Source organism: Salvelinus namaycush, unplaced genomic scaffold (assembly GCF_016432855.1).
Source record: "Salvelinus namaycush isolate Seneca unplaced genomic scaffold, SaNama_1.0 Scaffold14, whole genome shotgun sequence".
NCBI classification, from domain to species: Eukaryota; Metazoa; Chordata; class Actinopteri; order Salmoniformes; family Salmonidae; genus Salvelinus; species Salvelinus namaycush.
In genome coordinates, this window is record NW_024058119.1 from 659,451 (window position 1) to 731,539 (window position 72,089).

At 41.5% G+C, this 72,089-nt stretch overlaps 1 protein-coding gene and 1 pseudogene across 1 annotated transcript in view; both read right to left on the bottom strand.

Moving 5' to 3' along the window:
- Window positions 1-20,349: 20,349 nt before the first annotated feature.
- Window positions 20,350-50,698, bottom strand: LOC120036626 (annotated as a pseudogene).
- Window positions 50,699-61,193: 10,495 nt separating this feature from the next.
- Window positions 61,194-72,089, bottom strand: part of LOC120036627 (zinc finger protein 85-like) — a gene marked incomplete at both ends in the record, with an annotated part of 14,965 nt that continues 4,069 nt past the window's right edge. The window contains one exon of the mRNA XM_038983005.1: window positions 61,194-61,720. Coding sequence (XP_038838933.1) covers window positions 61,194-61,720 — 527 coding nt within the window. The remainder of the gene's footprint in view (window positions 61,721-72,089) is intronic.

The following is a 72,089-nucleotide window of genomic DNA, read 5'->3' on the forward strand; positions in this document are numbered from 1 at the left end:
GCTGTTAGAACCAGTAAAGGCCGCTTTACCACTCTTGGGTAGTGGAACTACTTTGTCTTCCCTCCAGGCCTGAGGACAAAGACTTTTCTCTAGGCTCAGATTAAAAATATGACAGATAGGAGTGGCTATAGAGTCAGCTACCGTCCTCAGTAGCTTTCCATCTAAGTTGTCAATGCCAGGAGGTTTGTCATTATTGATCGATAAGAATTTTTCCCCCTCTCCCACACTAACTTTACAAAATTAAATACTTGCACTGCTTTTCTTTCATTATGTTTTTTTACAAGTTTGTTTCCATCATTCTTTATATCATTGATCTAGGATTCATAATAAAGTTTATTATTTTTGTTGAGTTTGGTCACATCATTTCTCAATTTGCAGTACATAAGTGTTAGTGGAATTAAAAAATTCCTCTAATATACTCATTAATTAAATTCAATCTGTCTATTTAGAAGAATTTGTAAGATACTTATTAACATAAAATAGACAGGATACAGTCATATTAAAATTAGATAATAGTGTTTATTCTCGGAGCACGCTGCTATTTGATCATAAACACAGGCTTATATACAAGATATGACGTCATAGGTTACAGAATAAGTCTCATTGTCCTGACAAATAGAAAACAGGTTCAAAAGTTCATTCCAACTTCACAGCACACACACATGACACATAATATAATCAATTATCCTGAAGGCTCACTATAATTTATTACCACTTTAGCAGACAACTCAAGATAATGGAAGACCTAAAAAGTTACCCACAGCCTTATCTAAACATCTCAGGGCTAAGTTGGGTCAGTTTAACCATAGTTTAATGACCCTTTCTGCTTATTTTATGACCCACAACACAAATCTCTTTTCACCAGGCGTGCAGAGTTCAATTAGTTATAGATTTATCTAAAGCTAGAATTTGTTTTAACTATTTATTAACAAAATTCCTAACAATAAGCCAGCCAGACTTATTAGCCACTCCTTTTGCCCCATCTCCTTCAACCATACAGATGCTCAATTCCTCATCAATCCATGGAGCCTTAACAGTTCTAACAGTAAGTTTCTTAATTCTTGTCAATAGGGGGGCGCTGTTTTCACTTTGGAAAAAATCGTGCCCAAATTAAACTGCCTCGTACTCTATTCTAGATCATACAATATGCATATTATTATTACTATTGGATAGAAAACACTCTCAAGTTTCTAAAACTGTTTGAATTATATCTGTGAGTAAAACAGAACTCATTTTGCAGCAAACTTCCACACAGGAAGTGAAAAATCTGAAAACGAGGCTCTGTTCCAGGGCCTGCCTATTCAATTGCCTTATATTTATCAATATGCATGCACTTCATACGCCTTCCACTTAATGTCAACAGGCAGTGGAAGGTGGAATGGGGTGTCTAGCTTGATCTGAGGCCAAACAAGAGCTTTTGGAGTGACAGGTCTGGAAATGTCTTTGTCTTCTCTGGCGCGTGAAGTACCTCGACATTGTCTTCTGATAAGCGTTCGCTATACACGGTGGATATCTCCGGCTCTGAGTTTTATCAGTTTATTCAACGTTTATTGGGACTTTTGGAATTTTCCGTTCTTTGCGCCAAGAGAAGATGGGCATGTTCGCGCCACATGGCTAGCTAAGGTTGCTAATTCGACAGAAGAAATGGACATTCTAAAACCAAACAACGATTTATTCTGGACCAAGGACTCCTTGCACAACATTCTGATGGAAGCTCAGCAAAAGTAAGACAACATTTATGATGTTATTTCGTATTTCTGTGTAAATTGTTGAGTCCTATTCTCCGCCGTTTTGGTGAGTGCTGTCTCACAATAACGCAAGCTGTACGTTATGGTAAAGTTATTTTTAAAAATCTAACACGGCGGTTGCATTAAGAACTAGTGTATCTTTCATTTGCTGTACAACATGTATTTTTTAGTAAAGTTTATGATGAGTTCTTTGGTCAGATTAGGTGAGTGTCCAAAATAGCTCCGGACATTCTGGGGAAATGTTGCTACATATTCACAATGTATAACCACGGTTTGCAGCTCTAAATATGCACATTTTCGAACAAAACATAAGTGTATTGTATAACCTGATGTTATAAGACTGTCATCTGATGAAGTTGGTCAAGGTTAGTGATTAATTTTATATCTTTTGCTGGTTTTTGCGATAGCTACCTTTTGCGGTGAATAAATGCATTTGTGTGTTTGGCTATTGTGGTAAGCTAATACAATTCTATATTGTGTTTTCGCTGTAAAACACTTTAAAAAAAATCTGAAATAATGGCTGGATTCACAAGATGTTTATCTTTCATTTGCTGTACACCATGTATTTTTCATAAATGTTTTATGATGAGTATTTAGGTATTTCACGTTGCTCTCTGTAATTATTCTGGCTGCTTTGGTGATATTTTTGATGGTAGCTGCAATGTAAAACTATGATTTATACCTCAAATATGCACATTTTCGAACAAAACATAAATGTATTGTATAACATGTTATAAGACTGTCATCTGATGAAGTTGTTTCTTGGTTAGAGACTAATTATATCTCTATTTGGTCGGTTTTGTGATAGCTACCTATGCGGTAGAAACATGGTGAAAATATGCGGTTGAGTCTTTGGCTATTGTGGTTGGCTAATATAAATACATATTGTGTTTTCGCTGCAAAACATTTTAAAAATCAGAAATGATGGCTGGATTCACAAGATGTTTATCTTTCATTTGCTGTATTGGACTTGTGATTTCATGAAAATTATATTATATGATATCCCTGTCCCGTTAGGCTAGGCTATGCTAGTCAGCTTTTTTGATGAGGATGCTCCCGGATCCGGGATGGGTATCAATGAAAGGTTAACCTGTACCTGTTTATCAATAATTAGAAGAAGCAATTTCATTTGGTAAAAACAGGTAAACACATTATCAGTCAGATGTGAAATATCAATATACACGCTAAGAGAAGTAATTTCTCTCTCCTGTGTGGATTCTCTAATGACGTTTAAGTGACTGTGATGAGTAATATGTTTTCCCACAGTCTGAGCTTTTGTAAGCCTTCTCCTCTGTGTGCAGTCTCATGTGTTCTTTCAGGCTTCCTAAATGGGCAAACGCTTTGCACCCTGGGAGGAGTGGTAAGGCTTCTCCCCTCTGTGTATTTTCTCGTGTTGGTTCAGGTTGCTTTTCTGGTTAAAACTATTTCCACACTGGGAGCAGTGGTAAGGATTCTCCCCTGTGTGTGTATTCTCTCATGTGTTTTCAAGTTCCATAACTGGGTAAAACTCTTTCCACACTGGGAGCAGTGGTAGGGCTTCTCCCCTGTGTGGATTCTCTCATGTTGTTTCAGCTCACATAAGTAGTTACAACCCTTTCCACAGTGGGAACACTGGTGTCTTCTTGCTGGGTTGGACGTTGCTGGCTCTGGTTCCTCTGAGCCTGGTCTTTCTCCTGCCAAACACAGTGTGTTTTTTAAAATAGAGACCTGAATGAAACCTCCACATGATAAAACGGTCTTGCTACGAGGGTAAATCCTAATCAGATCCCTCAATAACCTGATGCCAGTTTTATCAATCTTGGTGTGATTTTAAAACAAATATTGTAGAGTTTCCTGGTAATTACTGATGTTTACAAGACTTATTTATTCATCCTGTTTTACAAGTCAGAACAGAAAAAACGAAACAGTTCTAGAACCCTCAAGACACAGACGTTGCTGGATTCCAATCGAGCAGGTGGTTCTAAATATATAACTTTCATAGCTGTATGATACAGAATGCGACCTACAGTCGTGGCCAAAAGTTTTGAGAATGACACATTATTTTCCAATACGTTTGCTGCTTCTGTGTCTTAAGATATTTTTGTCAGATGTTCCTATGTAATGCTGAAGTATAATTACAAGCATTTCATAAGTGTCAAAGGCTTTTATTGACAATGACATGAAGTTGATGCAAAGAGTCAATATTTGCAGTGTTGACCCTTCTTTTTCAAGACCTCTACAATCTGCCCTGGCATGCTGTCAATTAACTTCTGGGACACATCCTGACTGATGGCAGCCCATTCTTGCATAATCAATGCTTGGAGTTTGTCAGAATTTGTGGGTTTTTTGTTTGTCCACCCGCCTCTTGAGGATTTACCACAAGTTCTCAATGGGATTAAGGTCTGGGGAGATTCCTGGCCATGGACCCAAAATATTGATGTTTTGTTCCCCGAGCCACTTAGTTCCCCGAGCCACTTATCACTTTTGCCTTATGGCAAGGTGCTCCTTCATGCTGGAAAAGGCATTGTTCGTCACCAAACTGTTCCTGGATGGTTGGGAGAAGTTGCTCTCGGAGGATGTGTTGGTACCATTCTTTATTCATGGCTGTGTTCTTAGGCAACATTGTGAGTGAGCCCACAACCTTGGCTGAGAAGCAACCCCACACATGAATGGTCTCAGGATGCTTTACTGTTGGCATGACACAGGACTGATGGTAGCGCTCACCTTGTCTTCTCCGGACAAGCTTTTTTCCGGACGCCCCAAACAATCGGAAAGGGGATCATCAGAGAAAATGACTTTACCCCAGTCCTCAGCAGTCCAATCCCTGTACCTTTTGCAGAATATCAGTCTGTGTGCAGATGCACTCACACCTGCCTGCTGCCATTCCTGAGCAAGCTATGTACTTGTGGTGCCCCGATCCCGCAGCTGAATCAACTTTAGGAGACGGTCCTGGCGCTTGCTGGACTTTCTTGGGTGCCCTGAAGCCTTCTTCACAACAATTGAACCACTCTCCTTGAAGTTCCTGATGATCCGATAAATAGTTGATTTAGGTGCAATCTTACTGGCAGCAATATATTTGCCTGTGAAGCCCTTTATGTGCAAAGAAATGATGACGGCACGTGTTTCCTTGCAGGTAACCATGGGTGACAGAGGAAGAACAATGATTCCAAGCACCACACTCCTTTTGAAGCTTCCAGTTTTGGGGGGGATTCAGTTCATTTGCATGGCAAAGAGGGACTTGGCAATTAATTGCAATTCATCTGATCACTCTTCATAACATTCTGGAATACATGCAAATTGCCATCATACAAACTGAGGCAGCAGACTTTGTGAAAATTTATATTTGTGTCATTCTCAAAACTTTTGGCCACGACTGTACACACTTCCTTAAACATAAAATAAGTAAATAAGTAATTTTAAGTGGAAGTCCAAAACTTGCTTTTACATTGAAGCACATCAGTGCATCAGTAAAATCTCCCCGTTGTTGAAAGGGTTCGACACCTGCTGTTAAAATGGCCCAATTTCTTATTTAGACGTTCACAGATTTTCAACATTTTGACTATCGCTGATGTCATATTTTGGGTAAAGTAAAAAATTAAGTGAAATATTTGGGAAGATGTTCCTAAAACTGAGAGTAACTACAATAAACAAAAATATAAATGCAACATGTAAAGTGTTGGATGTTACATTTTTTACATCCCTGTTAGTTAACATTTATTCTTTGCCAAGATAATCCATCCACCTGACAGGTGTGGCATATCAAGAAGCTGATTGAACAGCTTGATTATTACACAGGTGTACCTTGTGCTGGGGATAAAAAAAGGCCACTCTAAAATGTTCAGTTTTTTCACACAACACAATGCCACTGCCACAGATGTCTCAAGTTTTGAGGGAGCGAGCAATTGGCATGCTGACTGCAGGAATATCCACTGCAGCTGTTACCAGATACTTGAATGTTAAATTCTCTACCAGAAGCCGCCTCCAACGTTGTTTTAGAGAATTTGGCAGTACATCCAACTGGCCTCACAACCACAGACCACATGTAACGGCGCCAGCCCAGGACCTCCACATCGTCTGAGACCAGCCACCCGAGTTGTATTTCTCTTTGTAATTAAGCCCTTTTGTGGGGAAAAACTCATTCTGATTGGCTGGGCCTGGCTCCGCAATGGGTGGGCATATGCCCTCCAGGGCCCACCAATGGCTGCGCCCCTGCCCAGTCATGTAAAGTCCATAGATTAGGGCCTAATTTATTTATTTTCAATGACTGACTTATATGAACTGTAAATCATTGAAATTGTTGTTTATATTTTGGTTCAGTATACACACACACATACAGTGCATTCGTTAAGTATTCAGACCCCTTCACCTTTTCCAAATTTTGTTACATTTCAGCATTATTCTAAAATTGATTAACAAGATGTTTATCTTTCATTCGCTGTAATGGACTTGTTAATGTGTGAAAGTGACATATTTCTAAAAAATATTTTTGAATTACCCGCGCTGCCTTTTCAGCGGAATGTTGTCGAGGGGTTCCGCTAGCGGAACGCATGTCCTAGACAGGTTTAAAGGGTATTTGTGTGTAGATTGAATCAGGCTGTAACGTAACAAAATATGGAAAAGTCAAGGGGTCTGAATACTTTCCGAAGGCACTGTATATAGCCATGTTATGAAGTATGAAAAGGCTTGTTTATGAATTCACTATGACATCATCATATATATATATACATTTTATGTTTTATGTTGAAAAGTGTTTTTTTTTCTCCTCAGACATAAATAAACAATTCCAGGTGAAAGCCAAATGCCATAGCTGTAATACAATAATAAACTGGCAAAGCAGCAGAGTGAGGCCCGCGTCCAGCAACGTCACGAGTCACGCAGCTGTTTCAGTACAGCACTACAGGGAGAGAGAGAGAGAGAGAAAACTCCACTGGACTAGTTTCAATGTATGGAATCACTTCAGAGTTTCTGGATTTTGGGTAAACTTCTCCTTTAACCTCACTAGGATAGGGGGCAGCATTCGGAATTTTGGATGAAAAGCGTGTCCAAAGTAATCTGCCTGCTACTCAGGCCCAGAAGCTAGGATATGCAAATTTTGGATAGAAACCACTCTGAAGTTTCTAAAACTGTTAAAATAATGTCTGTGAGTATAACAGAACTGAAATGGCAGGTGAAAACCTGAGGGAAAATCCATCCAGGAAATGCTTTTATTTTGAAATGCCGGTTTTTCCATTGAAAGCCTATCCACCATACAAAGACTTATGACGCAGGTCACTATCTCTATTGCTTCCTCAACATGTGGCCAGTCTTTAGGCATTGTTTCAGGCTTTTACTCTGAAAAATGAGGGAGAAACAGCACGTTCAATGAGTGTACAGTGGAAATTTCCAGCCATGAGCCCAGCGCATGATCGGGAGGGCGCATTGCTTGTTTCTCCTTTTCTATTGACGAAGCTTTTGTCCGGTTGAAACATGATTGATTATTTATGACAAAAACAACAATGAGGCTGGATTATAAACACTGTTTGACATGTTTCTATGAAATGTTATGGTACTTTTCAGATTTTTTGACTGCTGTGACCGCGCTTTGTTCCAATGTATTACTGAACAAAACGCACCAAGAAAACGGAGGTTTTTGGACATAAAGAGTGACTTTATCGAACAAAACAAACATTTATTGTGTAACATGGAGTCTTCGGAGTGCAACCATATGAAGATCAAAGGTAAGTGATACATTTTAATGCTATTTCTGGCTTTTGTTACTCTTCTTCTTGGCTGCTAACTGTTTGTAATGATTTGTCATTAAAGCATCATTGAGATGCTTTAATCATTGAGGTTTTAAAGCATCATTGAGAAATAATGAATTGAAGTTGGAACATTTGTGACATTTGTAGACTAGAGATTAAGAATGTTGGGCCATTAACCGAGAAGTCGCTGGTTCGAATCCGCACGCCCCCCAAGGTAGAAAAAAGCTGCCGTTCTACCCTTGAGCAAGGCAGTTAACCCGCAACAACTGCTCCCCGGGCGCCGATAACGTGGACGTCGATTAAGGCAGCCCCCGCACCACTCTGATTCAGAGGGGTTGGGTTCAATGCGGAAGACACATTTAGGGTGAATGGATTCAGTTGTGACTGACTAGATATCCCCTTTCCTTTCCCATCCCAGTCCTCCTTTAAGACTCCATAATGTTTCATCATTAGATGCTACAGTCCTCCTTTAAGAGAGATCTTTGATGAAAACCTGCTCCAGAGCAGAACCTGCTGCTTGAACAGAGTTCTGAGTATAGGGTCTGAATACTTAAGTAAATATAATATTTCAGTTTTGTATTTTTTGATAAATTAGCAAAATTATCAAACAAAAATGTTTTTGCTTTGTCAGTATGGGGTATTGTGTTTTTAGAAAAAGGCTGTAATGTAACAAAATGTGGAAAAAGTCAAGGGGTCTGAATACTTTCAGGAGGCACTGTACTCTCCGATAGCAACGGCCAATAGCAGACCACTTCCTATATCAGGGACATAGTCGCTCCCGTCTTCCATGTGTCTTCCATGTGTGAAAGGTAACCTGGTGAATATTATAGAATCAGGGTTCTGTTAGGTAACCTGGTGAATATCATAGAATCAGGGTTCTGTTAGGTAACCTGGTGAATATCATAGAATCAGGGTTCTGTTAGGTAACCTGGTGAATATCATAGAATCAGGGTTCTGTTAGGTAACCTGGTGAATATCATAGAATCAGGGTTCTGTTAGGTAACCTGGTGAATATCATAGAATCAGGGTTCTGTTAGGTAACCTGGTGAATATCATAGAATCAGGGTTCTGTTAGGTAACCTGGTGAATATCATAGAATCAGGGTTCTGTTAGGTAACCTGGTGAATATCATAGAATCAGGGTTCTGTTAGGGAACCTTCAGTTCTATTTCAGTGACTCGTTAGTCTCTCACTTTGGGGATATAGTCAACTACCACAGAGCTCATATACTCTCTGATGCCAAGTCTACACAGGATCATCCCTCAGAGGTCCCCACTCTACTCACCGTATGTGTAGTGATGTCCAGTCAGTAGAACCTCATGAAGGTACATCACCACAACATGCTGCATTACAGATCTCTTGAACAGAGATGCCTTTGAACAATGCCTATGTTGTAGCCATACCTCTGGTGGATTGAGCCATCAAGCCCTCCGGAGGTGTCAGATCCTTGCTACTATAGAACCTCATGAAGGTATGGGGGTGTAACTCATTATACGGATATAATGGCTAAAGTAAAGCAGTTTTAAATAAATCTAATTTCTACTCTTTCCAGTGGCTCCAACAGCGGCAATAACCTCAAGCACACGAGAAAAATCCCAGGATGGGACTTGTTGTTTGGGTACTGGGCGTAGGTGACCCTTCATAAAACAACAGATCAGGGGGTGTTCCACTGTATAGTTGTTGCAGCCTAAATGGCAGCCAAATATACATTTATAGTTGAAAAGGTTTTCCTTCGTCAGAAAGCAGAGTAGCTCTGAAACAGAGCAACAAAGGGGCTGATTTGTTTCTGATCTCACCATCTGTTAAATACACTGTGCTATAGTAATTATTGTGCTATAGTGAGTGTCTGGCTCTAGAACTCTGAATATAGTTTATTCTCAAGGAGAGCGGTCTCGTGTGTTGAGAAGCAGAGGATCACTGGTTTGAGCCTGGTATGGGGACAGGGACAGTGGAGGAAACTAAACTGTTAGCATCAGTTACACATTTTATTAATAAAGTTAGTCATTTCCAAATGAAACCATGTTCTGTAAGGTCAATATGTTGGAGTTCAGGCTTTACTTGACCTGTTAAAGTAGGAAATGAAATGAACTTTGCTCATTACAGAGACGGAGGTCAAGACAAAAAAAGGAGCTTGTTTTAAAATATATATTGGCCTGTTTAACAAGTTGTGTAGATCAGATATTAATGAAGCAATACAGACCACATTTAAGTGTCTGGAGTTTAGTTTGCCTGTTCAACAGTCTTGTAAAGATAGGGGGGGTTGACTGGGACAGGCAATGTAACATTCATGTTTTTAGGAAAAGGTTTTGTAAAACATGCACCTTACATCAGATCATCTTGAAACTTTCTCTCTAAAGCTAACTTTCATCAAGGTTTAATATGGTCTATTGGTTTCTCTCTTTTCATTGGCAGAATCCTTTTTCAGTGTTATGATATTCATAACATCCATATCCACCAGTCTATCTTCCTGTCAACTAACAGAACTCTGCTGGTTGTCCTGGTAACAGATACCAGTGGGCAGATCTATTGTATTTGTTCAAACTAAACTACAGCACTTACTTTGATGAGTCAAATCTGATCCTTTCTTCTCTTCTCCTCCTCTCACAGTTCCACTCAGCCCCGTTGTTTTCCTGCAGTCCACCAGCAGCACAGACAACCTCTTCATACCCAGCAGTAAGGTGCTACCGGGAGAGGCACGACACGGGGACTCCGGTGAGGGAGGAAGGGCTAGCGTTGTCCTGGTAACCATAGAGAGGGGACACAGACACATATCATTATGGATGCTTATGTCACCGCTGTCATGAAGTGCTTTACAGAAACCCAGACCAGACCCCGATAGAGCAAGCTGTATGCTAGACCAGACCAAGCTGTACCATCTGGTGTTCTGATCTGGAGAGACTCTTCTCTTCCTCGTCAGCATCAGGATGTTGTTGAGGCTCCCCAGAGGATCCCCAATAGTCATGTCTCTCTCCTGTGTGAATGAGAACATCAAACAGATGGTAAACTTACGACCGTCTATTATAATCATAGGGTCTTACAAGAGGCATTAATCTCTCTAAACAGCCTAAAATGCAAACCTGTTTGGGCTGCAAGCCCGACACCGGTACAATTATGACAACATCCAGCTCAAAGTGCAGGGCGCGAAATTCAAAAGCTATTTTTTTAAAATATTTAACTTTCACACATTAACAAGTCCAAGACACCAGATGAAAGATACACTTCTTGTGAATCAAGCCAACATGTCCGATTTTTAAAATGTTTTACAGGGAAGACAAAATATGTAAATCTATTAGCTAACCACGTTAGCAAATGACACCACTTTTCTAACTCCATCAGTTTCTTACTCCATCAGGTGCTATCACAAATTCGACCAAATAAAGATATAAATAGCCACTAACCAAGAAACAAATTCATCAGATGACAGTCTGATAACATATTTATTGTATAGCATATTTTTTTTTGAAAAATTTGCATATTTCAGGTATAAACCATATTTTACATTTCAGCTACAATCAGAAATTGTACCGAAAGCAGCCATAATATTTACAGACACCAACGTCAAATAGCTAATTACTCATCATAAAACATTTCTGAAAAATTCATAGTGTGCAGCAATTGAAAGACAGGCATCTTGTGATTCCAAACAATATTTCCGATTTATAAAATGTTTTACAGCGAAAACAAAATGTATCGCTATATTAGCGTAGCCACAATAGAGATAAACATTTGGGCGCCCACGACCCGTTCACATGCACGACAGATATTTGAAATAACATCATAAAATGGGTCTTACTTTGGCTGATCTTTCATCAGAATGTTGAAAAAGGTGTCCTCTGTCCAGATGAGTCGTTGTTTGGATTCAGAATGGCAAATATCCCTCTTCATTTAGCATTGCCAGTAGCTGAGTGTCACAAATCTCTCAGACGTAAACACAGTCAGACGACAGAACACGGTAAAACTCCCGAAAAAATTTCAATAATCTGATTAAACTATATTGAAAAAACATACATTACGATGATTTGTTCACATGTATCAAAAAAAATCCGAGCCAAGGAGTGTTGTCAGCAAAACAGAAGGCAATGCGAATGCCTTGTCGCGCGTTTCAAGGAACCGGAAGTGGACGGTCCTGTCAAAGAAATAGGTTCCCCTCCAACCCTGACCAAGATGAAGACAAAATGTCTCCTCTCACATCCTGTTGACACCCAGAGGCAGGCGTATGGAGTCTAAGTAGACTAATACGTGTCACTACCATGTATAGGCATCCTGTTGAAGAGAGCATATATTTCTGACATTCTACTTCCTGGTCAGGGAAAGTGCTGCCAAAGGAGATCTGTGTCACTCAGAGAAATAATTCCAACGCTTTTAGAAACTTGAGAGTGTTTTCTATCCAATAGTAACAATAATATCCATATTGTACGAGCAAGAATTGAGTATGAGGCCGTTTGAAATGAGCACATTTTATCTGGCTACTCAATACGCCCCCTGCAGCCATAAGAAGTTTTAAAGGGTCGTTCCACTAAATGGGTGCCTTTTGCATCCCTTTGATATTTTAAGTATAAATTATGCTCCAATATTGCATTTTAAAAGCCTGTTATACTAGATGAGATGCACTTTAATGTAGACCACATGGATAATTTAATAAATCTAATTTAAAAGTCCCCAAAATATATGTACCAATGGCAGATTAAAACTAACAAAGGCAGATGGCCCCTTTAACAATTCCTACAGTACTGAACAACATATTCAAGTGTAGAACTTCAGTAGAATGCCCCTTAAAATCCCCACATTAGTTAAACTAACGGCATAGTGTGTGACTCTGCTTTTAAGACAGTACTCACTGGTGTTAATCTGATATTCTGTCTCCTCCTCTTTCACTCCCAAGACGTCTTCCTCCTTCACCTTTATTGAGATAGCATCCTCTTCCTCTCTAAAAGGTTCTTCCTCTGTTTCCTCTATAACATCCTCTTCTTCTTTCACGACAATGTTCAGCCCCAGAGCTTCTTTCTGCATACAGCAGACCTCTTCTTTAACGGGGGAGGAGTAGTTTAGTGAGCTCATGGTCTGGGATGTTAGAATTAGCGACTAGCCTAACGCTAGGCTCAGTATCAATGTTTAACAACTTTGCAAATTGAACAAGCAAATTAGGTTAAAGTTAACCAGTTGATACGTCAACTGAACTGCGTTAACAACACTGAGATTAGCTAATGTACATTAACATGGTCTAAAGCGTCAATCTTTCAGTTTTATGTTGGCTAGCAAGCTACCGAGGTGGTTGAAAGAGTAGCCGTGTTATTGTTCCTGAAGAAGCGTCCCGTCCAGTCCATTATACGTCACGCAAGAAGCATCACCTGAAAGACGCACATCCAGTACCACCAGTGCCTACACCACGCACCAGGCTTCCAGTGCGTCTCCAGAGCCCTGTTCCTCCTCCATGCACTCGCCCTATGGTGCGTGTCTCCAGCCCGGTACCACCAGTTCCGGCACCACGCACCAGGCCTACTGTGCGCCTCAGCCGGCCTGCACTGCCCGTCTGCCCAACGCCGTCTGAGCTGTCCGTCTGCCAAGCGCCGCCTGCGCTGCCCGTCTGCCCAGCACCGTCTGAGCCGCCCGTCTGTCCTGAGCCTTCAAAGCCGCCCGTCTGTCCTGAGCCTTCAAAGCCGCCCGTCTGTCCTGAGCCTTCAGAGCCGTCCGTCAGTCAGGAGCCGCTAGAGCCGCCCGCCAGTCAGGAGCAGCCAGAGCCGCCCGCCAGTCAGGAGCAGCCAGAGCCGCCCGCCAGTCAGGAGCAGCCAGAGCCGCCCGCCAGTCAGGAGCAGCCAGAGCCGCCCGCCAGTCAGGAGCAGCCAGAGCCGCCCGCCAGGCAGGATCTGCCAGAGCCGCCAGTCAGCCAGGATCTGCCAGAGCCGCCAGTCAGCCAGGATCTGCCAGAGCCGCCAGTCAGCCAGGATCTGCCAGAGCCGCCAGTCAGCCAGGATCTGCCAGAGCCGCCAGTCAGCCAGGTTCTGCCAGAGCCGCCAGTCAGCCAGGATCTGCCAGAGCCGCCAGCCAGGATCTGCCAGAGCCGCCAGCCAGGATCTGCCAGAGCCGCCCGCCAGCCAGGATCTGCCAGAGCCGCCCGCCAGCCAGGATCTGCCAGAGCCGCCCGCCAGCCAGGATCTGCCAGAACCGTCAGTCAGCCAGGATCTGCCAGAACCGTCAGTAAGCCAGAAACTGCCAGAGCCGTCTGCCAGTCATGAGCTGCCCTTCAGTCCGGAGCTGCCCCTCAGTCCGGAGCTGCCCCTCAGTCCGGAGCTACCCCTCCGTCCAGTGGGATGGTCTTCAGTCCGGGACTCGCTGCAAGGGTCGCCGTTCCAGAGGCGCCACCAAAGCGGGTATTGACTATGGTGGAGTGGGGGCCACGTCCCGCACCCGAGCCGCCGCCGTAGGAAGGCCCATCCGGACCCTCCCATTCTGTGTCAGGTTTTGCGGCCGGAGACCGCACCTTTGGGGGGGGGTCACGCCCTGGCCTTAGTTATCTTTGTTTTCTGTATTATTTTAGTTAGGTCAGGGTGTGACATGGGGGATGTTTGTGTGTATTTGTCTCATCTTGGGTGGTTGTATTGTATAGGGGGTTTTGTAGAGTGTATGGGGTTGTGTTCAGTGTAGGTGTTTAGGAAAGTCTATGGTTGCCTGGTTTGGTTCTCAATCAGAGACAGCTGTTTATTGTTGTCTCTGATTGGGAGCCATATTTAAGGCAGCCATAGGCATTAGGCTGTTGTGGGTAATTGTCTATGTCTAAACGTTAGTAGCTTGTGTCTGCACTGTCGTTTTGTAGCTTCACGATCGTTTGTTGTTTTGTTAGTTTGTAAAGTGTTTCGTTTCGTGTTCATCTTCTTCGTAAATAAAAAAGAGGATGTATTTATATCACGCTGCGCCTTGGTCCACTCTTCCACAGAAAGACGATCGTGACAATAAATACTGGAGGCTGAGACAGGAGGGGTCAGGAGACACTGTGGCCCCATCCGATGATACCCCCGGACAGGGCCAAACAGGCAGGATATAACCCCACCCACTTTGCCAAAGCACAGCCCCCACACCACTAGAGGGATATCTTCAACCACCAACTTACCATCCTGAGACAAGGCCGAGTATAGCCCACAAAGATCTTTGCCATGGCACAACCCAATGGGGGGTGCCAACACATGAATACGGCTGCACAGTATTGTCTCTTCTCGATGGCGGTTATGATATCGTTTAGTACCTTGAGCGGGGTTGAGGTGCACCCATGACCAGCTCGGAAACCACATTGCACAGCGGAGAAGGTTCATGCTGAAAGAGCTCTGATAGGTTGGAGGATGTCCTCTGGAAGTTGTCATAATTACTGTTTAAGTCTATGGAGGGGTTTGAGAACCATGAGCCTCTTAGGTTTTGTATTGAAGTCAATGTACCCAGAGGAGGACGCAAAATAGTATGTTTTATTCAATTATTTTTTTATTCAATTATTTGGTGATGTGATTATATTTAGTATAGTTTTATCCCCACAAAATTTTATTTTAATGTTTTACCAATTTATTTTCTTCTGAAACTCACTGAAAATCCCTTCCCACAATTATGTCATGTTGGCTCGATGTCCTTTGGGTGCAGTGGAGGCTTCTCAGAGGAGGAAGGGGAAGACCATCCTTCTTGAGGAGCCTTCACTGCACCCAAAGGACATCCAGCCAACATGACACAATTGTGGGAAGCAATGGAGTCAACATGTGCCAGCATCCCTGTGGAAGGCTTTGGACACTTTGAAGAGTTCATGCCCCGACAAATTGAGGCTCTTCTGAGGGAAAAGGAGGAGGTTCCTAGTCCATATTAGGACGTTTATTTCTCTCCAAATGTTTGGTATGATCAGTGTACATATATATATAAAAAAAATATTGCATGACCAAAAGCACAATTCTATTTTTGTAAAAATGAGACAAGTGTACGAGCATATGTGTGTTCTCTCATGAACTTTAAGTAGCCTATATTTGATGTGATATACTCCTTTCGAGACAGGATTGTGTCACGGCACAGATCTGGGGAAGTGGACCAAAACATTTCTGCAGCATTGAAGGTCCCCATCATCTTAAAAGGAAGAAGTTTGAAACCACCAAGACCCTTCCTACTGCTGGCTGCCCGGCCAAACTGAACAATCGGGGGAGAAGGGCCTTGGTCAGGAAGGTGACCAAGAACCCAATGGTCACTCTGACAGAGCTCCTCTGTGGAGATGGGAGAACCTTCCAGAAGGACAACCATCTCTGCATCACTCCACCAAGCAGGACTTTATGGTAGAGTTGCCAGACGGAAGCCACTCCTCAGTAAAAGGCACATGAAAGCCAGCTTGGAGTTTGACAAAAGGCACCTAAAGGACTATCAGACCATGAGTAACAAAATTCTCTGGTCTGATGAATGCCAAGGGTCACGTCTGGAGGAAACCTGGCACCATTCCTACGGTGAAGCATGGGGTTGGCAGCATCATGCTGTGGGGATGTTTTTCAGCGGCATGGACTGGGAGACTCGTCAGGATCGAGGGAAAGATGAACGGAGCAAAATACAGAGAGATAATTTTTGAAAACTTGCTCCAGAGCACTCAGGACCTCAGACTGGGGCAAAGGTTAACCTTCCAATAGGACAACGACCCTACGCACAAAGCAAAGACAATGCAGGAGTGACTTTGGGAGATGTCTCTGAATGTCCTTGAGGGGCCCAGCCAGAGCCCAGATTTGAACCCGATTTAACATCTCTGGAGAGACCTGAAAGTAGCTTTGTAGTGACACTCCGCATCCAACCTGACAGAGTTTGAGAGGATCTGCAGAGAAGAATGGGAGAAACATGAGGCTCCTGCTGCTGCTGTCCTCAAGGGCAAATTGACAGATTTTTCACCTAGTTGTCTTTGGGATTCAAACCAGAGATCTTTCGGTTACTGGCCCAACACTAGTAACCGCTAGGCTACCTGCAGCAGGAGCCCCATGTTGACAGGAGAGCCCACCTTTATTTTTCCCTCATTATGAACATTCATATTGGTCAACAGTCAACCTATTGTGTGTATTGAACATTCATATTGGACTGTAGCAGCTAGCTAACTGGCTACTGATCAACCTATTGTGTGTATTGAACATTCATATTGGACTGTAGCAGCTAGCTATCTGGCTACCGATCAATCTATTGTGTGTATTGAACATTCATATTGGACTGTAGCAGCTAGCTAACTGGCTACTGATCAACCTATTGTGTGTATTGAACATTCATATTGGACTGTAGCAGCTAGCTAACTGGCTACCGATCAACCTATTGTGTGTATTGAACATTCATATTGGACTGTAGCAGCACAGCTAACTGGCTACCGATCAACCTATTGTGTGTATTGAATATTCATATTGGACTGTAGCAGCACAGCTATCTGGCTACCGATCAACCTATTGTGTGTATTGAACATTCATATTGGACTGTAGCAGCTAGCTAACTGGCTACTGATCAACCTATTGTGTGTATTTAACATTCATATTGGACTGTAGCAGCACAGCTATCTGGCTACCGATCAACCTATTGTGTGTATTGAACATTCATATTGGACTGTAGCAGCTAGCTATCTGGCTACCGATCAACCTATTGTGTGTATTGAACATTCATATTGGACAGCCTTACCTGTAGAGTAGCACCACCACCCATCAGCCCATTCTCTTCTTGACGTCAAAGCTGCAGTGTATTGTTGGTATAGTTTTTGATGAATAATAATTCAAATTGTGAAAATAGAAGTGTACAATTTATATATATATATATATTTAATCAACTTTAAGATACTGTTTGCCTCTATGCAGATGTAGAAGCTGAATAGGAATATACATTATCAATAAATAGTTGATTGTTCTTTTTTCACATCATACTAAGAATACTGAGCCACAACCTGTAAATGTGACCATACTATTCCTTTAAAGCCCCTCTGTCAGATATAAATAATCAGAGTGGGAAACCAACTGACATGGAAACAATGGAGCAAATGGATCACTATCAGAGTGTATTATGACATCAGATAGAACTACTCAGACATTCTAAATATCACTTGATTATCAGAGGGGTGTATTATGACATCAGATAGAACTACTCAGACATTCTAAATATCACTTGATTATCAGAGGGGTGTATTATGACATCAGATAGAACTACTCAGACACTTCAAATCAGGCTTCATCCATATCATGAAGGTGGACATTGATCCAACCATTTCAAAAGTAATGACCGGGCTGACGGAAACAGGATATGCCTGTACACTTTTATTAATGCAGACAGACAATTTGTTAGTTTGTTTGACATGGTGGGGTCTTTTTCTTATTTAACTTGGAGTCACGTGATGATATGTTGTGTGGTCCTCCCTCTACGACTTGGGAAACCATGCAGTTTATTAGGCTACAGACAAAATAAGTTATGAACTTCACAGGGTGGTGAAACTGCATGTGATGAGCTTGATGCTCCTTTCCAATACATTTTGAGGGTCTTATTCTGGTGACATGATGATTGATGCTTGGCTGCCATTTGACAAATAAAATAATATCTCTCTCATCCATAATAATCTCATCATGTAGGTAGCCTACCATCACTGTATATGTGAGCTGCAGGCTACAGTGCACGGGTCAAGAGCAAGTTTTTAAAACCATCACTGGAGTTGAAAATGTGATGGAAACCAATTTAACTTGTATTTTTTCATTCGGTACATGGGAATTTAACAGCAAACGTCATTCTTCTTGTGCACTACGTCATAACGCAAAGCCTTTTATCCACAATAAGTCTGTTTGATGCAAACATTTCTGGTGGGAAAATGTGTATATTGTTTTATACAGATTTGAGAATATTCACATGGAAATCTGGCGCAAATTGCATGGAAACATAACAACGAAGGTGGATATTGATCCAACACCTGCCACGTATTCAAACATCTAGTTTCTATTTACATGTCTTTGGTTCGTCAACTAAAGTGAATTCAACATGAAATCAACACAAAATGTCACCTGTCATTGGATTTAGGTTGCCAGTTCAGTGAAAAATAAAAAATACCTGATGTTCATGGCTTTTTACAAATCCAATCAGTTTTCCATATTAATCAAACATCATCACATGGATTTGTTTTGTTTAAATGACATGGAAACCAAGTTTATTCAACCAGTGGGAGGCTTGTAAATGACCCCAGGAAAGTAAAACAAAGAAGTCTTCATTGAGACAATGATAAACAGCAATCTGTGGGAGAGTTGTGGTGGATATTATAAAATAAGGATCTGCTGGAGTCCAAGTCAAACCAAGGTTCTTTATTTCTGAGCTCAGAGAGAATAACAGTTACACAGCACAGTGTAGACAGTCTGAATTCCTGAAGCATTGGGTGATGAGCACATATCTTTATAGTTTCCCTTTATAGTTTCCTGTTCCTGGGCGGGACTTTATTCATACAAGGACGCAGGTGCAGCTGGTTTGCAACACAGGATGATACTCCCAGGAAAAGGAGATTATAATAGGACAGTTTCACAAGGTTAGTCTGTGGTGGTTAATTTCTGTATTACCAAATGAGGAGAGACAAAGTTCACACACCAATCAGAGTTATACTTAAAAACTTCACACACCAATCAGAGTTATACTTAAACTACATCTTTAATGATAAGATCTTTGCAATGACTTTCAACAATTCACTATTTCTAATGAACCGTTGAGAGTGGCAACACAATGGCTACTGAGATCTTTTATAGCAAAGATCCACTCCCTAGTCAACATAACAAACCACAGATATTAGGAACAGTTCACAAAGTGAGACTTTATAATGAGAAAGGAGTATCCCGTAGCCAGATAGCATTCGCTATAATTTATCGTTCAGTTTGGTCCTTAAAACGAGGTTCTAATCTCGTTCCTGGTACTTCATAGCACAAAAACACCAACTCATCCAATGGCATAACTCAATTGTCAACTCTAGATACTCCCATCTCAAGTAAAACCCCTTCTTGACCCCACTCCTGGACAAGCTCACTGAGGGGAGTGAGCCTCTAGGTCATACACTATCCCAGGATAAGTGCAACATCAGAGAGGACATACAATGGTTCCAGACACTGCCATACACCTCCCCCCAATGCCAAAGGAGGGAGTGACTTGCGCACAGACATTGTGGAAACCAGTAATTGGTTCCCCATTAATCACACCATCCCTTCACATAGTTTAACAGATACATTCACATATGAAGACAATGTTCCCTCCTGTCCTTTTCCCTTCCTGATATTCTGCATAGCACCAGGGACATGTAAAAGACAAGCCTGACCTCTCCCCTCTCTGGGCCCCAGGTGACTGAGCCCCAGCTGAGGGAAGAAGTGCAACTGCCATCACCAGAGTCCGAAGGGATACATTCTAATAACAAGTATATCACATGAGCATATTATGCAGATAAGACATCTTAATTATCTATGTTACCCAACTAATTCTGATTCATCCGCCACAAGTCACATACTCAGATATGTGGACACATACAATTAACATTTTGCATTACAGAGTCTGTGAACATTTTCATTTCATTAAATCATCAGTGGGCCAACAACGGAACAAATGCATCACATCCAAATAACACTTGATTATCTGTAGTGCTGGAGGAATGACACACAGATAAACACACACACAGTGTCAGAATTTAAAAAAGGACCATTTAAAACAGAAGGAATCTGACCTACTCTATATTCAAACTCCATATTCAATTCATGGTTTCTAATAAAAACATACAAATATATGTTTTAGTATACGTTGTACAATTCAAGTTCATATGGTAAAAACAGGTAATCATTAGCAGTCAACAATATAAGACAGCAAGTCCCCTGTGTGTATTCTCTCATGAAATTTCAGCTCCCCCGGCTGGTTGAAACTCCTTCCACACTGGGAGCAGTGGTAAGGCTTCTCCCTTGTGTGTATTCTCTCATGTTTTTTCAGGTCCCCTAAACTGTTAAAACTTTTTCCACACTGGGAGCAGTGGTAACGCTTCTCCCCTGTGTGGATTCTCTCATGCCGTATCAGATCCACGGGCCAGTTGAAACCCTTACCACACTGCGAGCAGTGGTAAGGCTTCTCCCCTGTGTGTATTCTCTCGTGCCGTTTCAGATCCACGGGCCATTTGAAACACGTTCCACACTGGGAGCAGTGGTAAGGCTTCTCCCCTGTGTGTATTCTCGTGTTTTTTCAGGTTCCCTAAATCGTTAAAACTCTTTCCGCACTGGGAGCAGTGGTAAGGCTTCTCCCCTGTGTGTATTCTCTCATGCCGTTTCAGGTTCGCCGGCTGGCTGAAACCTTTTCCACACTGGGAGCAGTGGTAAGGCTTCTCACCTGTGTGTATTCTCTCATGTTCTTTCAGGTTCCCTAACTGTTTAAAACTCTTTCCACACTGCGAGCAGTAGTAAGATTTCTCCCCTTTGTGTATTCTCCCATGTCGGTACAGGTCCCTTAACTGGTTAAAACACTTTCCACAGTGGGAACACTGGTGTCTTCTTGTTGGTTTGGACGTCCCTGGCTCTGGTTCCTCTGAGTCTGGTCTTTCTCCTGCCAAAGACAGTGTGCTTTTAAAAAAAGAGACCTGAATGAAACCTCCACATGATAAATAGGCCTTGCTATGAGGGTAAATCCTAATCAGATCGCTCAATAAGCTACGGCCAGTTTTAACAATCTTGGTGTGATTTTCAAACAAATGTTGTAGTTTCCTGGTAATTACTGATAATGTTTACATTACTTTTTTATTCATTCTGTTTTACAAGTCAGAACACAAAAAACTAAACCGTTCTTGGACACTCAAGACACAGATGTCGCTTAATTCCAATCGAGCAGGTGGTTCTAAATATATAACTTTCATAGCTGTATGATACAAAATGTGAGCTACAGTCGTGGCCAAAAGTTTTGAGAATGACAAATATTAATTTCCACAAATTTTGCTGCTTCAGTGTCTTCAGATATTTTTGTCAGATGTTACTATGAAATACTGAAGTATAATTACAAGCATTTCATAAGTGTCAAAGGCTTTTATTGGCAATGACATGAAGTTGATGCAAAGAGTCAATATTTGCAGTGTTGACCCTTCTTTTGCAAGACCTCTGCAATCCACCCTGGTGTCAATTAACTTCTGGGCTAAAACATCCTGACTGATGGCAGCCCATTCTTGCATAATCAATGCTTGGAGTTTGTCAGAATTTGTGGGGTTTTGTTTGTCCACCCGCCTCTTGAGGATTGACCACAAGTTCTCAATGGGATTAAGGTCTGGGGAGATTCCTGGCCCTGGACCCAAAATATTGATGTTTTGTTCCCCGAGCCACTTATCACGTTTGCCTTATGGCAAGGTGCTCCTTCATGCTGGAAAAGGAATTGTTCGTCACCGAACTGTTCCTGGATGGTTGGGAGAAGTTGCTCTCGGAGGATGTGTTGGTAGCATTCCTTATTCATGGCTGTGTTCTTAGGCAACATTGTGAGTGAGCCCACACCCTTGGCTGAAAAGCAACCCCACACATGGTCTCAGGATGCTTTACCGTTGGCATGACACAGGACTGATGGAAGCGCTCACCTTGTATTCTCAGAGAATGTTTTTTTCCAGATGCCCAAAACAATCGAAAAGGGGATTCATCAGAGAAAATGACTTTACCCCAGTCCTCAGCAGTCCAATCCCTGTACCTTTTGCAGAATATCAGTCTGTGTGCAGATGCACTCACACCTGCCTGCTGCTATTCCTGAGCAAGCTCTGTACTGGTGGTGCCCAGATCCCGCAGCTGAATCAACTTTAGGAGACGGTCCTGGCGCTTGCTGGACTTGCTTGGGTGCCCTGAAGCCTTCTTCACAACAATTAAACCGCTCTGAAGCCTTCTTCACAACAATTGAACCGCTCTCCTTGAAGTTATCGATGATCCAATAAAGGGTTGATTTAGGTGCAATCTTACTGGCAGCAATATCCTTGCCTGTGAAGCCTTTTTTGTGCAAAGCAATGATGACGGCACGTGTTTCCTTGCAAGTAACCATGGGTGACAGAGGAAGAACAATGATTCCAAGCACCACCCTCCTTTTGAAGCTTCCAGTTTTGGGGGGGGGGGGATTCAGTTCATTTGCATGGCAAAGAGGGACTTTGCAATTAATTACAACTCATCTGATCACTCTTCATAACATTGTGGAGTATATGCAAATTGCCATCATACAAACTGAGGCAGCAGACTGAAAATTCATATTTGTGTCATTCTCAAAACTTTTGGCAACAATTGTACACACTTCATTAAACATAAAATAAGTAAATAAGTAATTTTAAGTGGAAGTCCAAAACTTGTTTTTACGTCGAAGACACAAAGCACATCAATAAAATCTCTCCGTTGTCGAAAGGGTTCGACACCTGCTGTTTAAATGGCCCAATTTCTTATTTAGATGTTCACAGATTTTCAACATTTTGAGTATCGCTGATGTCATATTTTGGGTAAAGTCAAAAATAAAGTGAAATATTTGGGAAGATGTTCCTAAAACTGAGAGTAACTACAATAAACGCAACATGTAAAGTGTTGGATGTTTCATGAGCTGAAGAATTTTTTACATCCCTGTTAGTTAACATTTATTCTTTGCCAAGATAATCCATCCACCTGACAGGTGTGGCATATCAAGCTGATTAAACAGCATGATCATTACACAGGTGCACCTTGTGCTGGGGAGAATAAAGGCCTCTAAAATGTGCAGTTCTGTCACACAACACAATGCCACAGATGTCTCAAGTTTTGAGGGAGTGTGCAACTGGCATGCTGACTGCAGGAATATCCACTGGAGCTGTTACCAGATAATTGAATGTTAAATTCTCTACCAGAAGCCGCCTCCAACGTCATTTTAAAGAATTTGGCAGTACATCCCACTGGCCTCACAACCACAGAACACATGTAACGACGCCAGCCCGGGACCTCCACATCGTCTGAGACCAGCCACCCGAGTTGTATTTCTCTTTGTAATGAAGCCCTTTTGTGGGGAAAAACTAATTCTGATTGGCTGGGCCTGGCTCCGCAATGGGTGGGCGTATGCCCTCCAGGGCCCACCAATGGCTGCGCTCCTGCCCATTTATGTAAAGTCCATAGATTAGGGCCTCATTTATTTATTTACAATCACTGACTAATATAAACTGTAAATCGTTGTTTATATTTTGGTTCAGTATACACACACACACACAGTGCATTCGTTAAAAACTTCTCTAGGATAGGGGGCAGCATTTTCACGTTTGGATGAAAAGCATATCCAAATTCAACTGCCAGCTACTTATCCCAAGAAGATAAGATGTGCATATTATTAGTTGATTTGGATGGAAAACACTCTGAAGTTTCTAAAACTGTTTGAATCATGTCTGTGAGTATAACAGAACTTATTTAGCAGGCGAAACACAGAGGACAAACCATTCAGTTTTTTTTTTTTAGGTCACTCTCTTTTCAATTATTTTTCATTGGGAATCCAGATTTCTAAGGGACCTTCTTGCAGTTCCTACCGCTTCCAATGGATGTCAACAGTCTTTAGAAATTGGTTGAGGTTTTTCCTTTGTGTAATGAAGAAGTACGGCCATCCAGAACGAGGGTAACTTGAAGTGTACTGTTAGATAGAGGCGCGTGACCAGAAAGCTAGCTACAGTTGGTTTTCCTCCTGTATTGAACACAGATCAGCCCGTCTTCAATTTTATCGATTATTTACGTTAAAAAATACCTAAAGTTGTAAAGTTCAAAGTAGTTTGAAATGTTTTGGCAAAGTTTACAGGTAACTTTTGAGATACTTTGTAGTCACGTTGCGCAAGTTGGAACCAGTGTTTTTAACCAGTGTTTTTATGGATCAAACGTGCCAAATAAATGGACATTTTGGATATATATAGACGGAATTAATCGAACAAAAGGACCATTTGTGATGTTTATGGGACATATTGGAGTGCCAACAAAAGAAGCTCGTCAAAGGCAAGGCATGAATTATATTTCTATTTCTGCGTTTTGTGTCACGCCTGCAGGGTTGAAATATGCTTCTCTCTCTTTGTTTACTATGGTGCTATCCTCAGATAATAGCATCGTTTGGTTTCGCCGAAAAGCGTATTTGAAATCTGACATGTTGGCTGGATTCACAACAAGTGTAGCTTTAATTTGCTATATTGCATGTGTGATTTAATGAAAGTTTGATATTTATAGTATTTTAGTTGAATTTGGCACTGCATTTATACTGGCTTTTGGCCAGGTGGGAGGCTAGCATCCCACATATCCCAGAGAGGTTTTAAGTATTCAGACCCCATCACCTTTTCCAAATTTTGTTACATTTCAGCATTATTCTAAAATTGATTCAATTTTTTTCCCCCCCTCGTCAATCTAAACTCAGCAAAAAAAAAGAAACGTCCTCTCACTGTCAACTGCTTTTATTTTCAGCAAACTTAACAAGTGTAAATATTTGTTGGAACATAACAAGATTCAATAACAGACATAAACTGAACAATTTCCACAGACATGTGACTAACTGAAATTGAATAATGTGTCCCTGAACAAAGTGGGGGGGTCAAAATCAAAAGTAACAGTCAGTATCTGGTGTGGCCACCAGCTGCATTAAAGGAGGACTGTAGCATCTAATGATGAAACATGGAGTCTTAAAGGAGGCCTGTAGCTTCTAATGATGAATTACTATGGAGTCTGATGCTTTAAAGGAGAAGTTTACCCAAAATCCAGAAACTCATAAGTGATTCCATACATTGAAACTAGTCCAGTGGAGTTTGCCCTCTCCCTCTCTCTCTCCCTGTAGTGCTGTACTGAAACAGCTGCAAAACGTGACTCGTGACGTTGCTGGATGCGGGCCTCGCTTTGCTGCTTTGCCAGTTAATTTGTTATTTTATTACAGCTATGGCCTTTGTCTTTCACCTGGAGTTGTTCATTTTTGTCTGAGAAAAAAACACTTTTCAACATAAAACATATACAAAATAAACTCAGCAAAAAAAATTACGGGTCTTTTTCAGGACCCTGTCTATCAAAGAATATTCGTAAAAATCCAAATAACGTCACAGATCTTCATTGTAAAAGGTTGAAACACTGTTTCCCATGCTTGTTCAATGAACCATGAACAATTAATGAACATGCACCTGTGGAACGGTTGTTAAGACACAAACAGCTTACAGACGGTAGGCTATTAATAACTTCTTGTCAATAGGGGGGCGCTGTTTTCACTTTGGAAAAAATCGCGCCCAAATTAAATGGCCTCGTACTCTGTTCTAGATCATACAATATGCATATTATTATTACTATTGGATAGAAAACACTCAGAAGTTTCTAAAACGGTTTGAATTATATCTGTGAGTAAAACAGAACTCATTTGGCAGCAAACTTCCAAATAGGAAGTGAAAAATCTGAAAACGAGACTGTTTCAGGGCCTGCTTTTATTTATCGATATGTATGCACTTCATACGGCTTCCACTAGATGTCAACAGGCAGTGGAAGGTTGAATGGGGTGTCTAGCTTGATCTGAGACCGAATGAGAGCTTTTGGAGTGACAGGTCCGGTATTTTGTCACATTTCGACGGCGCGCGGGGGATCTCGACATTGTCTTCAGAAAAGCGTTCGGGTATACACGGCGAATATCTCCGGCTCTGATTTTATTTGATACATATATGATAAAAACATCATAAAGTAGGATTTTTCAACTGCCTTTGATCAGTTTATTCAACGTTTATTGGGACTTTTGGAATTTTCCGTTCTTTGCGCCAAGAGATGATGGGAATGTTCGCGCCACATGGCTAGCCAAGGTTGCTAATTCGACCAAACAACGATTTATTCTGGACCAAGGACTCCTTGCACAACATTCTGATGGAAGCTCAGCAAAAGTAAGACAACATTTATGATGTTATTTCGTATTTCTGTGTAAAATGTTGACTCCTATTCTCCGCCGTGTTGGTGAGCGCTGTCTCACAATAACGCAAGCTGTATGTTATGGTAAAGTTATTTTTAAAAATCTAACACAGCGGTTGCATTAAGAACCAGTGTATCTTTCATTTGCCATACAACAAGTATTTTTATGTAAAGTTTATGATGAGTTCTTTAATCAGATTAGGTGAGTGTCCAAAATATTTAGGACACTCAGACGCCTAAGACGCCTAAGACAGCGCTACAGGGTGACAGGACGGACAGCGTATCGTCCTCGCAGTGGCAGACCACGTGTAACAACACCCGCACAGGATCGGTACATCCCGAACATCACACCTACAGGTACAGGGTGGCAACAACAACTGCCCAAGTTACACCAGGAACGCACAATCCCTCCATCGGTGCTCAGACTAGAGGTCGACCGATTATGATTTTTCAACGCCGATACCGATTATTGGAGGACCAAAAAAAGCCGATAGCGATTAATCGGCCGATTAATCGCTATTTTATTTGTAATAATGAAAATTACAACAATACTAAATGAACACTTATTTTAACTTAATATAATACATCAATAAAATCAATAAATAATGAAACGTGTTCAATTTGGTTTAAATTATGCAAAAACAAAGTGTTGGAGAAGAAAGTAAAAGTGCAATATGTGCTATGTAAGAAAGCTAACGTTTCAGTTCCTTGCTCAGAACATGAGAACATATGAAAGCTGGTGGTTCCTTTTAACATGAGTCTTCAATATTCCCAGGTAAGAAGTTTTAGGTTATAGTTATTATAGGAATTATAGGACTATTTCCCTCTATACCATTTGTATTTCATTAACCTTTGACTATTGGATGTTCTTATAGGCACTTTAGTATTGCAAGTGTAACAGTATAGCTTCCGTCCCTCTCCTCGCTCCTCCCTGGGCTCGAACCAGCAACACAACGACAACAGCCACCATCGAAGCAGCGCTACCCATGCAGAGCAAGGGGAACAACTACTAGAAGGCTCAGAGCGAGTGACGTTTGAAACGCTATTAGCGCGCGCTAACTAGCTAGCCATTTCTCTTCGGTTACACCAGCCTAATCTCAGGAGTTGATAGGCTTGAAGTCATAAACAGCGCAATGCTTGACGCACAACAAAGAGCAGCTGGCAAAACGCATGAAAGTGCTTTTTGAATGAATGTTTACGCGCCTGCTTCTGCCTACCACCGTTCAGTCAGAAACGTAGATACTTGTATGCTCAGTCAGATTATATGCAACCCAGGACACGCTAGATAATACCTAGTAATATCATCAACCATGTGTAGTTAACTAGTGGTTATGATTGATTGTTTTTTATAAGATAAGTTTAATGCTAGCTAGCAACTTACCTTGGCTTACTGCATTTGCGTAACAGGCAGTCTCCTTGTGGAGTGGAACGAGATAGAGGCAGGTCGTTATTGCGTTGGACTAGTTAACTGTAATGTTGCAAGAATGGAAACCCCGGGCTGACAAGGTGAAAATCTGTCGTTCTGCCCCTGAACAAGGCAGTTAACTCACCGTTCCTAGGCCGTCATTGAAAATAAGAATGTGTTCTTAACTGACTTGCCTAGTTAATTAAAGGTAGCAAAAAAAAAAATTTGGCAAATCGGCGCCCAAAATACCGATTTACGATTATGAAAACTTGAAATCGGCCCTAATTAATCGGCCATTCCGATTAATCGGTCGACCTCTAGCTCAGACTGTCCGCAATTGAATGAGAGAGGCTGGACTAAGGGCTTGTAGGCCTGTTGAAAGGCAGGTCCTCACCAGACATCACCGGCAACAACGTCGCTCGCCTCTGGGCACAAACCCACCGTCACTGGACCAGACAGGACTGGCAAAAAGTACTTTTCACTAACAAGTCGCGGTTCAGTCTCTAGGGGTGATGGTCGGATTCACGTTTATCGTCGGATTCGCGTTTATCGTCGAAGGAATGAGCGTTACACCGAGGCCTGCACTTTGGAGCGGGATCGATTTGTAGGTGGAGGGGCCGTCATGGTCTGGGGCGGTGTGTCACAGCATCATCAGACTGAGCTTGTTGTCATTGCAGTCAATCTCAACGGTTTGCGTTACAGAGAAGACATCCTCCTCCCTCATGTGGTACCCTTCCCGCAGGGTCATCCTGACATGACCCTCCAGCATGACAATGCCACCAGCCATACTGCTCCTTCTGTGCATGATTTCCTGCAAGACAGGAATGTCAGTGTTCTGCCATGGCCAGCGAAGAGCCCGGATCTCAATCCCATTGCGCACGTCAGGGACCTGTTGGATCGGAGGGTGAGAGCTAGGGCCATTCCCCCCAGAAATGTCCGGGAACTTGCAGGTGCCTTAGTGGAAGAGTGGGGTAACATCTCACAGCAAGTACTGTCAAATCTGGTGCAGTCCATGAGGAGGAGATGCACTGCAGTACTTAACCTGTTTGGGATAAGGGGGGAGCATTGTCACGTTCGGATGAAAAGCATGCCCAGAGCAAACTTCCTGCTACTCAGGCCCAGAAGCTAATATATCCATATTATTAGTAATATTGGATAGAAAACACTCTGAAGTTTCTAAAACTGTTTGAATTATGTCTGTGAGTATAACAGAACTCAAATGGCAGGCGAAAACCTGAGAAAAATCCAACCAGGAAGTGGGAAATCTGAGGTTTGTAGTTTTCAACTCATTGCCTATCGAGTGTACAGTGTCTATGGGGTCATATTGCACTTCCTAAGGCTTCCACTAGATGTCAACAGTCTTAGAACATTTTTTGAGGCTTCTACTGTGAAGGAGGGGGGAATGAGAGCTGTTTCAACCAGAGGTCTGCCAGAGTGGCATGAGCTGATCACGCGCCTACACATGAGCGCAACCTGCGTCCCATTGCAATTCTAAAGACAAAGGAATTCTCTGGTTGGAACATTATTTAAGATTTATGTTAAAAACATCCTAAAGATTGATTGTGTACTTAGTTTGAAATGTTTCTTCGACCAGTAATATCACTTTTTGTCCGATATAACGCTGACCAGAATAAGTGTTTGGATATGTAAACCAGACGCGCTAACAAAAGAAGGTATTTGGACATAAATAACGGATTTTTTCAAACAAAACAAACATTTATTGTGGACCTGCGATTCCTGGTGTGCTTTCTGATGTAGATCATCAAAGGTAAGGGAGTATTTATCATATATTTTCTTGTTTATGTTGACGCCATCTTTGCAGCTCTGGTGTTTTACTTTTGAGCGCCGTCTCAGATTATAGCGTGGGTTTCTTTTCCGTAAAGTTTTTTTTTTAAATCTGACACAGCGGTTGCATTAAGGAGAGGTATATCTATAATTCCATGTGTATAACTTGTATTATCATCTATTTATGATGAGTATTTCTGTTGAAACGATGTGGCTATGCAAAGTCACTTGATGTTTTTGCAACTAGTGAATCTAGTCGCCTCAATGTAAACTCAGATTTTTTTATATAAATATGAATTTAATTAAACAAAACATGAATGTATTGTGTAACATGAAGTCCTATGAGTGTCATCTGATGAAAATAATCGAAGGTTAGTGATTCATTTTATCTGTATTCAGGTTTTTGTGAAGCTATCTTTAGCTGGAAAAAATGGCTGTGATTATTGTGGTTTTGTGGTGACCTAACATAATCGTTTGTAGTGCTTTCGCTGAAAAGCCTATTTGAAATCGGACACTTTGGTGGGATTAACAACAAGATTACCTTTAAAATGATATAAGACACATGAATGTCTGAGGAATTTTAATTATGAGATTTCTGTTTTTTTTTATTTGGCGCCCTGCACTTTCACTGGCTGTTGTCATATCATCCCGTTACCGGGATTGCAGCCATAAGAAGTTTTAAGACTCCATCATGTTTCATCATTAGATGCTAAAATCCTCCTTTAAGACCCTATCATGTTTAGAATGTGTCTGGAAGCGCTACTCTATCTATCCTACTCTCATCCATTCGGTTTTAATAATATTTAATAAGAATAATAATGTTATAATACGTAATAACTAACTTTAATAACTAGGGTTAATACCTGCCTGACTCCCCAACAAAATCTTTATCTTTACCCCCCTCTAACAATACCGCTACAGAATTAGCATAGTAGGCCATGTAACTTAAGGTCATCTGAAATATTTAGGACTAACTAACTATTCCTTGCCACCCATTCTGAAACTCACTGCAGCTCTTTGTTAAGTGTTGCTGTCATTTCAGTTGCTGTGGTAGCTGACGTGTACAGTGTTGCGTCATCCGCATACATAGACACACTGGCTTTACTCAAATGTCGTTGGCATGTTGTTGGTAAAGATTGAAACAAGCAGGTGCCAAACAGCTGCCCTGGGGAATTCCTGATTCTACCTTGATTTTGTTGTACAGGCTTCCATTAAAGAACACTCTCTGTGTTTTGTTAGACAGGTAGCTCTGGGGCGGCAGGTAGCCTAGTGGTTAGAGCGTTAGGCCAGTAACCAAAAGGTTGCTGGATCGAATCCCCGAGCTGACAAGGTAAAACTCTGTCGTTCTGTCCCTGAACAAGACAGTTAACCCACTGTTCCTAGGCCGTCATTGAAAATAAGAATTTGTTCTTAACCAACTTGCCTAGTTAAATAAAGGTTACATTTTTATTTAAAAAGCTCTTTATCCACAATATAGCAGGGGGTGTAAAGCCATACGTTTTTTCAGCAGCAGACTATGATCGATACTGTCAAAAGTCGCAATTAAGTCTAACAAAACAGCCCCAACAATATTTCTATCGTCATCAACTTCTCTCAGCCAATCAGTCATTTGTAAGTGCTATGCTTATTGAATGTCCTTCCCTATAAGCTGAAAGTCTCAATTTGTTAACTGTAAAATAACATTGTATCTGGCCAAACTATTTTTTCCAAAAAATGTAAGGGTTGGTAATAGGCTGATTGGTCGGCTATTTAAGCCAGTAAAGGGAGCTTTACTATTCTTGGTTAGTGGAATGACTTTAGCTTCCCTCCAGGCCTGAGGGCACACACTTTCTAGTAGGCTTACATTAAAGACAAGGCAAATAGGAGTGGCAATATCGGCCGCTATTATCCTCAATTTTCCATCCACGTTGTCAGACACCGGTGACATGTCATTGTTGATTTTTTTGCCCAAAATTTCATTGAAGATGCTCCAAAGATTTTTACTATCATTCTTCATGTAATTTATCTGTTTCATAGTGTAGTTTCTTCTTCTTTTTATTTAGTCACATGATTTCTCAATTTGCAATACGTTTACCAATCAGTTATACAGCCAGACCTATTTGCCATCTCTTTAGCCTCTCCTTCATACCAAATTTTTATTCCTTATCAATCCACGTGGATTTAACAGTGTTTACAGTAATATTCTTAAATGGGTGCATGCTTATTAGTAACTGGGATAAGTATTTTCAAATGTGTCAAGGGCAGCGTCTGGTTGCTCATCATTACACACCATGGACCAAAAAATATTCTTTACATCAACAACATAGGAATCACTACAAAACTTATTGTATCAACTCTTTTACACAATATTAGGCCCAGCCTTTGGAACTGTGGTTTTCCTAGACATGGCTACTATATTGTGATCACTACTACTGATGGATCTGGATACTGCTTTCAAACACATTTCTGCAGCATTAGTAAAGATATGATCAAAATATGATGATTTCATTCCTCTACTGTTTGTAACTACCCTGGTAGGTTGACTGATAACCTGAACAAGGTTGACGGCACTGGTTACAGTTTGAAGCTTTCTCTTGAGTGGGCAGCCTGATCACAGCTTTCCTCCAGTATTAGTTCATTAATTAACAGTGTCTGGAGTTTAGTTTTCCTGTTCTACAGTCTTATAAAGACAGGGGGGTTGACTGGGACAGACAATCTAATATCCATAATATTTTGAGAAAATGTTTTTGAAAAACGAGCACCTTACATAGGATCATCTTATAACTGTCTCTCTAAAGCTACCTTTCATCAAGGTTTTATATGGTCTATTGGTTTCTCTCTTTTCATTGGCAGAATCCTTTTCCAGTGTTATGATATTCATAACATCCATATCCACCAGTCTATCTTCCTGTCAACTAACAGAACTCTGCTGGTTGTCCTGGTAACAGATACCAGTCCATCTTCCTGTCAACTAACAGAACTCTGCTGGTTGTCCTGGTAACAGATACCAGTCTATCTTCCTGTCAACTAACAGAACTCTGCTGGTTGTGCTGGTAACAGATACCAGTATATCTTCCTGTCAACTAACAGAACTCTGCTGGTTGTCCTGGTAACAGATACCAGTGGGCAGATCTATTTAATTTGTTCAAACTAAACTACAGCACTTACTTTGATGAGTCAAATCTGATCCTTTCTTCTCTTCTCCTCCTCTCACAGTTCCACTCAGCCCCGTTGTTTTCCTGCAGTCCACCAGCAGCACAAACAACCTCTTCATACCCAGCAGTAAGGCGCTACCGGGAGAGGCACTACACACGGACTCCGGGAGGGCGGAAGGGCTAGCGTTGTCCTGGTAATCATAAAGAGGGGACACAGACACATATCATTATGGATGCTGAAGCCACTGTTGTCATAAAGTGCTTTACAGAAACCCAGCCCAGACCCCGATAGAGCAAGCTGTATGCTAGAACAAACCAAGCTGTACCATCTGGTGTTCTGATCTGGAGAGACTCTTCTCTGCCTTGTCAGCATCAGGATGTTGTTGAGGCTCCCCAAAGGATCCACGATAGTCACGTCTCTCTCCTGTGTGAACGAGAACAGCAAACAGACGTAAACTTATGACCATCTATTACAATCACGAGGCATGAATATGTCTAAAATGGCCTTTTTCATCATGATTTTGTCAAATATTGTTTGTGTTGCAAATGTATAGGGTCAATTCCAATTCTATCCACTGGGATAATCTGCCTCTAACCCTATTACAGGGGCTGAGTCACTGGCTTACTGGTGCTCTTTCATGCCATCCCTAGGAGGGGTGCGTCACTTGAGTGGGTTGAGTCACTGAAGTGATCTTCCTGTCTGGGTTGGCGCTCCCCCTTGGGTTGTGCCGTGGCGGAGATCTTTGTGGGCTATACTCGGCCTTGTCTCAGGATGGTAAGTTGGTGGTTGAAGATATCCCTCTAGTGGTGTGGGGGCTGTGCCTTGGCAAAGTGGGTGGGGTTATATCCTTCCTGTTTGGCCCTGTCCGGGGGTATCATCGGATGGGGCCACAGTGTCTCCTGACCCCTCCTGTCTCAGCCTCCAGTATTTATGCTGCATTAGTTTATGTGTCGGGGGGCTAGGGTCAGTTTGTTATATCTGGAGTACTTCTGTCTTATCCGGTGTCCTGTGTGAATTTAAGTATGCTCTCTCTAATTCTCTCTCGGAGGACCAGAGCCCTAGGACCATGCCTCAGGACGACCTGACATGATGATTCCTTGCCTCCCCAGTCCACCTGGCCGTGCTGCTGCTCCAGTTTCAACTGTTCTGCCTGCGGCTATGGAACCCTGACCTGTTCACCGGACGTGCTACCTGTCCCAGACCTGCTGTTTTCAACTCTCTAGAGACCGCAGGAGCGGTAGAGATACTCTTAATGATCGGCTATGAAAAGCCAACTGACATTTACTCCTGAGGTGCTGCACCCTGACAACTACTGTGATTATTATTATTTGACCATGCTGGTCATTTATGAACATTTGAACATCTTGGCCATGTTCTGTTATAATCTCCACCCGGCACAGCCAGAAGAGGACTGGCCACCCCTCATAGCCTGGTTCCTCTCTAGGTTTCTTCCTAGGTTTTGGCCTTTCTAGGGAGTTTTTCCTAGCCACCGTGCTTCTACACCTGCATTGCTTTCTGTTTGGGGTTTTAGGCTGGGTTTCTGTACAGCACTTTGAGATATCAGCTGATGTACGAAGGGCTATATAAATACATTTGATTTGATTTAGAATGCCCCGTTAAAACAATACATTATTTCAAGAACTTCATAGTGCCCCTGTTTTTAAGACAGTACTCACTGTTTGTAATCCGATCTTCAGCCTCCTCCTTTTTCACTCCCAAAACGTCTTCCTCCTCTTTTATTGAGATAGCCTCCCCTTCCTCTTTTACTCTAAAAGGTTCTTCCTCTTCTTTCACTACATTCTCTTCTTTCAATGTTATGGCATCTTCCTCCTTTTTGATTCTGAAAGCTTCTACCTCCTCCTCTTCCACTTTGACAACCTCTTTCCCATCTTCCTCTTTCACTGTAATATCATCCTCTTCTTCTTTCAATGTGATAGCTTCCTCTTCCTCCTTTTTCATCCTGAAAGCTTCTTCCTCTCCTTTCACCAGAGCTTCTTTCTCCGTCGAGCTTAGTGAACTCATGCTCCGGTCGATTAGCCTAGTGCATTATCAGTTTACCACATTTGCTAATTTAACAAGCAAATTACGTTTAAATGAACTAGTAGATAAGTAAACAGAATTATATTCAAAACACTAAGAGTAAAATACACAAGATTGGTCTAAAGCGCTTCAATGTTTCGGTTTTAGGTTCGCTAGCAAATCACCACGTTGGTTGAATCAGAAGCCTTTTGTCGCTGTTGAAGAAGCCTCCAGTTCCGTCCACAAGATTATACGTCACGCAAGCAGCATCCCCTGAAAGACTAAATCGCCATCTGCTGACTGGAGTGGGTAACGCAGATTGGAAAAATATTAATTACAATGTTTATTCTTGCAAGCAATGTCATGAGAGCTAATAAAAATAAAAATAAACAGATGTTATGTTTTCTCTTACTTCTTACAGCCAATACTTTACTCCAGGGCTGACCTGCCCATTAGGTAGGATTAGGTGACAGATTAAAGAGTTTTCATTTTTATGTCATAGTTATTCTGAACCCACTGCCTGCAAGTCGTCTAAATTAGCCTAAGTGATTTGTATTTTCCTTCAACTTTTTGAAGAGGAAAAAGCCCGGAAATGCTCCTGTCTGAGTGCATTTGTCTACCATTATGTTTAGCTGTTGGGCGATTATGCTAATGACAACCATCTTCTGGTTGATGGAAAAGCTTTCCCAAAAACCTTGTCAATTAAATGTTAACTACAAAGTAGTCTATGCCTACCTGACAGAATGATATCATGATTATTTGCATCAATCCAGTTGTGATTTGTTCAGCAGACTCTGCAATCACATGTGTGCTACAGAGACACCACCAACCAAGCAAGGCTCTTGCTGGTGCCACTAACATTAAAGGGTATCTACACACAAAAATGAACATTTCTTAGATTTTTCTCAGACTTCAAAAGTGGTCTCCTGATGTGGTTTAAGTATTATTGTGGACTTAGAAGATCCAATGTTGTTGTTTTTCTATTAACAGTGTGATTTAGAGAGAAAAACAGAAAAACAGGGACATCTGAAACCTGGAAACACTAAATGGAGAAAATGGAATTAGGTTAAAAAAAGAAAAGAAAACGGATTTTATACAGATGTTATATATAGATAGAGATGTTATAGGGCCCTAAATATTCTATTCAGTTTCTCTCATTACTGGATTATGTAGGGATAGTGTAGAGTAACAGCTGTATCCTGATGTGACCTTTAACCTCCCTGCTCCTCAATACTTCTTCCACTGGATCAAAGCTTCAGCTAAGAAGGATACATGATAGTGGCAACACATGGAGTTGGGTTGGATATAGTTATGGTAGGATACATGATAGTGGTAACACATGGAGTATGGTTGGATATAGTCATGGTAGGATACATTGGGCGGCAAGATGTTCTTTACCATTCGGCCATCAGATTTGCCACCAATGCTCCTTATTAGGACACCTCACTGCACTCTATACTCCTCTGTAAACGGGTATTCTCTGTATACCAGTAGCAAGACCCACTGGTTTAATGCTTATTTATTAAACCCTCTTAGGCCTCACTCACCCCTATCTAAGATATCTACTGCAGCCCTCATCCTCCACATACAACACCCGTTCTGCCAGTCACATTCTGTTAAAGGTCCCCAAAGCACACACATCCCTGGGTCGCTCTTCTTTTCAGTTCGCTGCAGCTAGCGACGGGAACAAGCTGCAAAAAACACTCAAACTGGACAGTTTTATCTCCATCTCTTCATTCAAAGACTCAATCATGGACACTCTTACTGACAGTTGTGGCTGCTTCGTGTGATGTATTGTTGTCTCTACCTTCTTGCCTTTGTGCTCTTGTCTGTGCCCAAAAATGTTTGTACCATGTTGTGCTGCTACCATGTTGTGTTGCTACCATGTGGTGTTGCTACCATGTTGTTGTTATGTGGTGTCGCTACCATATTGTTGTCATGTAGTGTTGCTACCATGTTGTTGTCATGTGGTGCTGCTACCATGTTGTGTTGCTACCATGTTGTTGTCATGTGGTGTTGCTACCATGTTGTGTTGCTGCCATGTTGTGTTGCTACCAGGTTGTTGTTATGTGGTGTTGCTTCCATGTTGTTGTTATGTTGTGTTGCTACCATGTTGTTGTTATGTGGTGCTGCTACCATGTTGTGTTAGGACCATGTTGTTGTTATGTGGTGCTGCTACCATGTTGTGTTGCTACCATGTTGTTGTTATGTGGTGTCGCTACCATGTTGTTGTTACCATGTTGCTACCATGTTGTTGGCTGCATTCATTGTAGCTGGGGATTTTAACAAGGCTAATCTGAAAACAAAACTCCCTAAATTCTATCAGCATATCGATTGTGCTACCAGGGCTGGTAAAACCTTGGATCATTGTTTTTCTAACTTCCGCGATGCATATAAGGCCCTCCCCCGCCCTCCTTTCGGAAAAGCTGACCACGACTCCATTTTGTTGCTTCCAGCCTACAAACAGAAACTAAAACAGCAAGCTCCCACGCTCAGGTCTGTTCAACGCTGGTCCGACCAATCTGATTCCACGCTTCAAGACTGCTTCGATCACGTGGATTGGGATATGTTCCGCATTGCGTCCAACAACAACATTGACGAATACGCTGATTCAGTGAGCGAGTTCATTAGAAAGTGCATTGACGATGTCGTACCCACAGCAACGATTAAAACATTCCCAAACCAGAAACCGTGGATTGATGGCAGCATTCGCGTGAAACTGAAAGCGCGAACCACTGCTTTTAACCAGGGCAAGGTGACCGGAAACATGACCGAATACAAACAGTGTAGCTATTCCCTCCGCAATAACTTTTTTGCACGCTTTGAGGACAATACAGTGCCACTGACACGGCCCACTACCAAAACCTGCGGGCTCTCCTTCACTGCAGCCGAGGTGAGTAAAACATTTAAACGTGTTAACCCTCGCAAGGCTGCAGGCCCAGACGGCATTCCCAGCCGCGTCCTCAGAGCATGCGCAGACCAGCTGGCTGGTGTGTTTAAGGACATATTCAATCAATCCTTATCCCAGTCTGCTGTTCCCACATGCTTCAAGAGGGCCACCATTGTTCCTGTTCCCAAGAAAGCTAAGGTAACTGAGGTAAACGACTACCGCCCCGTAGCACTCACTTCCGTCATCATGAAGTGCTTTGAGAGACTAGTCAAGGACCATATCACCTCCACCCTACCTGACACCCTAGACCCACTCCAATTTGCTTACCGACCCAATAGGTCCACAGACGACGCAATCGCAACCACACTGCACACTGCCCTAACCCATCTGGACAAGAGGAATACCTATGTGAGAATGCTGTTCATCGACTACAGCTCAGCATTTAACACCATAGTACCCTCCAAACTCGTCATCAAGCTCGAGACCCTGGGTCTCGACCCCGCCCTGTGCAACTGGGTCCTGGACTTCCTGACGGGCCGCCCCCAGGTGGTGAGGGTAGGTAACAACATCTCCACCCCGCTGATCCTCAACACTGGGGCCCCACAAGGGTGCGTTCTGAGCCCTCTCCTGTACTCCCTGTTCACCCACGACTGCGTGGCCATGCACGCCTCCAACTCAATCATCAAGTTTGCGGACGACACTACAGTGGTAGGCTTGATTACCAACAACGACGAGACGGCCTACAGGGAGGAGGTGAGGGCCCTCGGAGTGTGGTGTCAGGAAAATAACCTCACACTCAACGTCAACAAAACAAAGGAGATGATTGTGGACTTCAGGAAACAGCAGAGGGAGCACCCCCCTATCCACATCGACGGGACAGTAGTGGAGAAGGTGGAAAGTTTTAAGTTCCTCGGTGTACACATCACGGACAAACTCAGGAGGGGTGAAGAAATTCGGCTTGTCACCAAAAGCCCTCACAAACTTCTACAGATGCACAATCGAGAGCATCCTGTCGGGCTGTATCACCGCCTGGTACGGCAACTGCTCCGCCCACAACCGTAAGGCTCTCCAGAGGGTAGTGAAGTCTGCACAACGCATCACCGGGGGCAAACTACCTGCCCTCCAGGACACCTACACCACCCGATGTCACAGGACGGCCATAAAGATCATCAAGGACAACAACCACCCGAGCCACTGCCTGTTCACCCCGCTATCATCCAGAAGGCGAGGTCAGTACAGGTGCATCAAAGCAGGGACCGAGAGACTGAAAAACAGCTTCTATCTCAAGGCCATCAGACTGTTAAACAGCCACCACTAACATTTAGTGGCCGCTTCCAACATACTGACTCAAGTCCAGCCACTTTAATAATGGGAATTGATGGAAATTATGTAAAAATGTATCACTAGCCACTTTAAACAATGCCACTTAATATAATGTTTACATACCCTACATTACTCATCTCATATGTATAGACTGTACACTATACCATCTACTGCATCTTGCCTATGCCGTTCTGTACCATCACTCATTCATATATCTTTATGTACATATTCTTTATCCCTTTACACTTGTGTGTATAAGGTAGTAGTTGTGGAATTGTTAGGTTAGATTACTTGTTGGTTATTACTGCATTGTCGGAACTAGAAGCACAAGCATTTCGCTACACTCGCATTAACATCTGCTAACCATGTGTATGTGACAAATAAAATTAGATTTGATTTGTTATGTTGTGCTGCTACCATGTTGTTGTTATGTTGTGCTGCTACCATGTTGTTGTTATGTTGTGTTGCTACCATGTTGTTGTTATGTGGTGCTGCTACCATGTTGTTGTTATGTTGTGTTGCTACCATGTTGTTGTTATGTTGTGTTGCCACCATGTTGTTGTTATGTTGTGTTGCTACCATATTGTTGTTATGTGGTGTTGCCACCATGTTGTTGTTATGTTGTGTTGCTACCATGTTGTGTTGCTACCATGTTGTCATGTGGTGTTGCTACCATGTTGTTGTCATGTGGTGTTGCTACCATGTTGTTGTTATGTGGTGTTGCTACCATGTTGTTGTTATGTGGTGTTGCTACCATGTTGTTGTTATGTTGTGTTGCTACCATGTTGTTGTTATGTGGTGTTGCTACCATGTTGTTGTTATGTGGTGTTGCTACCATGTTTTTGTCATGTTGTGTTGCTACCATGTTGTTGTTATGTGGTGTTGCTAACATGTTGTTGTTATGTGGTGTTGCTAACATGTTGTTGTTATGTGGTGTCACTACCATATTGTTGTCATGTAGTGTTGCTACCATGTTGTTGTCATGTGGTGTCGCTACCATGTTGTTGTCATGTAGTGTTGCTACCATGTTGTTGTTGTGTGGTGCTGCTACCAAGTGGTGTTGCTACCATGTTGCTGCCATGTTGTGTTGCTACCATGTTGTGTTGCTACCATGTTGTGTTGCTACCATGTTGTTGTCATGTGGTGTTGCTACCATGTGGTGTTGCTACCATGTTGTGTTGCTACCATGTTGTGATGCTACCATGTTGTTGCTATGTGGTGCTGCTACCATGTGGTGCTGCTACCATGTGGTGTTGCTACCATGTTGTGTTGCTACCATGTTGTGTTGCTACCATGTTGTTGTCATGTGGTGTTGCAACCATGTGGTGTTGCTACCATGTTGTTGTCATGTTGTGTTACTACCATGTTGTTGTCAGTGGTGTTGCAACCATGTTGTGTTGCTACCATGTTGTGTTATGTGGTGTTGCTTCCATGTTGTGTCGCTACCATATTGATGTCATGTAGTGTTGTCATGTAGTGTTGCTACCATGTTGTTGTTATGTGGTGTTGCTACCATGTTGTGTTGCTACCATGTTGTGTTGCTACCATGTTGTTGTTATGTGGTGCTGCTACCATGTGGTGCTGCTACCATGTGGTGCTGCTACCATGTGGTGTTGCTACCATGTTGTGTTGCTACCATGTTGTGTTGCTACCATGTTGTTATGTGGTGCTGCTACCATGTGGTGTTGCTACCATGTTGCTGCCATGTTGTGATTCTACCATGTTGTTGTTATGTAGTGTTGCTACCATGTTGTGTTGCTACCATGTTGTGTTGCTACCATGTTGTTGTTATGTGGTGTTGCTACCATGTTGTGTTGCTACCATGTTGCTGTCATGTTGTGATGCTACCATGTGGTGTTGCTACCATGTTGCTGCCATGTTGTGATGCTACCATGTTGTGTTGCTACCTTGTTGTTGTTATGTGGTGTTGTTGTTGTTGTTGTTGTTATGTGGTGTTGCTAACATGTAGTTGTTATGTGGTGTTGCTACATGTAATAATAACATGTATGATTTATATAAAGTTCTTTAGTAAAAAAACATTAGTGACATAATTTAGTATTTAATATTACATAGTAAACTTTAATAATTGTAATATGTATGTTTAAATGACTGTACTAAAGTTTTTGAATAAAATAAAAGGTTTGAAAGAAAATGTAATTTACCTTCAATGAAATATATCTCTCTTTCTTTCTCTCCCTCTGTCTCTCCCCTTGGCTGGGAATGTTAAGGGTCAAGAAGTTGTGAATCTAGGGGGGCCCTTGCACACAGGGGCACTATATGTATGTAACAGTATAACTTTACGTCTGTCGCCTCGCCCATACCCGGGCGCAAACCAGGGACCCTCTGCACACATCAACAACAGTCACCCATCGTTACCCATCGCTCTACAAAAGCCGCGGCCCTTGCAGAGCAAGGGCAACCACTACTTCAATGTCTCAGAGCAAGTGACGTCAACGACTGAAAGGCTGCTAGCGCGCACCACCGCTAACTAGCTAGCCATTTCACATCGGTTACATGTACACAAAATAACTAACAACCTGGACCCCCAGGTGTCTTTCAAAACATATGTTTTACTAACGACCTAAACAGATCACTTTTACCCTTTAAAAAATTGTTGTCAGTTATCCAGATTTAATGGTCAAGAGATTGTGAACCTAGAGGGGCCCTTGCACACATGTTGTGTTTAGGTAAACGTTTTCTGTTTATGAAGGAATAAATGATTGAGAGGATATAGACCACAAAAAAAAGATAATTGTATTCTTAACGATGTGCCCTTTACAAATGACTTAAACAGATCATTTAACTCCATGAATAACCTTTTACTGCAGGGGGCTAAATCAGGGGCCTTCAATGCTGCAGAAATGTTTTGGTACCCTTCCCCAGATCTGTGCCTCAACACAATCCTGTCTCGGAGCTCTACGGACAGTTCCTTCAACCTCATGGCTAGGTTTTTGCTCTGATCTGCACTGTCAACTGTGGGACCTTATATAGACAGGTGTGTGCCTTTCCAAATCATGTCCAATCAATTTAATTTACCACAGGTGGACTCCATTCTAGTTGTAGAAACATCTCAAGGATGATCAATGGAAACAGGATGCACCTGAGCTCAATTATGAGTCTCATATAGCAAAGTGTCTGAATACTTATGTAAATCATTTTTTTGTGTTTAAAACATTTGCAAAAATGTATAAAAAACTTGTTTCCGCTTTGTCATTATGGGGTATTGTGTGTAGATTGCTGAGGAAATTGTTTCATTTAATACATTTTTTAATAAGGCTGTAACATAACAAAATGGGAAAAAGTCAAGGGGTCTGAATACTTTCCAAAGGAACTGTAAGTGATTGAGGAGAGAGTATAATTGATATATTCTAATTAAAATCATTGACCCATAAGGGAACATATGACCAAAGCAATGCGTGACCCATACAGAATTAAAAATATATTAATCTCAATGAGAAATATTATTAAATAAACAAATGTTTGCATAATCAAAGACATGAAAACTGGCACCAACATTGTATTTAGCTAGGATTTCATATGGCCAGGAAGGTTACTGAGAATAACAATAGACAATAGTTAATGTTGCTAGTTTAGGGATGAAGATAGTGAAGGTTCATTATGTTAAAGATGTTTTTTATTTTGACGTGGAAACAATGTTTATTGGAAAGTAAAACAAAGAAGTCTTCATTGAGACAATGATAAACAGCAATCCGTAGGAGAGTTGAGGTGGATATTATAAAATAAGGATCTGCTGGAGTCCAAGTCAAACCAAGATTCTTTATTTCTGAGCTCAGAGAGAATAACAGAGTTTGGTATTTTATTAGGATCCCCATTAGCTGTTGCAAAAGCAGCAGCTACTCTTCCTGGGGTCCACACAAAACATGACACATAATACAGCACATCAATAGACAAGAACAGGTCAAGGACAGAACTACATACATTTTGTAAAAGGCACACGTAGCCTACATATCAATGCATACACACAAACTACCTCGGTCAAATAGGGGAGAGTGGTTGTGCCGCGAGGTGTTGCTTGGTCTGTTTCTTGAAACCAGGTTTGCTGTTTATTTGAGCAATATGAGATGGAAGGAAGTTCCATGCAATAAGGGCCCTATATAATACTGTACGCTTTCTTGAATTTGTTCTGGAAACTTGGGGACTGTGAAAAGACCCCCGGTGGCATGTCTGGTGGGATAAGTGTGTGTGTCAAAGCTGTGTGTAAGTTGACTTGTAAGAACTTTGATGATATCTGTACATTATAGGAGCACCTGTGATGACAAAAGTACAATGATTCATGTGTTGCTTTAGCTTGAGATTAAGAATCAGTGGTTGACACCTTGCAAGTGCATGAAAAGGTCAACTGTACAAAGTCAGATGTCTGTGTGTTGAAACTATATTTTAGTTAACAGATGGATAAAGGGAACTAAGAGTTCCTGTTGATACTATGTTCCAGTCTTACTTCCAGTCTGACATGATAGCAATAAGGGGAAGAGTGATTGGGAAACTAACTGCCAATAACGCAATAAGCTGAACCCTGCCTGGCAGAGACATCTTTGTATTAGCAACTATTAATTATGAGGTTATATGGTGTTAAAGTTAAGGGACATCACCCTGGGCGGGGTGATTCTCAGTAGGGGATAAAAAGGGAAAACACCATCTTTTGAACTGAGTGTCTTGCTTACAAATTGCTGTAAGTGTAAACTCCGGGTTGCAATCCTTATTAAACAAACTAAGCTCTGATCAAATACGGATTTCCTGTGGTCTCTTCTGTGCACATAGGGCAGAATTCCCTTACAGACTATGCAAACAATTTGGGATTTTCAACATATTCATGTTTCTTGTAAAAAGAAGAAGTGATGCAGTCAGTCTCTCCTCAACTCTTAGCCAAGAGAGACTGGCATGCATAGTATTAATATCAGCCCTCTGATTACAATTAAGAGCAAAACGTGCCGCTCTGTTCTGGGCCAGCTGTAGCTTTACTAGGTCTTTCCTTGCAGCACTGGACCACACGACTGGACAATAATCAAGATTAGACAAAACTAGAGCCTGCAGAACTTGCTTTTTGGAGTGTGGTGTCAAAAAAGCAGACCATCTCTTTGAGGCTAGACCTCTCCCCATCTTTACAACCACTGAATCTATATGTTTTGACCATGACAGTTTACAATCTAAGGTAATGCCAAGTAATTTAGTCTCCTCAACTTGTTCAACAGCAACACAATTCATTACCAGATTCAGCTGAGGTCTAGATCTTAAGGAATGATTTGTACCAAATACAATGCTCTTAGTTTTAGAGATGTTCAGTATCAGTTTATTACTGGCCACCCATTCCAAAACAGACTGCAACTCTTTGTTAAGTGTTTCAGTGACATCATTAGCTGTGGTTGCTGATGCGTATATGGTTGAATAATCAGCATACATGGACACACATGCTTTGTTTAATGCCAGTGGCAGGTCATTGGTAAGAATAGAAAAGAGTAGAGGGCCTAGAGAGCTGCCCTGAGGTACATTACACTTTATATGTTTGACATTAGAGAAGCTTCCATTAAAAACCCTCTGAGTTCTAGTAGATAGATAGCTCTGAATCCATATTATGGCAAAGGTTGAAAAGCCATAGCACATACGTTTTTTCAACAAGAGGTTATGGTCAATAATATCAAAGGCTGCATTGAAATCTAACAATAGAGCTCCCACAATCTTCTTGTTATCAATTTCTCTCAACCAATGATTAGTCATTTGTGTCAGTGCAGCACATGTTGAGTGCCCTTCTCTATAAGCATGCTGAAAGTCTGTTGTTAATTTGTTTACAGAGAAATATCATTGTATTTGGTCAAACACAATTTTTCCCAACAGTTTGCTAAGAGCTGGCAGCAAGCTTATAGGTCTGCTGTTAGAACCAGTAAAGGCCACTTTACCACTCTTGGGTAGTGGAACTACTTTGGCTTCCCTCCAGGCCTGAGGACAAAGACTTTCCTCTAGGCTCAGATTAAAATTATGACCGATAGGAGTGGCTATTAGAGTCAGCTACTGTCCTCAGTAGCTTCCCATCTAAGTTGTCAATGTCATTATTGATCGATAACAATTTTTCCACCTCTCCCACACTAACTTTACAACATTCAATACTTGCACTGCTTTTCTTTCATTATGATTTTTTTCATTTTTTCCCCATCATTCTTTATATCATTGATCTTGGCTTCCTAATAAAGTGTATTATTTTGTTGAGTTTGGTCACATCATTTCTCCATTTGCAGTACGTAAGCCAGCCAGATGTGCAGCCAGACTTATTAGCCACTCCTTTTGCCCCAACTCTTTCAAACACACAGTTTTTAAATTCTTCATCAATCCATGGAGCCTTAACAGTTCTAACAATCAGTTTCTTAACAGGTACATGTTTATCAATAATTGCAAGAAGCAATTTCATATGGTTTTCCCACAGTCTGAGCTTTTGTAAGCCTTCTCCTCTATGTGCAGTCTCATGTGTTCTTTCAGGTTCCCTGACCGGCTAAAACACTTTCCACACTGGGAGCAGTGGTAAGGCTTCTCCCCTGTGTGTATTTTCTTGTGTTTTTTCAGATCCCCTGACCGGGGAAACACTTTCCACACTCTGAGCAGTGGTAAGGCTTTTCAACTGTATGTATTCTCTCATGTTTTTTCAGGCTGCTTAATTGGTTAAAACTTTTTCCACACTAGGCTTCTCCCCTGTGTGTATTATCTCATTAACTTTAAAGTTCCTTAAATGGTTATAACTCGTTCCACATTGGGAGCAGTGGTAAGGCTTCTCCCCTGTGTGTATTCTCTCATGTTGTTTCAGATGCCCTGACCGGTTGAAACACTTTCCACACTGGGAGCAGTGGTAAGGCTTCTCCACTGTGTGTATTATCTCATGTTTTTTCAGATCCCCTGACTGGCTGAAAAACTTTCCACACTGGGAGCATTGGTAAGGCTTCTCCCCTGTGTGTATTCTCTTGTGTTGTTTCAGGTTCCCTAACTTGTTAAAACATTTGCCACACTGGGAGCAGTGGTAAGGCTTCTCCCCTGTGTGTATTCTCTCATGAGCTTTCAGGGTCCTTAAATGGTTAAAACTCTTTCCACACTGGGAGCAGTGGTAAGGCTTCTCCCCTGTGTGTATTATCTCATGAGCTTTCAGGTTCCTTAACTGGTTAAAACTCTTTCCACACTGGGAGCAGTGGTAAGGCTTCTCCCCTGTGTGTATTCTCTCATGTTTTTTCAGATCCCCTGACTGGTTAAAACTCTTTCCACACTGCAAGCATTGGTAAGATTTCTCCTCTGTGTGTATTCTCTCATGTCGGTACAGGTCCCTTGACTGGTTAAAACACTTTCCACAGTGGGAACACTGGTGTCTTCTTGTTGGTTTGGACGTCCCTGGCTCTGGTTCCTCTGAGTCTGGTCTTTCTCCTGCCAAAGACAGTGTGTTTAAAAAAAAGAGATCTGAATGAAACCTCCACATGATAAATAGGCCTTGCTACGAGGGTAAATCCTAATCAGATCGCTCAATAAGCTAAGGCCAGTTTTAACAATCTTGGTGTGATTTTAAAACAAATGTTGTAGAGTTTCCTGGTAATTACTGATAATGTTTACATTACTTATTTATTCATTCTGTTTTACAAGTCAGAACACAAAAAACTAAACCGTTCTTGGACACTCAATACACAGATGTCGCTTAATTCCAATCGAGCAGGTGGTTCTAAATATATAACTTTCATAGCTGTATGATACAGAATGCGACCTACAGTCGTGGCCAAAAGTTTTGAGAATGACACAAATATTAATTTCCACAAAGTTTGCTGCTTCAGTGTCTTCAGATATTTTTGTCAGATGTTACTATGAAATACTGAAGTATAATTACAAGCATTTCATAAGTGTCAAAGGCTTTTATTGGCAATGACATGAAGTTGATGCAAAGAGTCAATATTTGCAGTGTTGACCTTCTTTTTCAAGACCTCTGCAATCCACCCTGGTGTCAATTAACTTCTGGGCTAAAACATCCTGGCTGATGGTAGCCCATTCTTGCATAATCAATGCTTGGAGTTTGTCAGAATTTGTGGGTTTTTGTTTGTCCACCCGCCTATTGAGGATTGACCACAAGTTCTCAATGGGATTAAGGTCTGGGGAGATTCCTGGCCATGGACCCAAAATATTGATGTTTTGTTCCCCGAGCCACTTATCACGTTTGCCTTATGGCAAGGTGCTACATCATGCTGGAAAAGACATTGTTCGTCACCGAACTGTTACTGGATGGTTGGGAGAAGTTGCTCTCGGAGGATTTGTTGGTGGCATTCCTTATTCATGGCTGTGTTCTTAGGCAACATTGTGAGTGAGCCCACACCCTTGGCTGAAAGCAACCCCACACATGAATGGTCTCAGGATGCTTTACCGTTGGCATGACACAGGACTGATGGAAGCGCTCACCTTGTCTTCTCCGGACAAGCTTTTTTCCAGATGCCCCAAACAATCGAAAAGGAGATTCATCAGAGAAAATGACTTTACCCCAGTCCTCAGCAGTCCAATCCCTGTATCCTTTGCAGAATATCAGTCTGTGTGCAGATGCACTCACACCTGCCTGCTGCCATTCCTGAGCAAGCTCTGTACTGGTGGTGCCCTGATCCCGCTGCTAAATCAACTTTAGGAGACGGTCCTGGCACATGCTGGACTTTCTTGGGTTCCCTGAAGCCTTCTTCACAACAATTAAACTGCTCTGAAGCCTTCTTCACAACAATTGAACCGCTCTCCTTGAAGTTCTTGATGATCTGATAAATGGTTGATTTAGGTGCAATCTTACTGGCAGCAATATCCTTGCCTGTGAAGCCTTTTTTGTGCAAAGCAAGGATGACGGCACGTGTTTCCTTGCAGGTAACCATGGGTGACAGAGGAAGAACAATGATTCCAAGCACCACCCTCCTTTGAAGCTTCCAGTTTTGGGGGGGATTCAGTTTATTTGCATGGCAAAGAGGGACTTTGCAATTAATTACAACTCATCTGATCACTCTTCATAACATTCTGGAGTATATGCAAATTGCCATCATACAAACTGAGGCAGCAGACTGTGAAATTTCATATTTGTGTCATTCTCAAAACGTTTGGCCACAACTTTACACACTTCCTTAAACATGAAATAAGTATATAAGTAATTTTAAGTGGAAGTCCAAAACTTATTTTTACGTCGAAGACACAAAGCACATCCGTAAAATCTCCCCGTTGTCGAAAGGGTTCGACACATGCTGTTTAAATGGCCCAATTTCTTATTTAGACGTTCACAGATTTTCAACATTTTGACTATCGCTGATGTGATATTTTGGGTAAAGTAAAAAATAAAGTGAAATATTTGGCAAGATGTTCCTAAAACTGAGAGTAACTTCAATAAACAAAAATATAAACGCAACATGTAAAGTGTTGGATATTTCATGAGCTGAAAAAAAAGATTGCAGAATGTTTTACATCCCTGTTAGTTAACATTTATTCTTTGCCAAGATAATCCATCCACCTGACAGGTGTGGCATATCAAGCTGATTAAACAGCATGATCATTACACAGGTGCACCTTGTGCTGGGGAGAATAAAAGGCCACTAAAATGTGCAGTTCTGTCACACAACACAATGCCACAGATGTCTCAAGTTTTGAGGGAGCGTGCAATTGGCATGCTGACTGCAGGAATATCCACTGGAGCTGTTACCAGATAATTGAATGTTAAATTCTCTTCCAGAAGCCTCCTCCAACGTTGTTTTAGAGAATTTGGCAGTACATCCAACTGGCCTCACAACCACAGACCACATGTAACAACAACAGGCCAGGACCTCCACATCGTCTGAGACCAGCCACCCGAGTTGTATTTCTCTTTGTAAATGAAGCCCTTTTGTGGGGAAAAACTCATTCTGATTGGCTGGGCCTGGCTCCGCAATGGGTGGGCGTATGCCCTCCAGGGCCCACCAATGGCTGCACCCCTGCCCAGTTATGTAAAGTCAATAGATTAGGGCCTCATTTATTTATTTACAATGACTGACTTATATGAACTGTAAATCATTGAAATTGTTGTTTATATTTTGGTTCACTATATACACACACACACACACACACACACACACACACACACAGTGCATTCGTTAAGTATTCAGACCCCTTCACCTTTTCCAAATTTTGTTACATTTCAGCATTGTTCTAAAATGTATTAACAAGATGTTTATCTTTCATTTGCTGTCTTGGACTTGTTAATGTGTGAAAGTTACATATTTCAAAAAATATTTTTGAATTTCCCGCGGAATGTTGTCGAGGGGTTCCGCTATCGGAACGCATGTCCTAGACAGGTTTAAGGGGTATTTGTGTGTAGATTGAATCAGGCTGTAACGTAACAAAATATGGAAAAGTCAAGGGGTCTGAATACTTTCCGAAGGCACTGTATGTAGCCATGTTATGAAGTATGAAAAGGCTTGTTCAGTCACATGTCATGAATTCACTAAGACATCATCATATTTATATACATTTTATGGGTTGAAAAGTGTTTTTTTTCTCAGACATAAATAAACAATTCCAGGTGAAAACCAAAGGCCATGGCTGTAATACAATAAAAAACTGGCAAAGCAGCAGAGTGAGGCCCGCATCCAGCAACGTCACGAGTCACGTTTTGCAGCTGTTTCAGGACAGCACTACAGGGAGAGAGAGGGGGAGAGGGAAAATATCCACTGGACTAGTTTCAATGTATGGAATCACTTCAGAGTTTCTGGATTTTGGGTAAACTTCTCCTTTAACCTCACTAGGGTAGGGGGCAGCATTCGGAATTTTGGATGAAAAGCGTGCCCAAAGTAATCTGCTATTTCTGACTTATGTTACTCGTCTACATGGCTGGTTACTGTTTGTTATGATTTGTCTGCTGGGCGCTGTTCTCAGATAATCGCATGGTTTGCTTTCGCCGTAAAGTATTTTTTGAAATCTGACACCGTGGTTGGATGAACAAGAACTTAATCTTTAAACCGATGTATAACACTTGTATGTTTCATGAATTTTTATAATGAGTATTTCTGTTTTGGAATTTGGCGCTCTGTAATTTCACTGGATGTTGGCCAGGTGGGACGGTAGCGTCCCACACCCCCTAGAGAGGTTTTAAAGCATCATTGAGAAATAATGAATTGAAGTTGGAACATTTGTGACATTTGTAGACTAGAGATTAAGATTGTTGGGCCATTAAGCGAGAAGTCGCTGGTTCGAATCCGCACGCCCCCCAAGGTAGAAAAAAGCTGCCGTTCTACCCTTGAGCAAGGCAGTTAACCCCCAACAACTGCTCCCCGGGCGCCGATAACGTGGACGTCGATTAAGGCAGCCCCCGCACCACTCTGATTCAGAGGGGTTGGGTTCAATGCGGAAGACACATTTAGGGTGAATGGATTCAGTTGTGACTGACTAGATATCCCCTTTCCTTTCCCATCCCAGTCCTCCTTTAAGACTCCATAATGTTTCATCATTAGATGCTACAGTCCTCCTTTAAGAGAGATCTTTGATGAAAACCTGCTCCAGAGCAGAACCTGCTACTTGAACAGAGTTCTGAGTATAGGGTCTGAATACTTAAGTAAATATAATATTTCAGTTTTGTATTTTTTGATAAATTAGCAAAATTATCAAACAAAAATGTTTTTGCTTTGTCAGTATGGGGTATTGTGTTTTTAGAAAAAGGCTGTAATGCAACAAAATGTGGAAAAAAGTAAAGGGGTCTGAATACTTTCAGGAGGCACTGTACTCTCCGATAGCAACGGCCAATAGCAGACCACTTCCTATATCAGGGACATAGTCGCTCCCGTCTTCCATGTGTGAAAGGTAACCTGGTGAATATCATAGAATCAGGGTTCTGTTAGGTAACCTGGTGAATATCATAGAATCAGGGTTCTGTTAGGTAACCTGGTGAATATCATAGAATCAGGGTTCTGTTAGGTAACCTGGTGAATATCATAGAATCAGGGTTCTGTTAGGTAACCTGGTGAATATCATAGAATCAGGGTTCTGTTAGGTAACCTGGTGAATATTATAGAATCAGGGTTCTGTTAGGTAACCTGGTGAATATCATAGAATCAGGGTTCTGTTAGGTAACCTGGTGAATATCATAGAATCGGGGTTCTGTTAGGTAACCTGGTGAATATCATAGAATCGGGGTTCTGTTAGGTAACCTGGTGAATATCATAGAATCAGGGTTCTGTTAGGTAACCTGGTGAATATCATAGAATCAGGGTTCTGTTAGGTAACCTGGTGAATATCATAGAATCAGGGTTCTGTTAGGGAAACTGGTGAATATCATAGAATCAGGGTTCTGTTAGGTAACCTTCAGTTCTATTTCAATGACTCGTTAGTCTCTCACTTTGGGGATATAGTCAACTACAATAGAGCTCACATACTCACCGATGCCAAGTCTAGACAGGATCATCCCTCAGAGGTCCCCACTCTACTCACCGTATGTGTAGTGATGTCCAGTCAGTAGAACCTCATGAAGGTACATCACCACAACATGCTGCATTACAGATCTCTTGAACAGAGATGCCTTTGAACAATGCCTATGTTGTAGCCATACCTCTGGTGGATTGAGCCATCAAGCCCCCCGGAGGTGTCAGATCCTTGCTACTATAGAACCTCATGAAGGTATTGGGGGTGTAACTCATTATACGGATATAATGGCTAAAGTAAAGCAGTTTTAAACAAGATAAATCTAATTTCTATTATTTCCAGCGGCTCCAACAGCAGAAATGGCCTCAAGCAAAACATAAAAATCCCAGGATGGGACTAGCTGTTTGGGTACTGGGCGTAGGTGACCCTTCATAAAACAACAGATCAGGGGGTGTTCCACTGTATAGTTGTTGCAGCCTAAATGGCAGCCAAATATACATTTATAGTTGAAAAGGCTTTCCTTCATCAGAAAGCAGAGTAGCTCTGAAACAGAGCAACAAAGAGACTGATTTGTTTCTGATCTCACCATCTGTTAAATACACTGTGCTATAGTAATTATTGTGCTATAGTGAGTGTGTGGCTCTAGAACTCTGAATATAGTTTATTCTCAAGGAGAGCGGTCACGTGTGTTGAGAAGCAGAGGATCACTGGTTTGAGCCCGGAATGGGGACAGTGGAGGAAACTAAACTGTTAGAAGCACACTGGCGTCAGTTACACATTTTATTAATAAAGTTAGTCATTTCCAAATGAACCATGTTCTTTAAGGTCAATATGTTGGAGTTCAGGCTTTATTTGACCTGTTAAAGTAGGAAATGAAATGAACTTTGTCCATTACAGAGACAGAGGTCAAGACAAAAAAAGGAGCTGGTTTTATAATATATATTTGCCATCTTTAACAAGTTGTGTAGATCAGATGTTAATGAAGCAATACAGACCACATTGAAGTGTCTGGAGTTTAGTTTGTGTGTTCTACAGTCTTGTAAAGATAGGGGGGGGGGGGGGGGGGGGGGGGTTGACTGGGACAGACAATGTAACATCCATAATGTTTTAAGGAAAAGGTTTTGTAAAACATGCACCTTACATCGGATCATCTTGAAACTTTCTCTCTAAAGCTACCTTTCATTAAGGTTTTATATGGTCTATTGGTTTCTTTGTTTTCATTGGCAGAATCCTTTTTCAGTGTTATGATATTCATAACATCCATATCCACCAGTCTATCTTCCTGTCAACTAACAGAACTCTGCTGGTTGTCCTGGTAACAGATACCAGTCTATCTTCATGTCAACTAACAGAACTCTGCCGGTTGTCCTGGTAACAGATACCAGTCTATCTTCCTGTCAACTAACAGAACTCTGCTGGTTGTCCTGTTAACAGATACCAGTATATCTTCCTGTCAACTAACAGAACTCTGCTGGTTGTCCTGGTAACAGATAATAGTGGGCAGATCTATTGTGTTGGTTCAAACTAAACTACAGCACTTACTTTGTTGAGTCAAATGTGATCCTTTCTTCTCTTCTCCTCCTCTCACAGTTCCACTCAGCCCCGTTGTTTTCCTGCAGTCCACCAGCAGCACAGACAACCTCTTCATACCCAGCAGTAAGGTGCTACCCGGAGAGGCATGACACGGGGACTCCGGGAGGGAGGAAGGGCTAGCGTTGTCCTGGTAACCATAAAGAGGGGACACATATCATTATGGATGCTTATGTCACCGCTGACATGAAGTGCTTTACAGAAACCCAGCCCAGACCCTGATAAAGCAAGCTGTATGTTAGACCAGACCAAGCTGTACCATCTGGTGTTCTGATCTGGAGAGACTCTTCTCTTCCTCATCAGCATCAGGATGTTGTTGAGGCTCCCCAGAGGATCCAGGATAGTCATGTCTCTCTCCTGTGTTAATCAGAACATCAAATAGATAGTGAACTTACGACCGTCTATTATAATCATAGGGTCTTACAAGAGGCATTAATCTCTCTAAACAGGGCCTAAAATGCAAATGTTAAAGGGTCGTTCCACTAAATGGGTGCCTTTTGCATCCCTTTGATATTTTAAGTATAAATTATGCTCCAACATTGCATTTTAAAAGCCTGTTATACTAGATGAGATGCACTTTAATGTAGACCACATGGATAATTTAATAAATCTAATTTAAAAGTCCCCAAAATATATGTACCAATGGCAGATTAAAACTAACAAAGGCAGATGGCCCCTTTAACAATTCCTACAGTACTGAACAACATATTCAAGTGTAGAACTTCAGTAGAATGCCCCTTAAAAACCACACATTAGTTCAACAACGGCATAGTGTGTGACTCTGTGTTTAAGACAGTACTCACTGGTGTTAATATGATATTCTGTCTCCTCCTCTTTCACTCCCAAAACGTCTTCCTTCTTCACCTCTACTGAGATAGCATCCTCTTCCTCTCTAAAAGATTCTTCCTCTGTTTCCTCTATAACATCCTCTTCTTCTTTCACGACAATGTTCAGCCTCAGAGCTTCTTTCTGCATACAGCAGACCTCTTCTTCTTTAACAGGGGAGGAGTAGTTTAGTGAGCTCATGGTCTGGGATGTTAGAATTAGCGACTAGCCTAGCGCTAGGCTCAGTATCAATGTTTAACAACTTTGCAAATTGAACAAGCAAATTATGTTAAAGTTAACCAGTTGATACGTCAACTGAAATGTGTTTAAAACACTGAGATTAGCTAATGTACATTAACATGGTCTAAAGCGTCAATCTTTCAGTTTTATGTTGGCTAGCAAGCTACCGAGGTGTTTGAAAGAGTAGCCGTGTTGTTGTTCCTGAAGAAGCGTCCCGTCCAGTCCATTATACGTCACGCAAGAATCAACACCTGAAAGACGCATATCGCCATCTGCTGGCTGGAGTTGGTAACGCAGTTTGGAAACAACAGTTACTACACTTTCTGTATTGGAAAAAACGTCATAATAATTTAACAATAAGCTGATATATTGTAAATGATGAATACATACTTCTATGAATAGGTAGTGTTTAAATAAACATTTGCTCTGTTCATTTTTCACATTCGTTTTTATCTAGATGTGACGGTACTATTCCCTTAAAGCTACACTCTTTAAGAAACCAATCATCCTGTAAACCAGGGGTGGGCAACTCCAGTCCTCGGGGGCCTGATTTGTGTCACACTTTTTCTCCATCGCTAGCAAACACAGCTGATTATTCAAACTGCATTCTAAACTGAAGATTAAGATTAGGTGATTATTGGAGACAGGTGTGTTAGTTGGGGCTGGAAGCTATGATCCCTTATTGATGTCACTAGTTAAATCCCCTTCAATCAGTGTAGATGAAGGGGAGGAGACAGGTTAAATAAGGCATTTTAGGCCTTGAGACAAATGAGACATGGGTTGTGTATGTGTGCCATTCAGACGGTGAATGGGGAAGACAAAATATTTAAGTGTCTTTGAACGGGGGATGGAGTAGGTCCCAGGCGCCGGTTCGTGTCAAGAACTGCAACGCTGCTGGGGTTTTCCAGCTCAACGGTTTCCCATGTGTACCAAGAATCATCCACCACCCAAACAGTGGTGTTTAAGATGAGGCAGAACGATTAGTTTTTTCATGAGCATGGCCTTAATTCTATTACAGCATATTGGATAACTGTCATTCATATTCCATTCACCCTGTTCAATGTAACAGCAATAGGTTTAGGCTACTACATGATACTAGAATTTTCCCTATACCCATCGTGAGATTGCTACAACCTAGCCTATGACTGACAGTTTAGAACGTAGGTGCACACAGGTCAAGATAGTTTTTTTAGGTGAGAGACAGTCTTGAAGACATCACCAACTAATTATCATGGTCCAAACACACCGAGACAGTCGTGAAGAGGGCACGACAACAACTTTTCCACCTCAGGAGACTGAAAAGATTTGGCATGGGTCTCCAGATCCTCAAAAAGACCTACAGCTGCACCATCGAGAGCATCCTGACCGGTTGCATCACCGCCTGGTATGGCAACTGCTCGGAATCTGACCGTAATGCACTACAGAGGGTAGTGAACATCACTGGGGCCAAGCAACCTGCCATCCAGGACAATTATAAAGAAAGCCCCAAAAATTGTCAGATGCTCCAGTCACCAAAGTCATAGACTGTTTTCTCTGCTCCCGCATGTCAAGCGGTACCGGAGCACCAAGTCTAGAACCAAAAGGCTCCTTAACAGCTTCTACCCCCATAAGCCATAAGGCTGCTGAACAATTAATCAAATGGCCACCTGGACTATTTACATTGACCCTCCATTTGTTTTGTACACTGCTGCTACTTGCTGTTTATTATCTATGAAATGTCACTTCACCCCGACCTACATGTATAAATTACCTCGACTAACCTGTACCCCTGCACATTGACTCGGTACCAGTACCCCATGTATATAGCCTTGTTATTGTTATTTTATTGTGTTACTTTTTATTATTTTTTACTTTTGGTCATTTGCTCATTTTCTTAACTCTTCCTGAACTGTACTGTTAGTTAAGGGCTTGTAAGCAATTCACTGTAAGGTCTACACTTGTTGTATTCGGCGCATTTGACAAATAAAGTTTGATTTTATTTGACAAATTCAGGTATGTTTATCCCGTTTTTTTCTGTTTAAGAAACATTTGTCTCTAGAGAGTTGAAAACAGCAGGTCTGGGACAGGTAGCACCTCCGGTGAACAGGTCAGGGTTCCATAGCCGCAGGCAGAACAGTTGAAACTGGAGCAGCAGCATGGCCAGCTGGACTGGGGACAGCAAGGAGTCATCATGCCAGGTAGTCCTGAGGCATGGTCCTAGGGCTCAGGTCCTCCAAGAGAGAGAAGGAAAGAAAGAAAGAAAGAAAGAGAGAAAGAGAGAGAGAGAGCATACTTAAATTCACACAGGACACCGGATAAGACAGGAGAAATACTCCAGATATAACAGACTGACCCCAGCCCCCCGACACATAAACTACTGCAGCGTAAATACTGGAGGCTGAGACAGGAGGGGTCAGGAGACACCGTGGGCCCATCCGATGGCCCCGGACAGGGCCAAACAGGCAGGATATAACCCCACCCACTTTGCCAAAGCACAGCCCCCACACCACTAGAGTGATATCTTCAACCACCAACTTACCATCCTGAGACAAGGCCGAGTATAGCCTACAAAGATCTTCGCCATGGCACAACCCAATGGGGGGTGCCAACCCATGAATACGGCTGCACAGTATTGTCTCTTCTCGATGGCGGTTATAATATCGATTAGTACCTTGAGCGGGGTGAGTGGCACCCATGACCAGCTCGGAAACCGCATTGTACAGCGGAGAAGGTTCATGCTGAAAGAGCTCTGATAGGTTGGAGGATGTCCTCCGGAAGTTGTCATAATTACTGTTTAAGTCTATGGAAGCCTTGAGAACCATGAGCCTCCTAGGTTTTGTATTGAAGTCAATGTACCCAGAGGAGGACGCAAAATAGTATGTTTTATTCAATTATTTTTTTATTCAATTATTTGGTGATGTGATTATATTTAGTATAGTTTTATCCAAAAAGGATAATTTTTTTTATATTTTACCAATTTATTTTCTTCTGAAACTCACTGAAAATCCCATCCCACAATTATGTCATGTTGGCTCGATGTCCTTTGGGTGCAGTGGAGGCTCCTCAGAGGAGGAAGGGGAAGACCATCCTTCTCTGAAGAGCCTTCACTGCACCCAAAGGACATCCAGCCAACATGACACAATTGTGGGAAGCATTGGAGTCAACATGTGCCAGCATCCCTGTGGAAGGCTTTGGACACTTTGAAGAGTTCATGCCCCGACAAATTGAGGCTCTTCTGAGGGAAAAGGAGGAGGTTCCTAGTCCATCTTTAGGACGTTTATTTCTCTCCAAATGTTTGGTATGATCAGTGTACATATATATGTATAAAGAAAATATTGCATGACAAAAAGCACAATTCTATTTTTGTAAAAATGAGACAAGTGTACGAGCATATGTGTGTTCTCTCAAGAACTTTAAGTAGCCTGTATTTGATGTGATTTACTCCTTTCGAGACAGGATTGTGTCACGGCACAGATCTGGGGAAGTGGACCAAAACATTTCTGCAGCATTGAAGGTCCCCATCGTCTTAAAAGGAAGAAGTTTGAAACCACCAAGACCCTTCCTACTGCTGGCTGCCCGGCCAAACTGAACAATCGGGGGAGAAGGGCCTTGGTCAGGAAGGTAACCAAGAACCCAATGGTCACTCTGACAGAGCTCCTCTGTGGAGATGGGAGAACCTTCCAGAAGGACAACCATCTCTGCATCACTCCACCAAGCAGGACGTTATGGTAGAGTTGCCAGACGGAAGCCACTCCTCAGTAAAAGGCACATGAAAGCCAGCTTGGAGTTTGCCAAAAGGCACCTAAAGGACTATCAGACCATGAGTAACAAAATTCTCTGGTCTGATGAATGCCAAGGGTCACGTCTGGAGGAAACCTGGCACCATTCCTACGGTGAAGAATGGGGTTGGCAGCATCATGCTGTGGGGATGTTTTTCAGCGGCATGGACTGGGAGACTCGTCAGGTTCGAGGGAAAGATGAACGGAGCAAAATACAGAGAGATAATTTTTGAAAACTTGCTCCAGAGCACTCAGGACCTCAGACTGGGGCAAAGGTTAACCTTCCAATAGGACAACGACCCTACGCACAAAGCCAAGACAATGCAGGAGTGGCTTTGGGAGATGTCTCTGAATGTCCTTGAGGGGCCCAGCCAGAGCCCGGATTTGAACCCGATTTAACATCTCTGGAGAGACCTGAAAATAGCTTTGTAGTGACACTCCCCATCCAACCTGACAGAGTTTGAGAGGATCTGCAGAGAAGAATGGGAGAAACATGAGGCTCCTGCTGCTGCTGTCCTCAAGGCAAAATTGACAGATTTTTCACCTAGTTGTCTTTGGGATTCAAACCAGAGATCTTTCGGTTACTGGCCCAACACTAGTAACCGCTAGGCTACCTGCAGCAGGAGCCCCATGTTGACAGGAGAGCCCACCTTTATTTTTCCCTCATTATGAACATTCATATTGGTCAACAGTCAATCTATTGTGTGTATTGAACATTCATATTGGACTGTAGCAGCTAGCTAACTGGCTACCGATCAACCTATTGTGTTCATTGAATATTCATATTGGACTGTAGCAGCTAGCTATCTGGCTACCGATCAACCTATTGTGTGTATTGAACATTCATATTGGACTGTAGCAGCTAGCTATCTGGCTACTGATCAACCTATTGTGTGTATTGAACATTCATATTGGATTGTAGCAGCTAGCTAACTGACTACTGATCAACCTATTGTGTGTATTGAACATTCATATTGGACTGTAGCAGCTAACTAACTGACTACTGATCAACCTATTGTGTGTATTGAACATTCATATTGGACTGTAGCAGCTAACTAACTGGCTAACGATCAACCTATTGTATGTATTGAACATTCATATTGGACTGTAGCAGCTAGCTAACTGGCTACTGATCAACCTATTGTGTGTATTGAACATTCATATTGGACAGTCTTACCTGTAGAGTAGCACCACCACCCATCAGCCCATTCTCTTCTTGACGTCAAAGCTGCAGTGTATTGTTGGTATAGTTTTTGATGAATAATAATTCAAATTGTGAAGATAGAAGTGTACAATTTATATATATATTTAATCAACTTTAAGATACTGTTTGCCTCTATGCAGATGTAGAAGCTGAATAGGAATATACATTATCAATAAATAGTTGATTGTTCTTTTTTCACATCATACTAAGAATACTGAGCCACAACCTGTAAATGTGACCATATTATTCCTTTAAAGCCCCTCTGTCAGATATAAATCATCAGAGTGGGAAACCAACTGACATGGAAACAATGGAGCAAATGGATCACTATCAGAGTGTATTATGACATCAGATAGAACTACTCAGACATTCTAAATATCACTTGATTATCAGAGGGATGTATTATGACATCATATAGAACTACTCAGACATTCCAAATCAGGCTTCATCCATATCATGAAGGTGAATATTGATCCAACCATTTCAAAAGTAATGACCGGGCTGACGGAAACAGGATATGCCTTTACAATTTTTAAAATGCCGACAGACAATTTGTTTGTTCGTTTTACATGGTGGGATCATTTTGTGTCAGTAAACATTTATGAGCGAGAAATGGTGGAAACTCCTTCATGCGCAAATATTTATATAATAACCATCATATCGAAGTTAACTTGAAGTCATGTGATGATATGTTGTGTGGTCCTCCCTCTACGACTTGGGAAACCATGCAGTTTATTAGGCTACAGATGAAATAAGTTATGAACTTCACAGGGTGGTGAAACTGCATGTGATGAGCTTGATGCTCCTTTCCAATATTGTTTTGTACATATTTAAGAATATTCACATGAAAATCTGTCGCAAATTGCACGGAAACTTAGCTACTAAGGTGGATATTGATCCAACACCTGCCACATATTCAAACCAGCCCACTGGGCACAGACGTCAGTTCAACATCTAGTTTCTATTTACATTTCTTTGAGTCGTGAATTCAACATGAAATCAACACAAAATGTCACCTGTCATTGGATTTAGCTTACAAGTTGGGTGAAAAACAAATATAGATTCCTGATGTTGACGGCTTTTTACAAATCCAATCAGTTTTCTGCATTGATCTAACATCACATGGATTTGTTTTGTTGAAATGACGTGGAAACAACGTTTATTCAACCAGTGGGAGGTTTGTAAATGACCCCAGGAAAGGAAAACAAAGAACTCTTCATTGAGACAATGATAAACAGCAATCCGTGGGAGAGTTGTGGTGGATATTATAAAATAAGGATCTGCTGGAGTCCAAGTCAAACCAAGATTCTTTATTTCTGAGCTCAGAGAGAATAACAGTTACACAGCGCAGTGTAGACAGTCTGAATTCCTGAAGCATTGGGTGATGAGCACATATCTTTATAGTTTCCTGTTCCTGGGTGGGATATTATTCATACAAGGACACAAGTGCAGCTGGTTTGCAACACAGGATGATACTCCCAGGAACAGGAGATTATAATAGGACAGTTTCACAAGGTTAGTCACATACTCAGTTATGTGGACACATACAATTAACATTTTGCATTACAGAGTCTGTGAACATTTTAATTTCATTAAATCATCAGTGGACCAACAATGCAAATGTAAACAATGGAACAAATGCATCACATCCAAATATCACTGTATTATCTGTAGTGCTGGAGGAAAGACACCCAGATAAACACAAACACAGAGTTTAAAAAAGGACCATTTAAACACATGAAATCTGACATACTCTATATTCAAACTGACATACTCCATATTCAATTCATGTTTTCTAATAAAAACATACAAATATTTGTTTGAGTATACTTTGTACAATTCAATTTCATGTGGTAAAAACAGGCAATCATTACCAGTCAACAATATAAGACAACGGGAGCACTGTGTATGTTCTCTGATGAATTTTAAGTCAATGAGATGTGAAATATCAATATACACGCTAAAAGAAGTAATTTCTCTCTCCTGTGTGGATTCTCTAATGACCTTTAAGTGACTATGATGAGTAATATGTTTTCCCGCAGTCTGAGCTTTTCTAAGCCTTCTCCTCTGTGTGCTGTCTCATGTGTTCTTTCAGGCTTCCTAAAATGGGCAAAACCTTTGCACCCTGGGAGCAGTGGTAAGGCTTCACCACCTGTGTTTTAGCTCATGTGTTTTCAGGTTATGTAAGTGGGTAAAACGCTTTCCACACTGTGAGCAGTGGTAAGGATTCTCCCTTGTGTATTCTCTCATGTCGTTTTAGGTCCCTTAACTGGTTGAAACACTTTCCACACTGGGAGCAGTGGTAAGGCTTCTCCCCAATGTGTATTCTCTCATGTTTTTTCAGGTAGTTTTTCTGGTTAAAACTCTTTCCACACTGTGAGCATTGGTAAGGATTCTCCCCTGTGTGTATTCTCTCATGTCGTTTTAGGTCCCCTAACTGGTTAAAACACTTTCCACACTGGGAGCAGTGATAAGGCTTTTCCCCTGTGTGTATTCTCTCATGTCGTTTTAGGTCCCCTAACTGGTTAAAACACTTTCCACACTGGGAGCAGTGAAAAGGCTTCTCCCCTGTGTGTATTCTCTCATGTTTTTTCAGGTAGCTTTTCTGGTTAAAACTCTTTCCACACTGGGAGCAGTGGTAAGGCTTCTCCCTTGTGTGTATTTTCTCGTGTTGGTTCAGGTGTCCTTTCTGGTTGAAACTCTTTCCACAATGGGAGCAATGGTAAGGCTTCTCCCCATTGTGTATTCTCTCGTGTTGTTTGAGCTCCCATAAGAGGTAACAACCCTTTCCACACTGGGAGCAGTGGTAAGGCTTTTCCCCTGTGTGTATTCTCTCATGTCGTTTCAGGTCCCCAAACTGGTTAAAACACTTTCCACAGTGGAAACACTGGTGTCGTCTTGCTGGTTTGGACGTCCCTGGCTCTGGTTCCTCTGAGTTTGTTCTTTCTCCTGCCAAAGACAGTGTGTTTTTTAAAATAGAGACCCGAATGAAACCTCCACATGATAAAACGGCCTTGCTACGAGGGTAAATCTTATTGATCCCTCAATAACCTGAGGCCAGTTTTAACAATCTTAGTGTGATTTTAAAAGAAATGTTGTCGAGCTTCCTGGTAATTACTAATAATATGTTTACATTACTTATTTTATTCATTCTGTTTTACAAGTCAGTTTCTTATTTAGACGTTCACAGATTTTCAACATTTTGACTATCGCTGATGTGATATTTTGGGTAAAGTAAAATATAAAGTGAAATATTTGGGAAGATGTTCCTAAAACTGAGAGTAACTACAATAAACAAAAATATAAACTCAACATGTAAAGTGTTGGATGTTTCATGAGCTAAAAAAAAAGATTGCAGAATTTCTTACATTCCTGTTAACAGTTATTCTTTGCCAAGATAATCCATCCACCTGACAGGTGTGGCATATCAAGCTGATTAAACAGCATGATCATTGCACAGGTGCACCTTGTGCTGGGGAGAATAAAAGGCCACTAAAATGTGCAGTTCTGTCACACAACACGATGCCACAGATGTCTCAAGTTTTGAGGGAGCGTGCAATTGGCATGCTGACTGCGGGAATATCCACTAGAGCTGTTACCAGATAATTGAATGTTAAATTCTCTACCAGAAGCCGCCTCCAACGTCATTTTAGAGAATTTGGCAGTACATCCAACTGGCCTCACAACCACAGACCACATGTAATGACGCCAGCCCAGGACCTCCACATCGTCTGAGACCAGCCACCCGAGTTGTATTTCTCTTTGTAATGAAGCCCTTTTGTGGGGAAAAACTAATTCTGATTGGCTGGGCCTGGCTCCGCAATGGGTGGGCGTATGCCCTCCAGGGCCCACCAATGGCTGTGCCCCTGCCCAGTTATGTAAAGTCCATAGATCAGGGCCTCGTTTATTTATTTACAATCACTGACTCATATAAACTGTAAATTGTTGTTTATATTTTGGTTCAGTATACACACACACAGTGCATTTGTTAAAAACTTCTCTAGGATAGGGGGCAGCATTTTCATGTTTGGATGAAAAGCATATCCAAATTCATCCCCAGAAGATAAGATATGCACATTATTAGTAGTATTGGATAGAAAACACTCTGAAGTTTCTAAAACTGTTTGAATGATGTCTGTGAGTATAACAGAACTCAAATGGCAGGCGAAAACCTGAGAAAAATCCAACCAGGAAGTGGGAAATCTGAGGTTTGTAGCTTTCAACTCATTGCCTATCGAATGTACAGTGTCTATGGGGTCATATTGCACTTCCTAAGGCTTCCACTAGATGTCAACAGTCTTAGAACATTGTTTGAGGCTTCTACTGTGAAGGAGGGGGGAACGAGAGCTGTTTCAACCAGAGGTCTGCCAGTGGCATGAGCTGATCACGCGCCTAAACGTGAGACAAAGGAATTCTCTGGTTGGAACATTATTGAAGATTTATGTTAAAATCATCCTAAAGATTGATTCTATACATCGTTTGACATGTTTCTACGAAATGTAATATACATTTTTGACCTTTTCATCGGAACTTTCGCCTGGACTTGCCCGCGCCTCATGAGTTTGGATTTGTTTACCAAATGCGCTAACAAAAGGAGGTATTTGGACATAAATGTTGGACTTTATCGAACAAAACAAACATTTATTGTTTAACTGGGATTCCCGGGAGTGCATTCTGATGAAGATCATCAAAGGTAAGTGAATATTTAAAACGCTATTTCTGACTCAACAACATGGCGGGTATCTGCATGGCTTGTGTCTGAGCGCCGTACTCGGATTATTGCATGGTTTGCTTTTTCCGTAAAGCTTTTTTGAAATCTGACACAGCGGTTGCATTGATATAGGGCGCTATTTTCACTTTGGGGGAAAATCGTGCCCAATTTAAACGGCCTCGTACTCTATTCTTGCTCGTACAACATGCATATTATTATTACTATTGGATAGAAAACACTCTCAAGTTTCTAAAACCGTTTGAATTATATCTGTGAGTAAAACAGAACTCATTTTGCAGCAAACTTCCTGTCAGAAAGTGAAAAATCTCAAATCGAGGCTCTGTTCCCTATCATTTTGCTTGAGATTTATGACTGTACATGCACTTCATACACCTTCCACTAGATGTCAATAGGCTGTGAGAGGTGAAATGGGATCTCTAGCTCTTTCTATGGTGAAAAGAGGACTCTTGGAATGACAGGACCCCAATTTCCTCTGTTCAGGATGACGCGGGATGGACATCAGCGTTGGCTTCTGAAAAGCTTTCCCTATAGACGTGTAATATCTCCGGCTTTGATTTTATTTGATAAATGTGACAATATCATCGTAAAGTATGTTTTTTCAATATAGTTTAATCAGATTATTGAATTTTTTTCTGGAGTTTTTGCGTGTTCCGTTCACTGCGTTTGTTCACGAAGGAGAGCTTAGCGGCACTTGGCTAGTTTTGCTTGCTAATTCGCGAGGGGAAAAGGCCATTCTAAAACCATACGACGATTGTTCTGGACAAAGGACCCAGAACGCGCTGGTTATCAAGGGCGCAAAGTATTGACACATTTTAAATACAGACACAGACTGTGTGGAAAATTATTTAAGACTGAGACTCTCTCCAATACAACATTGCAGAGTTATGTGCATCCTTTCAAGCACACCCTTCTCATTAACCTGTGGTGAGTTACTTACAAATTTCAAAGAACATATAAGGTTTAATATGTAAGATTGTTAAATAAAGAGGAAAATCATTTATTATTATTATATTAGTTGTGCGCTGGTGCTATAAGAACTCTCATAGGAAGAGCTGGGTTTTGACAAACTCACACTCATTCTTATGTTTAATAAATGTATCGTATAGTGTGTGTGTGTGACCGGCTTACAATGATGGCAAAATACAACACTTGAGAGTGCGCTGACCCTGGTGCTAGAGGGGGTACAGCTGGAGGTTGAATGTTTGAAGGGGTATCAGACTATAAGACGTTTGGGAACCACTGCATATACACCATACCATTTTTCTATTCCTCATCAATCCACGTGGATTTAACAATTTTTACAGTCATTTTCTTCATGGGTGCATGCTTATTAGTAACTGGGATAAGCATTTTCAAATGTGTCAAGGGCAGCGTCTGGTTGCTCATCATTACACACCACGGACCAACAAATATTATTTACATCAAAAACATAGGAATCACTACAAAACGTATTGTATGACCTCTTTTACACAATATTAGGCCCAGCCTTTGGAACTTTAATTTTCCTAGATATGGCTACTATATTGTGATCACTACAACTGATGGATCTGGAAACTGCTTTAAAACACATTTCTGCAGCATTAGTAAAGATATGATCAAAATATGTTGATGATTTAATTTCTGTACTGTTTGTAACTACCCTGGTAGGTTGACTGATAACCTGAACAAGGTTGACGGCACTGGTTACAGTTTGAAGCTTTCTCTTGAATGGGCAGCCTGATCACAGCTTTCCTCCAGTATTAGTTAATTAATTGCCAGTGTCTGGAGTTTAGTTTTCCTGTTCTACAGTCTTATAAAGATAGGGGGGTTGACTGGGACAGGCAATGTAACATCCATAATATTTTGAGAAAATGTTCTTGAAAAACGAGCACCTACATAGGGTCATCTTATAACTGTCTCTCTAAAGCTACCTTTCATCAAGGTTTTTCATAACATCCATATCCACCAGTCTATCTTCCTGTCAACTAACAGAACTCTGCTGGTTGTCCTGGTAACAGATACCAGTGGGCAGATCTATTGTATTTGTTCAAACTAAACTACAGCACTTACTTTGATGTGTCAAATCTGATCCTTTCTTCTCTTCTCTTCCTCTCACAGTTCCACTCAGCCCCGTTGTTTTCCTGCAGTCCACCAGCAGCACAGACAACCTCTTCATACCCAGCAGTGAGGCGCTACCGGGAGAGGCACGACACGGGGACTCCGGGAGGGTGGAAGGGCTAGCGTTGTCCTGGTAATCATAAAGAGGGGACACAGACACATATCATTATGGATGCTGATGTCACTGTTGACATGAAGTGCATTACAGACACCCAGCCCAGACCCAGATAGAGCAAGCTGTATGCTAGACCAGACCAAGCTGTACCATCTGGTGTTCTGTTCTGGAGAGACTCTTCTCTTCCTCGTCAGCAGGATGTTGTTGAGGCTCCCCAAAGGATCCACGATAGTCACGTCTCTCTCCTGTGTGAACGAGAACAGCAAACAGACGGTAAACTTATGACCATTATTACAATCAAGAGGCATGAATATGTCTAAAATAGCCACAATAGCCACATCATGATTTGGTCAAATATTGTTTGTGTTGCAAATGCATAGGGTCATTTCCACAAAATGGGTGCCTTTAACATCCCTTTCATATTTTAAGTGAATTTTAAAAGCCTGTTATATTAGATGAGGTGAACTTTAATGTTAACCACATGGAGAATGAGAATTCAATAATCAAAGTCCCAAAAACATATGTACCAAAGGCAGATTGCCCCTTAACTTTTCACGCCTCTCAACCCCGGATCCGGGATCACCCCCCCCCCCCCCCCCACACTGATTAGCATAGCTAGCATAGCGTCACAATTAAATAGTAGCATCTAAATATCATTAAATCACAAGTCCAAGACACCAAATGAAAGATACAGATCTTGTGAATAAAGCCACCATTTCAGATTTTTAAAATGTTTTACAGGGAAGACAAAATATGTAAATCTATTAGCTAACCACGTTAGCAAAAGACACCATTTTTCTTTGTCCACCATTTTTTCTCCCACCAGTAGCTATCACCAATTCGGCCAAATAAAGATATTGATAGCCACTAACCAAGAAAAAACCTCATCAGATGACAGTCTGATAACATATTTATTGTATAGGATAGGTTTTGTTAGAAAAATGTGCATATTTCAGGTATAAATCATAGTTTGCCATTGCAGCCACCATCACAAATCTCACCAAAGCGACTAGAATTACTACAGAGAGCAACGTGTATTACCAATTTACTCATCATAAAACATTTCTTAAAAATACACAGCACACAGCAATGGAAAGATACAGATCTTGTGAATAAAGCCACCATTTCAGATTTTTAAAATGTTTTACAGGGAAGACAAAATATGTAAATCTATTAGCTAACCACGTTAGCAAAAGACACCATTTTTCTTTGTCCACCATTTTTTCTCCCACCAGTAGCTATCACCAATTCGGCCAAATAAAGATATTGATAGCCACTAACCAAGAAAAAACCTCATCAGATGACAGTCTGATAACATATTTATTGTATAGGATAGGTTTTGTTAGAAAAATGTGCATATTTCAGGTATAAATCATAGTTTGCCATTGCAGCCACCATCACAAATCTCACCAAAGCGACTAGAATTACTACAGAGAGCAACGTGTATTACCAATTTACTCATCATAAAACATTTCTTAAAAATACACAGCACATAGCAATGGAAAGACACAGATCTTGTGAATTCAGACAACATTTCAGATTTTCTAAGTGTTTTACGGCGAAAACACAATAAATCGTTATATTAGCATACCACATATGCAAACGTTACCCGAGCATTGATTCAAGCCAAAGAGAGCGATATCGTTATCATCGCCAAAATATATTAATTTTTTCACTAACCTTCTCAGAATTCTTCCGATGACACTCCTGTAACATCATATTACAACATACATATAGAGTTTGTTCGAAAATGTGCATATTTAGCCACAAAAAAACGTGGTTATACAATGACAATACTAGCCAAACTGGTCTGAAAGTGTCGGACGCCATCTTTGAGAGTGATCTAGTCTAATCGATAACTAATCATAAACTTGACTAAAAAATACAGGGTTGACAGGAATCGAAAGACAAATTAGTTCTTAATGCAATCGCTGAATTACATTTCTAAAATTATCCTTACTGTGCAATACAGGGTTCGCCAAGCGAAGCTATACCAACAAAAATGGCGGAACATGCGTTTAACATTTTTCTACAGAACAACGATTTATCATCTTAAATATTTCTTACTATGAGGTGATCTTCCATCAGAATCTTGGGCAATGTATCCTTTCTTGGGTCTAATCTTCTTTTGGTCGAAAGATGTCCTCTTGTCCGTCGAAATGCCCACTAACGTACGACCGGGACCCCGAAACGTGCCCGGCGCTTCAAAGTGCATTACAAAGCAATGCCTCAAAATCGCACTAAACGGATATAAATTGCTATAAAACGGTTTAAATTAACTACCTTATGATGTTTTTAACACCTATAACGAGTAAAAACATGACCGGTGATATATAAGTGCCTAAACTAAAACTTGGAAAGAGAGCAGGTCCGATGTCCATCGTGCGTCAGGCGCAGCAGGAAAAGGAAGCTACTTCCACCTTGTGCTGTTTTATACAGGCCCTGATTGCGCAATCGACTCCATTCAAAGCGTCACCACGTACTGACATCCAGGGGAAGACGTAAGCAGTGTTTGTATCCTCATAGCATTTACAGGGACCTTAAAACTGACCCCAGATCAGGGGCCAAGATTTCTGAAATCTCAATCCCTGTCAGGAAAAGTGCTGTAGAAGGAGTTCTGTTTCACTCAGAGACAAAATTCCAACGGCTATAGAAACTAGAGAGTGTTTTCTATCCAATAATAATAATAATATGCATATTTTACGAGCAAGAATTGAGTACTAGGCAGTTTAATCTGGAGACAAAATTATGCTAATGCGAAACAGCACCCCCTGTAGTGGCAAGAAGTTAAACAATTCCTACAGTACTGAACAACATATTCAAGTGTAGAACTGAAGTAGAATGCCCCATTAAAACAACACATTATTTCAAGAACTGCATAGTGCCCGTTTTTAAGACAGTACTCACTGTTGGTAATCTGATCTTCATCCTCCTCCTTTTTCACTCCCAAAACGTCTTCCTCCTCTTTAATTGAGATAGCCTCCTCTTCCTCTTTTACTCTAAAAGGATCTTCCTCTTCTTTCACTACATTCTCTTCTTTCATTGTTATGGCATCTTCCTCCTTTTTGATTCTGAAAGCTTCTACCTGCAAATTACGTTTAAATGAACTAGTAGATAAGTAAACAGAATTATATTCAAAACACTAAGAGTAAAATACACAAGATTGGTCTAAAGCGCTTCAATGTTTCGGTTTTAGGTTCGCTAGCAAATCACCACGTTGGTTGAATCAGAAGCCTTTTGTCGCTGTTGAAGAAGCCTCCAGTTCCGTCCACTGGATTATACGTCACGCAAGCAGCATCCCCTGAAAGACTCAAATCGCCATCTGATGACTGGAGTGGGTAACGCAGATTGGAAAAATATTAATTACAATGTTTATTCTTGCAAGCAATGTCATGAGAGGTAATAAGAAATAAAAAAACAGATGTTATGTTTTCTCTTACTTCTTACAGCCAATACTTTACTCCATTAGGTAGGATTAGGTGACAGATTAAACAGTTTTAATTTTTATGTCATAGTTATTCTGAACCCACTGCCTGCAAGTCGTCTAAATTAGCCTAAGTGATTTGTATTTTCCTTCAACTTTCTCCTGTCTGAGTGCATTTGTCTACCATTATGTTTAGCTGTTGGGCGATTATGCTAATGACAACCATCTTCTGGTTGATGGAAAAGCTTTCCCAAAAACTTTGTCAATTAAATGTTAACTACAACGTAGTCTATGCCTACCTGGCATAATGATATCATGATTATTTGCATCAATCCTGTTGTGATTTGTTCAGCAAACTCTGCAATCCCATGTGTGCTACAGAGACACCACTAACCAAGCAAGGCTCTTGCTGGTGCCACTTGAATTAAAGGGTATCTACACACAAAAATGAAAATTTCTTAGATTTTTCTCAGACTTCAAAAGTTGTCCCCTGATGTGGTTTAAGTATTGTTGTGGACTTAGAACATCCAATGTTGTTGTTTTTCTATTAACAGTGTGATTTATAGAGAAAAACAGAAAAACAGGGACAAATGTGAAACCTGGAAAAACGGAGAAAATGGAATTAGGTTAAAAAAAGAAAAGAAAACGGATTTGACAGGGCCCTAAATATTCTATTCAGTTTCTCTCATTACTGGATTATCTAGGAATAGTGTAGAGTAACAGCTGTATCCTGAAGTGACCTTTAACCTCCCTGCTCCTCAATACTTCTTCCACTGGATCAAAGCTTCAGCCAAGTAGGATACATGATAGTGGCAACACATGGAGTTGGGTTGGATATAGTCATGGTAGGATACATGATAGTGGTAACACATGGAGCTGGTTTGGATATAGTCATGGTAGGATACATGATAGTGGCAACACATGAAGTTGGGTTGGATATAGTCATGGTAGGATACATGATAGTGGTAACACATGAAGTAGGGTTGGATATAGTCATGGTAGGATATATGATAGTGGCAACACATGGAGTAGGGTTTGATATAGTCGTGGTAGGATACATGATAGTGGAAACACATGGAGTAGGGTTTGATATAGTCGTGGTAGGATACATGATAGTGGAAACACATGGAGTAGGGTTTGATATAGTCATGGTAAGATACATGATAGTGGCAACACATGGAGTAGGGTTGGATATAGTCATGGTAGGATACATGATAGTGGCAACACATGGAGTAGGGTTGGATATAGTCATGGTAGGATACATGATAGTGGAAACACATGGAGTTGGGTTGGATATAGTCATGGTAGGATACATGATAGTGGAAACACATGTAGTTGGGTTGGATATAGTCATGGTAGGATACATGATAGTGGCAACACATGGAGCTGGGTTGAATATAGTCATGGTAGGATACATGATAGTGGAAACACATGGAGCTGGGTTGGATATAGTCATGGTAGGATACATTGGGCGGCAAGATGTTCTTTACCATTCGGCCATCAGATTTGCCACCAATGCTCCTTATAGGACACCTCACTGCACTCTATACTCCTCTGTAAACTGGTCATCTCTGTATACCAGTCGCAAGACCCACTGGTTTAATGCTTATTTATAAAACCCTCTTAGGCCTCACTCACCCCTATCTAAGATATCTACTGCAGCCCTCATCCTCCACATACAACACCCATTCTGCCAGTCACATTCTGTTAAAGGTCCCCAAAGCACACACATCCCTGGGTCGCTCCTCTTTTTAGTTCGCTGCAGCTAGCGACGGGAACAAGCTGCAAAAAACACTTAAACTGGACAGTTTTATCTCCATCTCTTTATCCAAAGACTCAATCATGGACACTCTTACTGACAGTTGTGGCTGCTTCGCGTGATGTATTGTTGTCTCTACCTTCTTGCCTTTGTGCTCTTGTCTGTGCCCAATAATGTTTGTACCATGTTGTGTTGCTACCATGTTGTGTTGCTACCATGTTGTGTTGCTACCATGTTGTCATGTGGTGTTGGTACATTGATGTGTTGCTACCATGTTGTCATGTGGTGTTGGTACAATGTTGTGTTGCTACCATGTTGTTGTTATGTTGCTGCCATGTTGTTGTTATGTGGTGTTGCTACCATGTTGTTGTCATGTTGTGTTCCTACCATGTTGTGTTGCTACCATGTTGTTGTCATGTTGTGTTGCTACCATGTTGTTGTTATGTGGGGTTGCTACCATGTTGTTGTCATGTGGTGTTGCAACCATGTTGTGCTGCTACCATGTTGTGTTGCTACCATGTTGTTGTTATGTTGCTGCCATGTTGTTGTCATGTTGTGCTGCTACCATGTTGTGTTGCTACCATGTGGTGTTGCTTCCATGTTGTTGTTATGTTGTGTTGCCACCATGTTGTTGTTATGTTGTGTTGCTACCATGTTGTTGTTATGTGGTGTTGCTACCATGTTTTTGCCATGTGGTGTTGCTACCATGTTGTTGTTATGTTGTGTTGCTACCATGTTGTTGTTATGTGGTGTTGCTACCATGTTTTTGTCATGTTGTGTTGCTACCATGTTGTTGTTATGTTGTGTTGCTACCATGTTGTTGTCATGTTGTGTTGCTACCATGTTGTTGTTATGTTGTGTTGCTACCATGTTGTTGTCATGTTGTGTTGCTACCATGTTGTTGTTATGTGGTGTTGCTACCATGTTGTTGTTATGTGGTGTTGCTACCATGTTTTTGTCATGTTGTGTTGCTACCATGTTGTGTTGCTACCATGTTGTTGTTATGTGGTGTTGCTACCATGTTGTTGTTATGTGGTGCTTCTACCATGGTGTGTTGCTACCATGTTGTATTGCTGCCAT